Genomic DNA, 72089 nt, shown 5'->3' on the forward strand with positions numbered 1-72089 from the left:
GGACAGACAATACCGCGGAAGTGGATCTGCCCGGCCTTATCAACTTGATCGACAACTTGACAGAATAGGAAGTCCTAGACATGGAAGAAGGCAGCTTAGGCCGTAGAAGCGACAAGGAGCTTAACCTAGGAGACTTTCCTAAGGTTGTCCAAGAGTTAGTGTACAAATATGATGCTCAAACCCGGCTAGAACACTTTGGCAGACCAGTCGAGGACATCATGGCAAACCTAGAGGAGGAAAAGAAATGTGGCCCTCATAGCTCTGCAAGGACTAGTTACGTACAACCAGGATTAGCAAACTAGGAACTTACGCCAGATCTTAAAAATGCGAGATACCCAGAGAGTGCTAGCCATAGTGAGCAAGAATAAGTCAGAGAGCGAGAGAGAGCTAGAAGGAGATCTCATGTTGAGCGAGCTCCTGACAAAGCGGCTGCTAGATAACATGGCCGCAGAGTAAAGCACTACAGCATTGGCAACATTGCTATTGACGGCGTTAGGAGTCAACCAAGGCTCTAAGAGTCAATCGAACATCCTTGTGGTAGCAAAGTAGCTGGACAAATACAAAGCTACCGAAGACCCATATAGCTTCGTGGAGCAGTTTGAGTAGGTCTGCGAGGCCAATGGCCTCACTGATCCTCAACGCTCCCAAGCCTTCGGATTGTGCTTAGGCGATAAGGGTCGGATCTCTACACAAGTCCAGATGGTGTGGAGAGCACCGATTTCAATGGCCTGAAAAATCTCTTCATTAAGAGATTTTTCGAACCAAGATACTCCAATAACCTATTAGTGCGGCTTTTGAATGTCAAGCAAAAAGAGAGAAGGACATTCAAGATTATGTGACCCATGTTAGGAGCCTCTTCAAGAGAATTCCCATGGGGGAGAGACCAACCAAAAGGGTGATATCCACTGTATTCATCAACGGAATATGGGGTGAAGAGCTCTACAAAGTCTTGTTTGGCAACTCAAGCTTGCAGCAAGAAGCATTGGCAAGGGTCTTTGAAGAAGCTATTGGAGTGGACAACCAGCTCAAGGAAAGAGGCTCTAGAGGCTTGAATTAGGAAGAGTCTAGTGCCAGGAGTTTCGAGAGAGCCTCAACACCGAGTGAGAGAATAGACCCAAGCACTCAGGACAAAGAGAATGTCACTGAGTCGGGACAGGAGCTAGCAGAGATTAGGATGGACACTGAGTCGGGACCCAAAGAGAAGGGCACTGAGTTGGGACAAAGAAAAGGGCACAGGAGCTAGCAGAGATTAGGATGGACATAGCCAAACTACAGCAGATGATGAGAAGACCAACTCGCCCACACATCCAATGTGTGCATTGCAGTGGAAGCCACTTGCCAGCTGAGTGTCACGACCCTAGGTCACGACCTTGTGCTAATTGTGGTAGGTTTGGCCATGACACCATGTATTGTTGATTACCTCAGAGGCTCCCATACCCTTAGCCTTATTGTCAACTCCACCTTGCGAACAGGCCACCAAACTTCCTTGAAAGGGGAGCCCCATTGGCACTTCCGACACCAAATGATGCTAAACCTACCATCCCTAGGATGGAAATCAATCCTACGGGTATCGCTAGACCGCCTGGACCCTACGTGACCCATCCATTGAGTGATACTCCAGTCCACTATGTGGATGAGCCTAGCAATGATGAGCCATATTTAAACCCATATGTGTCATAGGATGAGGAAGGCAATGCTATCCTCATGGACTATCGACCAGTATCAGTGATGGCATTGGGAAGAGGGAGAGGCAAAGGCCTAGGAGGGCAAGCCCAAGAGCCAATCGTGTGTTGGACTTGCAGTCATCTAGGACATACTTCTTTCCACTGCCCCTAGAGGGAGCAAGCGAATGAAGATAAGGCTGGACTTGCAGTCACCTAGGACATATTTCTTCGTGCTACCTTGAGAGGGAGAAAATGAATAGAGATAAGGCTGATTTAAGATGCGTTGAGTGTGGAATCACTCATCTCTTTGTCGATTTCCCTAGACGAAGGCCATCCTCTAGTTCGACGAATGAGCCATCGGTTCCATTGGGGTTGTTTGGTATCGAGACACTCGATGGGGAGGCAACACCTATTCCACTACTGGTAATGATCCGCACGCAAATGAAGCATGCAAGTATATCATTGCTAGGGCCTAGCAACCTTGAGGCAACCTCAGTTGGAAAGAAGAGCCAGAGACAAAGGAAGAAAAGACTAGACGCTAAGGTCACCCTCAAAATGCCACAACACTACCAGTTGGAAGGAAAGTCGTTGACGTTGAGGAAGAAACATTGGCTTCACGGATAGCTGAGAAGGAAAGTGCTAAGGTCAAGGAGTATCCCAATTCGATGCACCAACTTGAAGCCATCAAGAAGGTAAAAAAGTGGGTGAAGGAGGCCCATGAATACCTAAAGGATGTTGAACCCATACTAGAGAACGAGATTGATGACCTCTCAAGCATAAGCATGCCAATCTCTCTCCCATGACCAAGTTCAAGGGAGGCAATGGCACCACAAGCTAGGTCGCCTAGACAAAGCCTAGATACTCCAAGCAAGCAAGGCAATCAAGGCCAGTGGCCAAGAACAGCAGACATAGGAGAGAGGCAAGTGACTAGCAACCTCCTCAATACATTGGTGACCATCCTGATAACTCTAAGCTTAGGCGACCTGTTTAAGTAGCACCCAACACTATGATTGGAGATAAAGCAGTGGGTTGAAGAACCAAATGAGCCAATTTCCACAGATTTGCCTGAGCACAATGTAGAAACCCAAATACTGAGTCGAACACTGCACTCCATGCTACAATCCCTGCATGTCAATGCCTTTTGGGAAGGCACGAAAATGCATGCAGTCCTAGTACTAGGAGACATCACCAGAAAGAGAATCGTGGACACAAGGGCAAGAGTGAGTGTGCTAAGCCATGCGGTTCTCTAAACTTGGGGTAATCCATCTGTCAACAATACTACTAGGTTTAATGTCACACTAGCAAATGGAATGAAGGTGAAGTAGTTCGAAGTGTTGAAAAATTGGCAAGTAAAGATCGTAGGGATCCAATTCTCTATTGACTTCATAGTCATGAAGGGAGTGGACTACGACATCATGCTAGGCCGACCCTAGATGCACAAAGCAAGAGTTGTAGAAGACTAGGGCAACAGTCTTATCTTCTTAGGCAATCGAATAGAAGCTGTGAGAATAGAGATGGACACGTGGAAAACTACGTCAATTGACCTTGGTGCCATCTCCACCATGCTGAAGAGTGACGGACAGACTAGGGGACCCTATGGGGCTCTTACCAAGTATATCCCGTATCTTGAGGATGAGTGAGATTGGATGCACGTTCTTGCTACCATTGATCTACCGTTTTCAGATGCTGAGGAGTACGAACAAGCCATCAAGGCAATTGATAAGTTCAAGGACACACCTTCGGTGCTAGTATGCATGATGACCGGGAGTCTACGTTGAAAGACCCAATCATGTTGCATTCTGAGTCCCAAACAATAGAAGCGAACTCTAGGAGATCCTAGGGTACTTGACCAACAAGTTGACTGGAAATCCAGTGAGACAAACCTTAAGCCACTCCAAGATCCCTTGGATGAGCCTGGATGACGATGGTCCAAGGTACAAATTTGAACTTGAAGTACAATTGGGCCTTACTTCTTGACCAACAAGAAGGGAATTGTCAGAATCAGGAGCAACCAGAAAGACTAATTCGACTACAAAAATGAGGATTATTGTTCCTTCAGCAATGAGAGTGAAATGGAAATCGATACCCTAGAGTACGACACTGGGGGGAGCATATAATCGAACAAATACAAGTGGACCCTAGACCACACAAGCAAAGCACACTTAGAGTGGAGAAGGCAGTCAGACACAAGGACTGCCGACTGAACTTGGTTGAAGCGCACAGGTGCAATCAACTATAAGCAGGTAGGCCTAGCTCCGCCAAATGATGCACCACTGCTACTAACAGACTCACCTTCTGAGCTATGACTGCCAAGGGAGAGCCCCTCTTCTAGAGAAGATGGAGAGTTTGATTTCGAATCAAAAGTCAGCTCAAATAGTGATCATGAAATACCTGGACCTCCCAAGACTAGACGCACCAACGAGGACCTACCCATCCACCTAAGACACCAACAGTTGAGGGAGGAACAACAGAAGCTACCTAAAGAGATGCAGGAAGAAGAACAACGAAAACCGCAAGACCTTTCGAAACGATTCACAAAGTTCAAAAAGGGAGGTAGGGTGGTGGTCTTGTTGGGAACCAAACAACAGGGGAAATCAAGCAAAGCAATCGAGGGACCCACCAAGCTCAAGGAGGTCTATTTGGCCAGGGAAGGGGAGACTCCACGACCTATGTTTATAGCCAATGACTTGGCTGAGCAAGATGAAGAAAGTCTCATTACTCTCTTGCAAGAGTATATAAACATCTTTGCTTGGTCCCTAGAAGAGCTCAAGGGGGTAGACCCGAGTGTGGTGACTCACAACGTACCCATGACACCTGACGCAACACCAATCAAATAGCAACCGTATCCCATGAATTCAAAGCATGCCCATGCCATCAAGGAAGAAATTGATAAGCTAATCAGGGCATGATTCATATATGAAATTGAACACACGGACTGGATTTCTCCTACAGTCATCATATTAAAGAAAAATGGGAAGATTCAAGTGTGTGTCAATTACAAGAAGGTAAATGCAGCTACAAAGAGAGATAATTACCCATTGTCATACACATATGCTAGAGAGAGTGGCTGGCAAAAAATTCTACAATTTTTTGATGGGTTTTCCGGATACAATCATGTGCAACTGCATCCTAATGATAGGTATAAGATAGCATTCGCCACTGAATGGGGAGTCTTTGCCTACATAGTCATGCATTTTGGATTGACTAACACACCAGCCACTTTTCAATGATTGATGTGTACAATATTCAAAGACATGCTAAGGAAGGAGTTAGAAGTCTTCATGGATGATTTGTGCATTCACTCTGCTTGGCGAGAACACTTAGGCAGGCTCCAAGTGGTCTTTGAATGATGCCGGCTATACTGCCTCTCATTGAGCCCCTTGAAATGCCAGTTCTGGGTGAAGCATGGATGTATCCTAGGACACGTGGTGTCAAATAATGGCATTGCCACATATTCCTCAAAGATCAAGGTCATTGTTGATCTTCCACCCCTAGCTGATTACAAGGGTGTTCAGTGCTTCTTAGGATACACCGGGTACTGTTGACGATTTATGTTAAACTATGCATTGATTGCTAGACCTCTATACAAGCTATTGATTGTATTCAAATGGACTGTGGAATGCCAACACGTGTATGAGAAACTAAAAAAGACTCTAACCACCACACTGATACTATGAGCCCCAGACTGGACACTCACGTTCCACATGCACATCGACGCTTCGAAATTTGCGGTAGGAGTTGTGTTGTGCCAACCTGGTGAACACAACCTAGATTATCCAGTGAGCTTTGCTAGCAGACAACTCACTGAGACCGAAATGAATTATTCAACAATTGAGAGAGAGGGCTTGGCCATGGTGTTTGTTGTAAAGAAATTCTAACATTATCTTTTGGCTACGCCTTTTACTTCCTTTGTTGACCATCAAGCCTTGTTGTATCTTGTTAACAAACCATATGCTACAAGACACACTGCTAGATGGCTTTTTCTTCTTTTAGAGTTTGACTTCTCAGTGGTGGTGCGTAAAGGGAAGCAGCATTGGCTGACCATTTCTCTCACGTCCCCATGTGAGAAGCGGTTGGACAGGGCATTATGGATGAGCTACCAAATGCACATCTATTTCACTTATCCAGGAAAGAAGATTTGTTTAAAGCTGACTTGACACCATATTGGGCAGCGACATAGTTCAAGTGCTTCAACACGGACTACCGGAACAACCTATAGAAAAATCCCAACTTAGTATGTTCATCCTGAAGATCCAACCATATCAACTGATAGCAGGCCAACTTTACAAGTTGTTGGGGCAAGACGGGTTGATGCGCAGATGCGTGTGTGAGCATGAGATGCATGACGTACTGATAGAGGCACACGGTGGAACCACATGAGGATATTTCAGTGGAGATGTGACAGCCCGCAAGGTGCTACAATCCCAGTTGTGGTGACCTACCCTTTTCCGAGATGCGACATGATTTGTGAAGCATTGTGATGAGTGTCAAGGGACTAAAGTTACGATTTGTAAGGATCGCATGGAGTTAACCCCAATTATCTCACAGCAACCCTTCGAGAAATGGGGGATTGACTTCATCAGGCCCATTAGTCCTGTGGCACAATATTCACAAGTCAAATACATAATTGTAGCCCCACTGACTATCTCACAAAATGGGAAAAAGCATGAGCCACGAGAAAGAATGACTCTAGGAATACTGCTAAGTTCCTATGGGAGCAAGTGATCTCACAATTTGACTGCCCCATCAAACTAGTTAGTAACCAAGGTACCCCCTTCATCAATGAAGCAATAGCTCACCTCATGTCCTCCTTCCTAATCATCCATCGAAAATCCTTGCCTTATTACCCATAGGAAAATGGTCAAGCCGAATCAACGAATAAAATCCTAATAAACGTCCTGACTAAGGTCATCTTTGCTTCACGTAGTGATTGGGATAACAGTTGATGGCGGTCTTATGGGCCTACCGCACGGCTTTCAAGATGGTTGTAGGACAAATCCCCTTAAGATTAACATATGGTACAGAGGAAATCCTCCCTTGGAATTCCTCGTACCAAGCCTCAGAATTGCACTTCAAGAAAGATGGGATGGGAAGGGGCATGGACGGAACGCCTAATCAAACTCGAATGCTTAACGATAAGAAACCTGTCTTCTTGCCACCCATGTGCTAATATGCAAAAAGGCAAGACACAAAAGTTGGTTTGACAAGTATATCAAGCAGTGTAACTTCGAACAGGGTGACTTAGTACTACTGTACTCAATCAAAGGACATATGCAAAAACTGAAGTTTTGAGGGCTAGGATCTTTTAAGGTCTGAACCATCAGCTGAACAAGAAATGTATAACTCGAAACCCTTCAAGGTGAGGGTATAGGCTTCTTCAATGGCAGCTACATAAAAAAGTACTTCCCTCCCACACACCCATCACATGAGCCCCTAATGCCAACACCCCCTATCTGCATGCGAGTAGCCACCATCACTGAGATGGACACTGATGATGAGGAAGTAGTAGAACCAGTCTATCTCAACATGACGGTCAATGCTAAGCACACATGCACCATCAATGCATTGATTGATGAGGAAGCTGATTTTAATATCTTAACCCATGACGATTGGAATCAAATTGGCAAACCGCCATTGCAGCCCACTAGTGCTAGTCTCACCCTGTATGGAGGCCAACCCTACAAGCTTCTGGGAAAGTGCAAGGTTGCAGTTTCTATGGAGTCTGATAGCATGCTGATAATTTTCTATGTGTTACCCAACACAGGATGCATGCACAGAATCGCTGCTAGGATGAACTTTTGAGAAGCAAGCTCATTGCAATGTCGACTATGAGTCGCAATGCATCCACCTAGCCATGGATAACATATGCATTGTTACAGCTTTTAGCAAGGGCGTTGTGACTCCTTCCACATCCACAAAGCCATCGATAGAGAAACCCACCACCAAGTCTTAGGAGGGGGATCATGATGTCACATCAGCCTACCCATCCTTGAGGCCAGCAAACCACTAGAACCAACACTGAAGTCCACGAATCCTAGTTCAAATGGGTACTTAAATAGGGAGCACCACCTAGGAATAGAAACCCACGGCCTCGCAAGGTTAACCATCTGCACCCAAGACCTAGGAAGCCAAGGCCGAACCACAAGCATCGACGCATAGTCAAGCCGTGATGGATCCCCAAGACCTTATTGCAAGCGCAAGGCTACTATGCAGGTAACACCTGGATTTGGCTACCTGAAGCTCAAATATCTAAGGACCCTATTCAAATGCCATCTTCAATCTTAACCACATGAAACATCCTGTCAAAACCACTCAAACCACAAGAGACTCAAGCCGCTAATTCCATGGAAGCTCTAAAGCCTAGCTTAGCAGGGCATAAGCCAATATATCGCCCAAAACCACAACATGTTACTAACAAACTGACCACATCTAGTCTTGGTAATGCCCCTCCTCAACTCTCGAATGCACTGAATAGCATGTCAACTACAGCCACAACCACGCCCATCGAACATAAGGCCAAGCTATAGCCTCAAAAAAGCAAACCAAGTGACAAACATTAGCTGTTGACCTCGCTAGCGTGGTCAAACCCCAACAACCCATCACTGAGCTTAGACCCTCTTATGAGCAGTGCTCAATTCTAACCTTGGCTGAAGATTTAGCTAGTGTTGTCAAAACCCAACCACCCATCACTGAGCTTAGACCCTCTTATGAGCAGTGCTCAATTCTAACCTTGACTGAAGATTTAGCTGAAAATATTGGGGACGACTTGGTTGCTTGCCTTCGATGCTTGGACGCTACTTTCATGACATTGGCTAAAAGCTACGATCAACTAAATCTAGGACTCTTGGAAGAACCTATAGCGATGGAAGTGTGAACACTCCCTTGCTCTTGGGAGGAGTTAGAATTCGTATTCGTTAAAGCTTTCGAAGCAGCTGTGGAGTTAATTGCAACTGAGATATCCAAGGAACAAGCAGTCAAACAGCCTCTCATCATGTCATATAGCAAGAACATGATCATGGCCACAAACCAGGAAATCGAGAAGTTGCAACGGCTTGCCGACAACAATGTCCCCTTCTTGCGGAAATGGTATGCTCTACGATTGCAATGGGAGCTAGAGGGATGCCAAATAATGACCAATGCTAAACAACGACACACAATCAAAGCATCTAAATATAACCCAACCTATGTCGTTCCAACTTCATATAGGGTGTTGACTACTCTCTGTAATCGACCCATGGAAGATCACATTAAAGAATACCCTTATTTAGATTGCATCCTCACTAAGGAGGAGTTGCATATTGCTAGCAGAGTGGCCTCTGGTGACTTCTTACTTGATATCCTCACCTACATTACACATGTGGGCATCCGCCTTTTTGATATGGATAGCTATGCTCGGTTAATATAATCTGAGTTTCTATGCCTGGCTCATGCGAAAGTAGAACATTAAGATTGTGCACTAAATGCCCTTCATCCTCTAACCCTCTCATCCTAGGAAGGATTCTTTTCATTGCAAAGGGGGAAGGGGTAAGATGAATCAAACCAAACACATAAAGAAAAAAATAAAGGAAAAGCACACATTACAAGGGTAAAATGCAACAACTTGTGGTGAATCAAACCAAACACATAAAGAAAACAATAAAGGAAAAGCACACATTACAAGGGTAAAATGCAACAACTTATGGTGAATCAAACCAAACACATAAAGAAAACAATAAAGGAAAAGCACACATTGCAAGGGTAAAATGCAACAACTTGTGATTAAGAAAAAGGTCAATAAAAGTTAAAATCAATAGACTACTGGGAGGAAAAAGTTTACTTCTGCACGCGAGCATTTCAATTCAACAAGAATGTAGTCGTTTCCTATTGCTTGCAATTATTCTGAACGCCACTAATTGCAAATATGGCTTCATGACAGGCACCCATCATGGCAGGCCAAGAAAAGGCTAGCAATTTTCCTTTTTCAGAGAAAAAACAAGTAAAATATGGACTTTTGGTGGAAACGCAAGCCTTCAACCAGTTCAAATTCTGGCACATCTTCAACCTGGATGACATGGCCATCGAAGAACATGCGATAAGGCAAATCATCAAGCAATGCAATCTGCAGAAGTACGTGGAAGCAGTGAGCTAGGGAGTGGACTACTTTCACTGTGGAGAATTGCTGAGGACTTTCCACAAAAACCGTGGCACCATAACTGTGCATGAGGGAGAGGAAACTCACCAAGTGCAGATTGAATTGACCTCGGAGCTAGTGGAAAAGGCATTGGTCCTGGAAAACAAAGTAGAAAGGAAGCCAAAAAGAAACGTATATGTCTTAGTAGGGATGGACAAGGTAAATGTCCACACTAATGATGGCATCAGCTTGGCAAATATTCCTGATCCCAAAATCCAACTCCAAGCCAAGATGGTGCACACGCTATTTTCTAGCCAAAGATACAACTTAGTAATGAGCCGCATCAATGTCCCCCTGCTAGAGAGTGTCCCAACAAGGTCACTGAATGAGGTCAACCTCAACGGGTTCGTGAGGAAGACCATTGAGACCTCAGCAAAAGCCTTGGCAATGAGAGGGTAGCCTGCTAGAGGAGAATCTCCCACCGCCAAGGCTAAAAGGAAAGCTTTGTCTTCAAAGGCGGCTTCGATGGTGTCCTAATCGCGATCATCAAGGAAGCCCTAGAACAGGAGCAAGCAGAAGGAGAAGAAGGGGTGGACGAAACACCAAGCAGGTTGCCACCCCACCAGGAAGAACGGGAGGCACAGTCCAACGAAAAGATGTTGAGTGAAGAAGAAAAAGGCAAGGAATAAGAAGAGCAAACTAGCCGGGGAGAGGCTAGGAAGACAAAGAAGAAAACTGCACAAGAATAGCAGGAGGAGGAGAGGAGAAAACAAGAAAATGAAGATTTGCAAAGGGCCCATAGGGAGTCCAAGCAGGCAGAGGAGGAGAGAAAGAAAAAGCAAGAAGAGGAGGAGAAGCTGAGGAAAAAAGAGGAGGAAGACATGGCCCTTGCCACGTGCAGGTTGTTTGAGCAGTAGTCCATGTACGATGAGTCAGAACCCACAAGCCCCATCAGATTAGAAGGGTCGAGCTCAAGTGCCTATGTGGCTGAGTTCATGCCACTTGCAATGCAAGAAGACAAGGGAAAGGCTCCGATCACCCCCATCCCTACCCTCCTGACGCCCACTACCACCACCGCCATCTCCACTCCCAATTCTACGACCCAGGTGGATGCCAACAACCTAATGGCTTGGGTCCAATACTTTGTAAATAAAGAAATGGGCCAGGGAACAGAAGAAGGAACCCCCCTGGTAGGGACCAAAAGACCCGACTGTGTGGCTAACACTGAGTTGAGGCAAGACCCTAAGAAGCAAAATGTGGCAGGCTCTACAACATTTGTCCTTGCAACAAAGAGGCCGGCGGAAGAATACGATGAGTACATCACGGAGCTCCTCTCTCAATTAGAGAGAGCCAAGGAGGAGAAGAGAACCACAGTAGCAGAGTTGGAAGCTAAAAAGGAGGCCATGGCTGCATTCTAGTTGGAGAGAACACGCCAAATGGCCATGGCCCAAAGGAAAGTTAATAAGCTGAAAGAGCAGCTACAAGCTAAGGAGGAGGCAGAAGATGAATGGTAGGTGTGCTTGAATGAAGAAAACGAGGCCACACGATGCCTACGATAGCACAATGAAGAGATTGTGGCACTCTACAAAAATCTACAAGCTCAAATGGAGAAAACCACTAAAGCCATGGAAGAGCTGGAGGAGCTGAGGGAGGAAAGAACTCGCAAGTATGAAAGAGAGGTGGAGAGACTAGCCCAAGAGGCTACCTCAGCATAGGAAGAGCAACAAAAGCTAAGGGCAGAAATGGAAGATCAAGAACAAAGGCTAACAGTACTAGCCCAAAGGCAGGGGGAAATCCTCAAAGACATGAACAAGGGTGCGGAAGAATGGGCCACTCAGAACAAAAAAAGGATCAAAGCCTTGGCATGTCACCTCACTCAAGCCGAAAAAGAAAAGATACTCACTAAAAGCAGAGTAGAGGCCGCACAAGTGAGCTTCCACACCCAACAACATGCCTTCCTAGAAACCCTATTGGGCATCACCCAAGGAGAGAAGGGAGAGTCCATGGAAGTAATGAAAAAGAAATTAGGAATGGCTCGTAGGGCACTGAAGGCCAGACTCCAGATGCCACCACAACCTAGTGGAGTTGGCCCAAGCATGGATGAACAATGCCATTATCTCTTATTGGCAAGCCTAACCTCACAGGAAGTGGATGCACTCAAGTTCCTCGAAGAGGAGCACAACAAGAGCCAAGTCGGCAAAGGAAGGTGGACATGAACTTTGAAATGGGACCACATGAAGATGAGCTTGTCCCATCGCCTCCTTCCCCGAGGCCTAAAGAGCAACAACATGCAGACACCTCCGCAGAAAGAAATGCGGCACTAAGAGAAAGAAGAAAGCAAATGGTGGAGGAGACAAGGAGAAAATGGAATGCCAGGGGAGTGAGAGCACCCCAACAGGCACCGATCCCACCATGTGCGGACAACACCCCAGCAAGCTTCCACGCTGACCTCATAATCTGGCGAGCCACTCTATTGCCTTCATTTTTCTTAGCTCTACTAGAGGACATGAATGATAGCCGCTTCACCCGCTCTCCACCACCACCTTCAAGTCTGCCTAAACCTCAAGGGGTATCTCCAAAGCTGCCGATTCGTTGGTGAATCTATTAAGCCCCCTTCTCCACCTCACTCCGATGATGAGGACTAACTTCTATCACAACTATGTAACTTGTGAAAAAAAATAACTCATCAATCACAGCCACTGCACCTAGGGGTCCTCAAGTTAGGAGTGTCCGGTGACTTCAATCAACCGGCTCTACCTCTAACCCCATAGCCTCATTTTGATCCCCCATGTCACACCTAGGGCACATCAAGGGTAGGACACACCCAAGGAGATAACACTCGCCTATGGTTAGACCTGTCACCTTAAGCTCCATCCCACTAGCATGTGCACAATGCACCACACGACAATGGCACATACCCATAGGTAATGCACCTTCACCACCAGCTTCAGAGACCCCATCATCCATGCAATGCCCTCCCCATCCTACACCATGTGCCATCATGCAAAGCACAATCAACCAAGGGACAGACGCAACATTCACAATCAGAAGGTGAATGAAGAAGCTCATTGGGAACAGCACAGACGAACTCAGCCACCACGAAGAGTCAAATGATGGATCCATCTAGCGTCATTTTCAATTTCAAAGATGGACTTGCCCCTCAACCTCCCTCCAACACCAAGGATCATATCCAACACCAAGGCCTCTCAATTCCATAAATCCCTCCAACACTAGGGATCATATCCAATGTTAGGGCCTTTCTGCTCCATAAATCCCTCCAATACTAGGGCCCTACCCAGCTCAAGGGCCTTTTAGTTCCATAAATTCCTCTAATAGGTCCATAAATCCCTCCAATACCAAGGATTATATCCAATCCCAAGGCCTTTCAGCCCCATAAATCCCTCCAATACCAGGGCCCCTACCCAGTTCAAGGGCCTTCTAGTCCCATAAATCCCTCCAACAGGTCCATAAATCCCTCCAAGACTAGGACTCATTCCAAATTCAAGAGCCTTCCAGTTCTAGAAATCCCTCCAACACACCCCCAGCACGGTATGTCCACAACCTAAAGAATCCCCTGGCCACCCAACATCACGGTCCCCCTCACAACCCTCAGACAAACAAGGAGGAAAATTGGGAAAATCTAAAGCGGAAGATAAGGCAAAGGTAAAAGTGAAACGGGAGACAAAGGCACACCAGGAAAAATATGGAAACACAAGAAGTGTAGAAAAGTCCTAAATCAAGGAGAAAGACGCACAAGAAAAAGCACAAGTCAATGCTTTTGTAAAAGAGTGCAAGATGCACCATGATTTATTTTAAGAGTGTCGGGCTCTCACCCGTGCAAATTGTAAAGGTAGATGGGCGATAGGAAGGAAGCTAGGAAGCTAGGAGGACAGTGGAAAAAAGGGCCTTAGCCTATGGCCGGCCGTGTAAAAAGGGGATGATCGCCCAAGTGGGATTTAGGGCTTTGTATATAAAGTTCAAAAGATGAATGAGAGCTCATTCTTTGGTGTGTGGAAAAGTGGACTCTCTCTTCTCTTCTTATTTTCTTCTCTTGCTTGCTTGTGAGTGAGTAAGGGAGTGTGTGAGGGTGAGGGATTTTGGAGGTGAAGCCCTCCTCCATCTCTTCTCTTCTCGCATCTCACACATGGCTATGGAGAATGGCGCTTGGAGATGGAGGTTTGAGTATGCTTGAGCTTGCATCAAGAATCGTGGAGCTATCGAAGTGCTTGAGAGAGGAAGCAACTCGATTGGGCATCAAGGTAAGCTCACAATACTCGTAGAGAGGGATGGCGCATCGACTATGTGAGAGGTAGCCATTAGTACTCGCTTGAAACACTTGAACAATAAGCGGTCTATGGGTCTTGGTGGTTGAGTTTGCGCCCACCTCTACATACCCCATAATAAACCAGCATTTATAAAAAATTATAGCCCTGTCTCTTTTGTTAGGGATAAAGGAGCCTATGCTTAGCCGCATGTGTATTAGTTACATTGACAATACTCACACCACGTATTAGTTTGCTACACACATATGCACTGCAGCTGGCGAGCATCCATCATTATCACTTCATTCATTATTCTTTCAGTGACATTTGAATAAAGGGAAGGCCGGTCACACATTGTGACTGTTAGAGTTCCCACATTGTGTATGTCTCTCTCTCTTGCTCTTGCTCCTTCCACCATGGCTCTTGGTTCTGCTTGTGTGCTTCCACACACTTTAAGGCTCACCTCCCTTCAATTGGTATAGAGCCATCTTCTCGCCGTGAGCTTCTAGCGAGCTCACAACTTGCATTTGAAGTTTTCTTCTTGGTTGCCATCTTCATGTGAGCTCACATTGCCTCACAACTTGCATTCAAAGTTTTCTTCATTGGTAGCCATGGCTTCTCATTCAAAGGTATGCTTTTGATACTCCATATCTTCCAGGATACTTCCAACTACATTGGACATCTTCTATGTCTTCCTTGGCAACCCTTGGAGTTTGCCTTGCCTCGCATTTTCCTCAACATGCCCTACAGTATCCCTAGGATAGGCTACATGATCTGCACCTATTCCTGGCCTAATCTTCCTAGATCAATTTGACTACTATTGTAGCCTCTAAATGGTCTTGGCACTCTTGGCAACCCTAGTGATCATTGGCAACACCTCTTGGCACTTGTATTTGGCATTGGGCATCGATCTTAAGATCACAACTTGCATTCGAAGGTTTCTTCTTGGCACTTGTATTTGGCATTGGCCATCTTCTCGTCGTGAGCTTCCAGTGAGCTCACAACTTGCATTCGAAGGTTTCTTCTTGGTTTCCATCTTCCTGTGAGCTCACATTGCCTCACAACTTGCATTCAAAGTCTTCTTCATTGGCAGCCATGGCTTCTCATTCGAAGGTACGCTTTTGATACTCCATGTCTTCCAGGATACTTCCAACTACATTGGACATCTTCTACATCTTACTTGGCAACCCTTGGAGTTTTCCTTGCCCTGCATTTTCCTCAACATACCCTACAGTATCCCTAGGATAGGCTACATGATCTGCACCTATTCCTGGACTAATCTTCCTAGATTAATTTGACTACTACTGTAGCCTCTAAATGGTTCTTGGCAACTCTAGTGATCATTGGCAACACCTCTTGGCACTTGTATTTGGCATTGGGCATCGACCTTAAGCTCTACATTCATTGGCATTACTATTCAAAGTTTTGGGATAGCCTGTCCTAAGTTCTACAATGCCTCTACATGCTTTGTGATGCTTCTATTGATGCCCATTGGTATCAGATCACTTGCACTTGTGGATGTTATGCCAATGCATTGGAGATCATTTTGGGCTGATTAGAGCACTTCATTTGCTCAGTCTGGATAGAGATTTGTTGCTATTTATAATAGGGCTAGAGCTTGTTTTATCAGTGAAAGCATGTGCCTATTTCTTTCGAGTGCTTACCGACTATTCGGGGGATGTACCGATGCTTATGGATGATATGACATGCTTTGTCATGGTTCCAGAATGCATTTGAGTAGTGATTAAAGCTCTTTTTGATTTATATTGTCTATCATTTGCTACAATAGGCATCAACTTGAGATAGTTTATGCCTATTATCCTTGGATGACACTTGACCTATCCGATTGGATGTTAAATGTCTGATATAGATGTCATATGTCTTGGCTATGTATGATGGACATTTGGGCTTTTTTTTAACTTTCTTTGAGTTACTTTGGAGCTTTGGACAATGATATTGGTGTATTAGTCATTGCCTCTCGAATGCTACAGCGGATACTTAGCTGACCCCATCATGACTTGGCTACTCCGAATGTATGTCATTGAATCTTGGATATTGGATGCTATGAACATGATGTATCTAAGCTTTGCTTTCTCATTTCGCATCTAATTTTATTCCAGTGCAAGCCACTTCATTGGCTTTGATATTACATAGAGCTTATTGGTTACGCATTTGAGCTTGATTTTTGACACAATGGGATATTCACATGTACATGCTCTCTTTACCCGCTATTTGTCTGCAGTTTATGCCTTGAAGCCTAATTTGATTCAACTCTATCTTGGACTTGCATCAACCTTTGTTAGGTCTTTTTAGATATGCATACACCTATCTTGACTTTTTATTGAGCTTCTGCTACCCTACTCAGCCAGTCATGCCTTTGGGGCAGGTCCCCTCAATTACCTCAAGAGGTGCTACATGTATGGTTGGTTATGCCAGTTGATGTACTCACATACTAACAGATTGTAGTTGACAACTTTGGATGCTTGTCTAATATATGCTAGTTGCTAGAGTTTCTTACATATCCTGCATGATGCAATCTATCACTTGGCATTTTAATTTTTCATGTATAAGTGATAGCTCAATTTTGGCTTGGTTTTCTTATTGTCATGCTTTATTTACAACAAGTTGTAATTCCATATTGTACATCATTTAATGAGGGTAATCACTTTCGTTTGACTCTATTTGGTCATATCTCTTGTGGCTTGATTTATCAATGGTTTTTACGGGTATTTGTAGTAATTACAGCAGCCTACTTTGACAGTTTTTGCACTTTTTTGCCTTGATTATAGTTGGTGGATTGAGTGATAGTGATATCTTTAATATTGACAAGTTGGATGGCAACAACCACAGCTAATGGAAGGCCCAAATCTATTAGAAAATGTAGGTTAATCCTTTGAAACATAAGGGTGTCAAGCCCAAACTTATTGATGTAGAGGATTGGGCTGAATTAGATTAGCTATGTAAGTCCACCATTGTATTATCTCTCTCTAAGTAGATGTTCTATAATGTTGTCTCTGATGTTGGGCAATCTGCATTTTGGACTTACGGGAAAAGATTTGCAATGGCTATGACTAGCAAAGATCTCAGATGTATGGACTGCAGTCAAATATGTCCTGCTTTCCCATAGTAATGATAAGTTAATGAGGACTGATGGCCATAGGACTTACTGCGAGACCGTCCATGTGACTGAGAGCAACTATTGAGAGTCTCTCCCATGGTGGGCATTATCACTCCTACTATTATTGCCTCTAATTGTCAAAGCATGAGAGGTGTGAGAAACATCAACATTCTTTCTGTTAACCTCTTCAATCAAGAGTGCTCCCTCTATATCCTAAAACCGTACCCCATCAGTAGGCATAGTGGCACACATAGCAGTACGAAATATATCCCATGATTTAGGTAGTGTAACTAAGAGGAATAAGGGAAGAAGAGTACACTTACATTCAATCCCCTGCAAAGACAAATGATTGATAGTGGAATGAAACTCATTTAACTGAGAGCCAGTCTGTAGTATGCTTAGCTGGGCAAGCTTACCACAACATTTTTGGGCTAAGGCAATTACTACTGTTGTACACTTGATTAATCGATCCCCATGCATTGCTCTTGACTATCAAGTTGCAAAGGAGGTATGGTCTTGAAAACCTCCCTCATATACTCATCTGTGCATCTTTGGTTGTGAGGCTTTCTTCCATTTTTCCAAGGACAAGTGCAATAAGTTGGATCCTAAGTCTAGGAAATGCATCTTTCTTGGTTATGGGGATGCAAGTGAGATGGGCTATCACCTATGGGATCCACAGGCTGCTCGAAAGGTGATCTACAGAGCAGCCATGATATTGTCTTCCATAAGAGAAAATGCATAAGCATCCTAAGCATGTCATTGAGGTATGCATAGTGATATTTCAAGAAGAGCCTCTTACTATTTTCTTACTATTGTACAACCACCTAGACAGCCTACAGCAATGGCTAATGCTCCAATGGCCCAGGTCGTTGATGCTCCATAGGATATACAAGCCCTACAACCTGAGATAGATGATAGCCTCCATGGTTTAAGCCCTCTATGGATTATGTTATGGTGATAGATATTGGTGATCCTCTTACCTATGAGACGAGGCTATGCGCAGAGGTGATAGTCACTCTTGGGAGAGGGCCATACAATTAGAGTATAACTCACTATAGAAAAATCATACATGGGATTTGGTTCCTTTGTCTAGTGGCAAGTGTATTTTGCCATGCAAGTGGGTATACAAGTTGAAAAGTATCCCTAGATTCCCCAAGCCAGTATACAGGGCCACATTGGTTGCTAAGGGCATGAACATGGTTCTCATGTTGTAAAAATAACTACCCTATGCTTGGTACTAGCTTTGGATGACTCTAACAATAAAATCAGCACAAATTGATGTCTTGAGTTTCTTGATTTAGCTTAGTTCTCATCCAATTGTGATTCAACACTCAATGATCAAGCAACCTTTTATTAGTACACAAAGTGTGTCCTTATGCACAAATTACTTATTTTCAATTAATGAGGTGCATGTGTGCAAGAAAATATTTTCAATCATCCAAAAATCTTGATATGGGTCTTATTAAGCACATAATCTTTTAGTGAATTCCTTTTGTTCCAACACTTGGGCTCTTATGACAAGGTCTTGATGAATTATCCTAAGGTCTGGATTTATTTGTGACCCAGATATGCTTAACCTTAAGTGCCTATGTGAATTTTCTAAAAGAGTTGTGATCTACAACTCAAGTATGTGCCTAAATGTCTAGGATTAAGTGTAAAAGAGGTGCACTTTAAACTAGGCATGATGGGTGCAACCCTAAGGTGGGTGCCATATAATCCATACATATGATGGCCAAACTATATGGTGCCCTACTACTAATGCAAGGTATAAGTGTGTGTGCCTAAGGATCCTTGGGTCAAGGTGAATGTAAACAAACTATCTATCATCACTATATAATAACTATTAATTAACCACAAATTAAGAAATCTTTTGTGTGGGTGGGGATGTGATGAGAGAATGGGTACAATCTTCTCCCATACATGAATGAGAACCTTCCTCATACATTTATTTAATGACTTTTAATTTATTTTCTTTTTTAAAAAAATAAGAAAAACATCCTTTAGGATTTTTTCTTTCCTTGCTTGAATTATTTACTTTTGGCTAATAATGTCCAAGTCCTATGTAACTTTTTTAAATCTATCTATTACAGTGCAAATCACATCATCATGAGAGGACATAGCGGGTGAACCAATAACAAAGTCCATATATATCTATTCACAAACATACAACGGCATAAGTAGACCATAAGATTTATCATGATGACATTTAAATCTTTGTAAATTAATGCACTTAGAAAATACTTAACAATAACATTCTTCATGTTTGGCCAATAAAAATATTATTTGCATGCAACCATGTTTGATGTATTGTCTTTGTGTTCCATGTATCCAAGAGCATACATTTCATTCATGGAAATGTCTCTAAATGATCTTATGACACACGCTTTTATTTAGGTAGTACAAAAATCCATCCACATTTATATAGGAGTCAAAGAAGTATTATTTGTATGTTGAAATTCATTCCATGCACGAGAAAAATCAAGATCTGATGCATAAGTGAGAAAAATGGAATCAAAGTTTTGAATTTCAACTGTTAAGATATGATTCAAATACACATGTTTAATTTTATCAAAGCAAATGATGCAATGAAGCATTGTCAATGGGTCTATGACTAAGTGCAACAATAACTACATTAGTATAACTTGGTTGATACTAAATCATGGGATGAAAATTTCAAATGTTTCCTTTATAGTGCATTCTTAGGAACTTCTTCTAGCATCCTCAAGAAAAGAAGTATTTGCCAAAATCTCTTAGTATAGATGGCCATAGTATTACCTTCTTTCTAAGAAAGATTGATCTAATTGAAACTAAGGAGGTAGGAAGGACTCATTCACTTTTAGTTGAAGCTTGTCCCAAGTGGTAAGATAGTTGGGGTTATGCTGAAGAATGTTCCACCAAAGTGAAGTTTTCTCAATTATGCAATTGGTTATATACTTAACTTTATCCTTTGTGGAGAAACAGTCATCAAACTAGCCCAACTATGATAAAACAATTTTGCCATCCAATTTAGAAAATTAAGAAAACTTATGAGTCCTTTTTTACTAGTTAAGGATCAAAAACACCTCAAAGGCTATGAGCAATGTGGTTATCTTGAGATGCTTGAGTTTGATAGAGTCACAATCTTGGAGTGCTCAAGCAAGTTTGTATATTGGAGAAAGCGAAATCTCGAATAGAGATTCCATATTAAAATCATCAATGAATGAGGAACCTGACATATAAGTTGCTCAAATTCTTTTACGATGAAATTTTTAACTCCTTTTCACCCAAAAAAACTAGATATGCTTCTAATAGAAACACGTAGAGTGGAAATGAGCATAGCTTAGAGTCACTACTACTCTCTATATAGGCGCATCCATAGGCAATGCCATGGTATACCTATAGAGCCCTTACACTTACCCCTGCACAATGGGATTTTGTCCTCAATAATCTGAAGGTGGTTTTTTATTGACTCATTCCAAGGTCTTAACAAAGATCATTTTATCAAGTTGCTTAGTGTTTGCTAGTCTAGGACTTGAATAATTTGTAGGGACTTAACACAACCTTTTCTATCAAGCAGGTAAGTGTCTACCACACTACAAATTGGGGGTCTAAGCACAGCTTTTCCTATCAAGCTTGCTAGTGTCTACCCATCTAGACTCTTTTCTTTTGTTGGTCTTTGTTCCATTCCACTATTGATGCAATTACATTTGAGGAGTGGAGGCTTCAAAGTCCTACGATAGTCTAAGTAACAGCTCAAGGTACATTGGAACCATTGTTGGGATTCTTCTTGAACAAGGTAGCAAAGGCCTCTTTTCCACGTCATGAGCCTCCACTTTCAAAATCCAAGTAGTTTCTTTGAGAGCACTTCCTTTCCACTTGGTGAGATACACAAGGCAACCCTTGTGCTCCCAACACCAAAGTATTGCCTCTAATTCGAAGGGGCCAATGGAAGGAAGCAATGGAATGTGGCCCCCCATTAGGTTTTTGGGTAGAAGCTATGCATGAGGCATATATGGAAGGCATTGTGGAATGAAGCAATGGAATGTACCCCCCGCCCCCCAATTATGTCTCTGGGTAGAAGGCATGAATGAGGCATATATGGAAGGTACTATGTATACAAATGCTCTCTGGTAGGTCCAATGTAGGTGACCTCATTCAGAACTTGGGTGATACAGTACGATCTGTAGTACCTCTATGGTTGAACTTCAATGGTTGAAATTGGGGCTTATATTCATCGATAAGGACATATGTTTGGAGCTAACAAGGACCATGTCTCCCTTAGTGAAGAGAACTGCTTTGTGCTTCTTGTTGGCTTGTTCAGTCATGGTGAATTTGCTTTGTTCTAGACTATGTTTGTGGCCATTGCATCTCTCTCTGTATTTCCTTAAGAATTCTTCTACTTCATGATCTTCTACTTTGGCAACTCCTGAAGCTAAAGCCAATGGTGTGATGACCTCTTTTCTTATGGCCTGACTCAAAGGGGGTAACCTATTACTGAATGGATTGAATTGTTATAGTAGAACTCAAGCACATCAAGGTATAAGGCCTAATCTTTTTGGCCCACCTAAGCATAGCTTCTAAGATAGTATTCAATTCCTTGGTTCACTCACTCTATTTAGCCATTTGTCTCTAGATGGAAGGATAAGGAAAATATCTCTTGTGTTTCCAAAGTCTTGAAGAGTTCCTTCCACATATCACTAATGAAGCAACCATCCCAATCTAATATAATGGCTAAGGGTATCCCAAAAAACTTGAAGACATGAGTAAAGAAGAGGTGGGATGCCTCCTTAGCATTCAATGATGACTTGGTGGGTATAAAGTATGCTTGCTTGGAAGAATAGTCCACCACTACAAAGATGATGGTATAGCGATGGGATTCTAGGACTTCCACAATGAAATCCATGTTGACAACATCCCATGAGCGGCTGGGCACTGACATTGGTTGAAGTAATCCATCTGGCTTGGTGCATGGAGCTTTCACTAGCTGGAAAGTGGGTCATGTCTAGACATAGTTCATAACATCCTCCTTCATGTTTGGCTAAAATAACTATCTCCTTAAGGTCTCTAGGGTCTTGCTTTGGTCTTTGTGTCCCCCTAGTTTCCCATCATGCATCTCACGTAAGATTATCTTCTTTAACTCCGCATTATTGGGGATATACAATCTTTTTCCTATAAAAAGGATTCCCCCTTCAAGTGTATACATGCTATCTGGTGTTTTCTCACAATGAAATCAATGTTGATGAAGTCCCATGGGTGGCTAGGTAGCTAGCATTGGTTGAAGTAAGCCATTTGGCTTGTGCATGGATTTTTCACTAGCTGGCAAGTGGGGAATGTCTTAATATGGTCTATAACCTCCTCCTTTATATTTAGCCAGAAGAAGTATCTCCTTAAGCCTCTAGGCTCTTGCTTTGGCCTTTGTGTCCCCCTAGTTTTTCATTATTTGATTCATGTAAGATGAACTCCTTTAATTCCACACTATTGGGGATGTTTAGTCTCTTTCCCACGAAAAGAATCCCTTCTTCAATGTATACCTACCATGTAGTGTTTTCTCAGCTTTCACTTCTTCTATTAAGTTGCACATCTCATGGTCATGTTGTAGGCACTTCTTCACTAACTCTAAGAATTTAATGTTGGCTATGCTCACATTGTTTAGCAACAGACGCTTGGGTTGTGTGACTAGAAGTATTTGAGAGAGATGTTGTCCGTGAAGATTATGGTGTTCTTGTCTTGTACATAGTTCTTCCACTATTCTAAGGCAATGCATTACTGCTAGCATATCCTTCTCTCATGATTACTCCACCTAGTTTTTGTATCTGTGAATTTACTAGATTCATAGGCTACATGTGACCATCACCCCTCAATGCCATAATTAGATGTGTCTATTGAGATCTCAAAGGGCTTAATGAAGTATAGCACTTTGAGTACAAGGGTCTTCCTCATACACTCCTTCATCAAGTGAAAGGTTGCTTGTTGATCACTCCCCCATCTAAAATTTCCTTCTTCTTTGGTCAATTGAGATAGTGGGGCCATGATCATATTGTAATCTTTTACAAACCTTCTATAAATATAGTAAAGCCTAGAAATTCTCTAACTTCCCATACTATTTTCAGGACTCACCACTCCTTTACTACTTTGACTTTCTTTGGGCCTAGTTTGATTCCCTCCTCTCCTATGATAAACCCTAAGAATTCTAGCTCTCTTACTACTACAAACTCATAGTTTTCTGATTTTGCATATAGTTTGCACTGCCTCAGCTTCTCAAATACTAACTTTAAGTGTTCATTATGCTCCTCTAAAGTTTTGCTATAGACTAACAAATCATCTATGTATATAATAATAAATACATCTATCTTTGGCTTGAATACTCGATCGATCAACCCACAAAAAAATTTTGATCACTGGCAATGTGTGTAAAACCTATTCTTTTAGGAATTTGTTGCCAAATGGGCTTGGTTTTTTTGGTTCCATCTAAGGAAGAGGTATCACCTTGTTTTCAATTGCCTTGTCATCTTGAGAGTTCTTACCAGCTATGTTTTTTCCCATCAACGAAGTGGTTATCAGATCCCCCTCTGAAAATGAGAATGGAGAAGATGTCTTTTTGTAAGCTTGATCATGGAGCCTCACATAACATAAGAACTGACATTTAGACTCATAGAAGGTTGGCAATTAGGGTAATGGCATGTGCTGCTACATAAAGTGGAAGTATTTAGAATGCAAGTTAATTAAGAAAAATGTAATCTGATCATCATCTAACTTTAGTGAGCAGATAGTGAGGCAAACTCACCAGGGAGCAACCATCTATATTCAACCAACTTAACATTCAGATCATCCCCTTTCTTAATAGAAAATTCATGTAGATTATAATCTAGATTGATACATCAAGTTCAATCTCTCGCCACATAGAGGTCAATGAGAGGACTCCAACAATTAAATGCGAGGAGAAAATATTATAACCATGAGTGAAAGTCGAGAAGTAACTCTTGCGTTAACTTAACATTTGCTACAGCATTGCAAGTTCTCCATTGATGAATATACGGTTAGGGTGGACCAATCAAGGGTGCGATATAGATATTAAACCAACTACTAGGTCCCAAAGGCCCTAAGACTCAATCACTTACTGCATAAGATTAGACCAAGTGATGAAATTAGACCCATTGAAACAAATCTTATCCACCATAAAGGCATTCTTGGCTATAGCAACTAATGTGGTAGTACCGAAGTAGGGTGGATAGGGTGGGTAGGGTGCATAGGATGGGGAAGTGGAATACACTTGGGGATTGACCTTGAAGTGCCCATTATGCATATGAAAAGTGTGCATAGTGGATCATAAATGGGCATGGAATGATTCCACAAGGGCATGATAATCACATGAGTAGCCCAAGGAGAGGAGATGGATACTTTATGAATAGACTATGGAAATCCCTACATTGGAGTGACCCATGGAGTGTATGGCAACGCCCATTAATGGATGGGATTCCTACTAATGATATACCAAAGTACAAAGTGGCATTCACCTATGGGTAGCTAACATATGGTGTTGAGAAAGAAAAAGTACTAAGAAAGAAAACAAATGATCCTAATTCTATTGTGCTAAATGCAAATGTGGAATATAATCTTAAGCTATTGAAAAAAAATGAAAAAGAATCTACAAAATAGAATGGAATGGAAGAGAATTACAAATCAACCATACCAATGCCATGCTTAAATAACATGGAAGATACAATATTAAGTATACATGTGGATGTATGTCTACGTCTAGAGCCACCTATATTAAAGTTAATGTAATCAAACCTTTCATGATCCGAATCTTGCACATTGGATAGAGAAACGAGAGCTTTGTTTCATATGACTCAAAAGGGTTACACGAACCAAATATTAAGCCTAGTTATAATGAAGATGGGTCGCCAATCATCTCAATGCAACATATCCTCTCTCAAACAAACACAAAAACATAAATTACAAAATGCAAACCCTAAAAATACAAACACAAAAGAAAGTTAACTTTGAAGTGAACAAATAAATGAAAGAAATATTGTATAGGATGCTCAAAGGCAAAGTTGTCCAAAAGTCCAAGGTGAAATAATAGTTGAAGAGCAACACCCACCCTAGACGAATCTCAAGGGTTGAAACTACAAATCAAGGCTTAAATTACACTAAAAATTGAAGGGCAACAAGCTAGAAACCAAAATGTAGCAGTCTAGAGGGCTGTAACGAGTAAATGCAACAATGTAACCAATAACAAATGATGGCAACTAATTACTAACAACTATCATGAGCTTGACAACAACAAAAACATGACAATCTCATACAATGCAATTTATTCCAATAGTACAATAACCCAATGGCAACTAATAACATCAATAAAAGGCTATAAAACATAGCATAAAACAAGACGCCAAGTGACATGCAACAATGAGGATCAAGTCACCAAATGCTAGTGATGATGGATCAACAAGGTGAAATGGGCTAATGATGTGAACCTCCAAAAAGGGAATGAACTAAGTGATTGCAACCTCCTATTTATAGATATTGATCCTCCAAAAGTTCAAGTGTTTGCTTATGGGATAGATAAACTTTGGCAAATTTTGATTTTTGAGGTTGCTTTAATGAGCTAATGAAGATTTGATGTGTAGCACATCTTTTTTGGCTTAACAACATGAAACACGTTTCAATAGGAGTAAAACGAGATGCATTTGACAAACGAAACACATAAATAACCAGCATTTTGTCTACTCATTTCATTCCAAAAAGATAAGCAAAATCCTTGAAAAACCAATTGAATATGTGTTTTAAATGTGCTGTTATACCGTTTCATGAACCAATTCACTAAGGGCCTACCCAAAGGTGAAATATTTCAAGGGTGAAATGTTTTGTGGTTACCTTGATGCATGTAGGTTACAATTGGTATTCTTTTTAGTCAACATATGTAATACTTGGTAGGCGAAATTCATATCTAACTTCCATTAAGGACTTTTGATCCATCTTTCTTGGTAGAAGTGTTGGATTGACAATCTTAATCAGTATGGTAGGTTTCTCTTCCTCTACTGTCTTCCATTTGCATTCAAAACTTCATCCATAACGATTGTCGCAGAAATGTGCAATATGAGATAAATTGTAATCTTTGCTTCATACAAGGAAAATCATTTCCCTTCACCGCCCATAAAAAACAAGAATCGATAGGCCCTTGTTAGCATAGATCACAGAAAGGTCATAATGCACATTGTTTCACATTTGTGACACACACTCGTCAAATGGACTTGATATCATTTTCTGTTTGAGATCTGAATTACTTAATGGAACAATTTTTACGTACTATGGAGTGCCAATATCCTGTCGAAGCACGGTGGGTAATGCTTTGGTGCGAGATTCAATCTAAATGCAGACCCAGATTGGGCATGGTACATACCTCCACCAAGTGTGAAAGTTAGGATTCGGATGGCTTTTAAGTCATTGATTGACTAGACATCATCATAGTGGAGTGTACATTTGTTCTCCATGCACCATCCCCTTGAGAAAGCATAGGAACTTTAATGTGTTTCAACCCCCTTGGAAAACTGGAGAAACTGGCACATAAACCTACTTGCTACTAATGAGGCTCCCTACAGAGCATCCCTCCGTCAGCCATCAATCTACTTTAAATGCTTCTGTCAGCTATCCAACAAATTCTAGCAAAAACAAAAGCATTGCAAGGTTGGACTCTCATCAATTCAAAATAGTTATTGCCATTCATGCTCAAAAATTAGAAGCTAAGAGCTGCAATTCTTCAATCTTTTTTGCATCATCAAGGCGCCCTGCATTTCTTAAACCATGGCAAAGTGTTCGGTACGTCCAATCATCAGGAGCACAACCGAGTCCAGGCATGTCATTGAAGCACTTTAAAGCATCATCAAACCTGTCTACTCTTACGAGCACTGCAATCATGGCATTGCAGACCACCACATTCAAGTAGGATTTACCTTTCTCTAAAGATTTGAACATTTCCCAAGCCTTATCTACATGTCCTGACTTGCCATATCCAACAATGATACCACTGAATGTGTATGGGTCTGGCCCACATCCTCTGGACTCCATATCCTTGAGAAGTGTGTCCACATATTCTATCATTCCAGCTTTTGCAAAAGAGCGGATCAGTGTATTGAAGGTGATCGTATTCGGATAGCATCCACTGTTGTCCATCTCCTTAAATAGAGAGTACCCTTCCTCAAGCCTCCCAGCCCTTGTCAGACCATCAATAACTGAACTATAAGAAACAACATTTGGCTCATGGCCAGCCTCCAGCATTTCCTCGAAATAATGGAGTGCGTCATCAATACCTCCAGCTTTGCAAAGTCCAGTAATAAGAGCTGTATAAGTAACCACATCTGCCATGCCTGGCTTTCCCTTCACCTTTTCAAATAAAGCCCGGGCTGCACCAAGCTTTTGTGCCTTCCCCAAACTGTGTATGAGAGTTGAAAAAGTATATGAATCAGGAGAGATACCTTCATCAGCCATATTCTCTACAATATAGCTTGCTGCTTCAATATGGCCAGATCTTCCAAGTGCCTTGAAAAGTGTGTTATAGGTGATAAGATTGGGCTTTAAACCCAAAGCCCGCATGTCCTTCCACAACTCATACGCTTCATTTACTAAATTTGCCTGTCCCAAGAGGTTGATAAGTGTACTGTAAGTGATTACAGTTGCTGCAATACCTCTGTCCTTCATTTCATCATAAAGCCTTAGAGCCTCTGTAAGATCGCCACTTTTGCCTAAAACATCAATGAGAGTATTGTAAGTTATTGCATTTGGTTCTACACAATTGAGCTGCATCTCATTGAAGAGGTTTCGTGCTTCCTCTAATCGACCTTCCAAAGCAAAACCTTTCATCACAGAATTGAACAGACTGGCTCTTAGTGTCCCTGCCCTTGATTTAAGCTCCTGTAAAAGTGCATAAGCTATATCTACCTCACCACTTTGAGACCAAGCAAAAATCAAGTTCTCCAAGATGTTAGCATCTGGAACTCGATCCTTTCGTTTGAGTTCCGAATAAAGTTCATAAGCATGCTTTGCATGACCTGCTTTGACAAAGGCCCCTATCAATTCTCTGAAGACATGCATGGCAGTGTGCAGACCACTTTTACTGGCCTCATCAAGGAATTTGGATGCCAGACCAATGTGTCCTGCTCTGCTGAGACTTTCTACTAGAATATTGAACATAGATTTTTTATATATTCCACCCATACCTATCATCTCTAGAAAGATTTTGAATGCATCTTCCAATTGTCCTAGTCTAGCCAAACCTCTGACAAGTTCAATATGTGCATCAACTGAAGCGAGCTCATCTCTCTGTTTCATCTCTTTAAATATTTTAAATCCTTCTTCTACTTTGCCTAGCTTGCAATAAGAACAAATGAGAATGCTACAGCGAGTCACTTCATCCAAAGCTGTGCTTACACTAGCCACAGACACTCTGCCTTTGCCTTTGGGGCTATCACCTGCACTGCCTGTACCCATGCACAAACAACACATAAATTTCTCTAGTCAGGAAGAGAGTATGAAGCAGTATCCAACCAAACCTTTAGCAAAATTCCTAGCTACAGAGTTAAAGAAATCTGTCTATACATTATGATGATGCATATTTAATATTAATCCAGCCTTTTGCTGTCAAAAAAATTAAAATACCAGTATGTATACCAGGAAAATCAACTTCATACGTCATCTCTTGTTCTACCCTCTCTTTCCACTAAATTATTTACTCTTAAGAGCTGCAGGTTGTTGATTTCTTCTTATGTTTGAGAAAAATGCTTCAAAACAAGTGAATTCCCAGTGAAATACCAAAGGGAACACCAATGTTCACAAGATATATACACACAACATTGAAAACTAGCAAACATGATGCTGTTTCAGTAACTATTTATTTGGATAGAAAAGACTCATTAATTATATTACGCAACCAATCAAAAGATACAACAGTTCAACAGCATGGCTAGAGCTCAAGGAGTAGGCCCAACAACAGAGCTGGATCTAATTAAATCATACATGAAGCCTCTATAGAGCTTGTCATGAAACAATAGGGTTTGCAAGGAGAAACACAGTGTACAACAAACACTAAGAAAAAGACAACTATACTATCCTACCTGAACAGGCGGCAACAGCTAGAAGGAATCTGCACTGTGAAGGCAATGAAATGCAGTCTTTCGAGCGAAGGTGTAAATGACAAGGAAAAGAGCGACTCTACGGAGGGAGTGAAATGCAGTCCTCAAGGTAGCAAAATGCTAGAGTAGACATTGGAAGGACAATAGTGGGGGGAGCAAAATGCAATCCTCGAAGCTATCAGAGATGAAGGTTATGCTGAAATGTCTCCAAGATGAAGACTACTATCAAGGTGACAATTGGACAACCCTTCAAGAGTGAAGAAAACACAAAAACGCAAGTATTTGAAGTAGGGCTCATAAAGAGGTCTAACCTACTCAAAACGCAGCAATCTAGAGTGTCTAGAGCTGATTGCAATATGAAGAAGACCTCTAGAATGAAATCACCGCTGGTGTAGCATCACGATCAGCTACACAATACCATGCATTAAGATATCCGCTAGGGTAGGGCTGTGGACAACATCTTAGAGATTTAGTCATCCCTTAGACTAGCATTGTCAGGCTATAGTTGTACAGCTAGTTCTCTCGGGCACAATTACGCATTTCCTGTCAGTTTTTGGGCATTCCCAGCAGTCATCAAAAGCCAACACCTTTTCCACGCAGGTCAAACAGTTTGTGGACAGCTGGCAGTGCCACCTGGCACAGCAGATCAGATCACTGATTTTTTGGCATTATTTTGTGTGCAATCAGTCAGTCGGCTGGCCAACCTGGTCATTATGATGGCTATTTTGCTACTATTTATATTCAGCAATCTGCTAGCCCACACTTAATTGTGTTTTCAAGTGGCGAGAGAGATCGGCTGGAGGAGATACTTTGACATCCTATCTGTATATCTGCAATCTTCATTTAAGCGTTCCTTGAATGCAGATTTCTACATTCTATTGTCTCTTTTCTATCTCCCTCTTCTCTCATGTTCATTGTCTTTCATTCTTGTCCATATGCTTCCACATGCACTACACTCTGACATGATATCAAAGCAATGTAGAAGGGCTGATTGATCGTGGGCTACAAATTGCAGTCCGACATAGAAATTGCAATGGATCTCAAGAAAGTGCTTGAAGAGCAAATTCTTAACAGCACGGTAGAATTCACACTTGGGGAGGTTCTTGGCATTGCTAAGCATAAATTTCATGATAAAATCATCGACCTAATTAAGAGGAATAGAAAGTTTCTTGGTGATCCGGTTAATGCTTTGACGCACATAGAAGAGGAGCCCAGTTTGCAAGTGCTGTTTTGGAAAGAGCTAATGCTCTAAATCAGCATGCTGAGGATAAAAATGAGGACGTAGTAACTAAATATTCAATTATTTGCAACAACACTCATATGGGAGTTAGATAAATGCATCATATTGATTATGAGGCTTAGCAATTTATCCCTAGAAGTCATTATACATGAAACCATTGGGCACAGGCTACAACAGAAACTGTGGTTAAGGTTGGGGAGCATGAGACTCCATGTGTTGCTTTGCTTGACCATGCTTTAGAAATTAATGTAAGGCTTCGCCATTTGTACAAAAATAGTGCATCGCCAATTGACATAGATCATGGTTGGACAATGCGGGCTGCAAATACAAGAAGAGCAACATCTTTTTGTGCAAGACAATTCTTCGTATCTAGTGATTTTGAGACAGCCATACATTATATTTGTTCATATGGAAACAAAAGTATTGGATGATGGCTCAGCTTATGCAAGAGCTACAAGCAAAGATGGTAAAAGGGCTGTCCAATTTCTCACTATATATGTGAATTATCCAAGAAACCAAGAAACTTTAAGAGATTATCCAAGCAAAGGAATTCAAAAAATCGGTTTCTCAGTGGGCATTATTGTAATGTGGGGCTAGAGTACTACTGTCTAAAGGATGCTCTTGCCTTCTAAAGTGGAAAAAGATGTATTTGCTACTGGTTGTACTCAACGCAAGTGATTCAGGTTTGTTTAAAGTGTATGGAGACCATGTGCAGGGCCGAGATTGTACATAGCGAAAGCTGAAAAAGAGCTAAGAAAATATGGGTGAAAAAGAGCCTCTATGATGAGCTGAGTTTTGTTGATACTATGGCTGAAATTTCGGCAGGAATAAATGCAAAAAATGAGGCTGAAAACAAGGTTCTTCACATATGCTCTTTGGAGATGTTTAAAGTGATAGCAAAGTCTACTCAACAAGAAGGGTTAATGCTGAAAGAATGGGCTGATGTTGTTGTTGAAATGAAATATAAGACAGTTGACTAGAAAGTCAAGCCAGTTGCTTTGCCACTACCACCTAACAATGATGGCTTGTATAAGAAAGTGTCAAGGCAACAAAGCTAGTAGAATCCAAAGGATCTAGGGCATAAATTTTTCATTCCATCTTCAATCATTCCCTTTGAAACCAGCCTTCCTTCTGTGGAGGGGTGGTAATCACCTAATTATAACTTAATTATAGCAAGCAATAATTAATGAAATACTGAAACACAAAGATTTACCAATCAATCTTGGACATTGGATACCCAGTTGGCCCTAAAACCGGTGCCTCTTTTAACATTTCTTTATCTTTAATTGCAATTGAATTTGAATACAATGGGATTCCTTCAATCCCCTTCACAATCCCAAAGCCCCTTGCTATCCGGAAAATCTAAAGCAGAAGACAAAGGCCAAGGCAAAAATAAACGGAAGACAAAGGCGCGCCAAGAAAAATATGGAAACACAAGAAGTGCAGAAAAGTCCTAAATAAAGGAAAAATGAGCACAAGAAAAAACACAAGTCAATACTTTTGTAAAAGAGCGCAAGCACATCATGATTTAATTTAAAGAGCGTCGGGCTCTCACCCATGCAATTTGTAAAGGTAGATGGGCGGTAGAAAGGAAGCTAGGAAGATAGGAGGACAATGAAAAAAGGGCCTAGGCCACGGCCAGCCATGTAAAAAAGGGGATAAGGGGATGACTGCCCAAAAGGGATTTAGGATTTTGTATATAAAGTTGAAAGGTGAATGAGAAGCTCATTCTTGTATGTGGCCAAAAGTGGCTCTCCTCTTCTTCTTCTTCTTCTCCTTCTTCTTGCTTGCTTGAGCTTGTGCTTGAGAGAGGGAGTGTGAGAGTGTGAGAGTGTGAGAGAGTGAGTGTGTGAGGGTAAGGGACCGGGGAGGAGAAGCTCTCCATGTTTTCCTCTCTTCTTCTCTTCTCTTCTCTTGCTCGCGGCAATGGAGCTTGGAGCGTGGAGCGTGGGGATGGAGCTCGCTTGAAGCTTGCACTTGGATCGTGGAGCTACCGGAGTGCGCGGGAGAGAAGGTAACTCGATTGGCATGGAGGTAAGCTCACTACACTCATGGATAGGTAACGTGTCAGCTATGTGAGAGGTAGCCATTAGTGCTCGGCTTGGAACGCTAAGTAAAGCAAGCAAATTTTCACATCCTTGTGACAGCTGTCTCCCTTGAAATCCTTGCAATCATCCCCACTTGCACTATCAAATGCATCAAGCTCATTAGCAACGTTGGGCTCTTCCAATGGAGGCTTAGACATTTCCTTCTGTTCTTCTAGCTGTCCTGAAGCTCTACAAGGTGTCTTCTTCTCTTTGCCTTTGCTGTCCTTCTTTGGGGCATTCAAGAATCGAGTAAACTAAGGATCCTTTATCAATTCAGCAAAAAGATTTACTATTGTCCTCATCCGATCTTTGAACCTATTATCATCAAATTCTTCACCCTCTTGCTGGTCATCAGCATCTTGAGGAATGGAAGTCCCTATATTTGGGTCATTTCCCACATTTTCAGTTTGTTGTTCATACTAAGAACCTTTGTCCAAGATCATGCATTGTATTTCCCCCTTCACCACGTGAATGACCATGCTGAGATGCATCATCGCCACTTGCTCCCATATCACTATGAGAAGAGATACTTGCTATAATCAACAGCTAAGCACATTCAGCAGTAATGCAAAGCTTCTAACTTGCCATCAAGTACCTCGAACCCACCAATTCAAAGGATTTGATGGTAACCCGGTCATACAACCACGAAACTAGCCTTTCTTCCATGGAGGGGTGGTAATAACCTGATTATAACTTAATTACAGCAAGCAATAAATCAATCTTGGACAATGGATCCCCTGTTGGCCCCAAAACCAACACCATTTTCGATATTTCTTTATCTTTAATTGCAATTGAATTTAAATACAATGGGATTCCTTCAATCCCCTTCGCAATCCAAAAGCCCCTTGTTATCAACAATGACCAACAAGTCTTCAAATTGATTTGCCCCTTGATTTGCTAAGGCAATTGGCCTTCACCAACTCCTTGGAAAATGAAATTTGCCCCAAATTCGAGTGTTGGCTGGTCCCTCACTTCAATCTTGCTAAGAATTAATTCTCAACCCTGAAAATTCAAGTCTTGAGGCTTCAATCTCTTGGCATGCTTCTCGAGGTTGCTATCAAACCCTAATTTCTATTGTAAGTTAGGGTTTACAGCCGAGAAAAATCTCAACCTCCAATGATTACAATGTTGAGATCTTCAAAGCAAGACTGCAAATGGCTAAAGATCGAGAGAGAATGCTGAATAGAGAGAAAATTCAGACTTCCATCACGAGAAAATGGAAGAAATCAGCTAGATAGCCATGAAAGCTCTCTCCATCAATGAAACACACCGAATATGATGTTTGTTTGGCTAAAACAGCCCTCAAACTGCTGTCACTTGCTGCTATAGTCTCTTCACGGGATATCATTGGCTCCCAAAAGGTTTCTTGCTGGCTGGAAATGGCATGTCAATTGTTGTAGTAGCTATGGCAACCTACTCTCTATCTCTCTCAACTTACAGAAGGCTAGAATAACTTTCTCTCGCCCCCAACCTCAAAAACGTCTTTTCCACTTGCATGGGCAACTTTTGCCGAGTGGCAGCCTTCTAATCCCATTTTCCAACATTGTCCGCATTATTAAATTAATTTCAGCTTTAAAATTTTGAAAATTAATTTAATAATTATTTAACTGCCCAAAAAATCAGTCTAACCAACCAACAATTAAATTAGTTTAATTCGCTAGCCAATTCATCTCCCAAGTGATCCTAAGTCTTCTTTAGAACTCGAACTAGCATTAAGGACTATTAAATGCCAAATCTCTAGTGTCACCAACAATTGACACTTATGGCTAATAAGATGTTTTAGGCCAATTTTTGGCATCGGATACTACCTAATCTCTGTGCAACATTGCTTAAGATAACTTTTGACATTGACATCTACTGGTTTTCTTAGATCCTTGACTCGTAAATATGAAATAATCTCAATTGCACTTCACATGTGCAACACATGCATAAACATTTGATTAAAGATTAATCCAAATGTTAAGAGTTGGATGCTTTGAAAACTTGAGTTAAAAAAAGCTTTGAGATGAAGGATATGGGATAGATCTCACATATTCTTGGGATGTGCATCACATATGATTACTCTTAGGGGCTTCTTTACTTGTCACAGAAGGAGTATATATAGAAAATCCTTGAGTGCTTTCGTATGTAGAATGTTAAGCCTATTGGTTGTCCTTTACCTTCCCATATGAAGGTCAATTTCAAGTAGATTATCCCAGATGAGGCTCGGTTGCCCCATCTCACCACCTGCTCGTGACTAAAAGGTGCCCTTAGACTCGAACTTCATCTACTGAAGCTAGCCATAAAGGGTCACTATCATAGAGACATGAAATTCTAGGATGCTTTTAATATTACCAATAACATTTGATTAAGTTATTAATCAAATATGCAAGGTTATTTAGCAAATGTAATGCACATGGCAACTATATCATGGTAGCACGCCAAGAAACCTGAGGATGCAATGGGTGTGCTGGGAATAAAGGGCCATCGTGCCTTTTATATGTGCACGGGTATGAACACACCCTTAGCACATTGTACTTTCATATATATATCTATCTAAAACCTAAAGTGGGACACTCGTCATTGTACCGAAAAAATGTGTTCACTCTCTACTCTGCTCACTCGCACTCTCTCTGTCTCCCTCACTGAGTGTAAGGTCTGTCTACCTCGATCTCTGTGCCTAATCGATTCCTTCAAAAACTGGTATCAGAGCGTAAGGTGTTGAGCGTGCTAAGCATGATTGTTAGTCAGGCTGAGGCAGTCGTGAGCTGCAGAAAGCGGACAGGCCGTGGAGAGTGTGCACTTAGCCCCCAGCGTGGAGTGGCAGGAACTATAGCCGTGTGGCCCCCAACGTGGAGTGATGGGCAACAACCAGTCGAGCAGGTCTGCAGTATCGCAGTGTGGCAGAACGGTAGACGCGCTGCCTTGAGGTGGTAGTGAGGCCACTCGTCATCGGGCGAGCGTGACGAGACCAGCTAGACAAGCAAGGACAGGCCTGATAGGGCGCGCGACGCCAGCGGGCAAGGACAGGTCTGACGAGCGCACGACGAGGAGAACGTGAGATAGGTCTGATGGGTCAACAGACCCGTCATTCAAATCATCTTTTTTCAACAAAAAAAAAAAGGAAAATCCTTTTCTCAAACTCATTCCTCTAACCGAGGTTCGCGCGTGCAAGCACAAAACATCAAATTTGAGCAATTTTGGCCCAGAAAGTTAGGGCTTTTCCAGACTGAGCACTGTTGTTGGAAAATTGAGGTATCTACGTCGAAATTGCAGACATTGTATGCATTTGAATTGGGGATTTCGCCAAAATTGTTAAAATTTTATCATCTGAGTGAAATTTCTCAACATTTAGCCCGGAAATTTAGGGCTTTTCCCAGATTTGGGAAATTTGATGCAAGACAAGCAAATTTATCTCAAAAATTGCAGGAATTTGTGACATTTTGTCCCCGACATTTGGGGCTTTTCATGTACATGCACAAATTGGGCTGAAATTAACCCAATTTTCAGACACTGAGGCACATTGGACCCCGTGCAATTTGGGGCTTTTGCAATTTGGGCAAAATTTGTGCAGCATTTGGTCATTTTATGTATATGCAATTGAATTCCGCGCAATTTGGACATCAACACTTGGTGAAATTTGGGGGTTTTGCTGAAATTGCTTTATTTTGGCAAAATTGGACAGCCCTATGCATGACAGAGGAAATGCAGATGTGTGGTTGACGCTTTTGAGCACAAAATTTTGGGGCTTTTGACCGTTCGTGTCAAATTTATGCCCGTGGATACACGTACAATAGAAATTGCAGCTGAAATTTTGGGATTTCTCATGTAATGTGATGCACATGCCCTTTGGAACAGCTGTAATCAGTTGGATAATGCTGTAGCACTTGGTTTGGTGCTTCTGAAAACTGAATTAGAGATCTGAAATCTATACTTCTGCGTGGTCATTTATTGCTGATTGGTACTTGTTTGTACCTTGGTCACTTGGGTGACAATTTGGGCCTGCATTTACTGGTTTTTTGGTCACCTTTGAGCTGAAAACCATGGCTGGCAGCAATGACAGCAGTAATTTGATGCATATAAAGAAGCTTGAAGGCGCACACAATTTTGCAGTGTGGCAAAAACAGTGCTACAATATCCTGTTACAAAAGAAGCAGGCAAAGCCGATCAAAACTAAAGGGGCAAAGCCTGTGGACACGGATCAAGACGATTGGGATGAGTTGAATGAGCTTGCACGCTCAACCATAGAGCTATCGATTTCTAATGCCTTGCTCTTCAACATTGAAGGTTTGGATTCTGCATATGCTATATGGACTAGACTGGAAGAACTTTATGCACAGAAGAGCACTGCAAGTAAAGTGTATTGGCTGAAAAAGCTTATGGATTTGCGTATGAAAGAAGGTACAGCAATGTCTACTCACTTGAGTGAGTTTAACTCCATTTTCAGCCAGCCGGTTGCCTTGAAGTTCATGATTGATGAGGAATTTAAGGCTACTTTCTTGCTTTGCACTCTACCAGAGAGTTGGGATACATTTAAGACTGCTATGAGCAATTCTAATGTGATCCTTTTGTATGCTGATGTAGAGAGAGCTCTACTTATGGAAGAGATGAATCGACAAAACAATGCATCCAGTAAGTCTTCCAGTACTTTGCATACTAGGGGCAGATCACAGCAAAAGGGCAAATATGATGGCAAGGGACGCAGTAAATCACGTGGCAAAGATGTTGAATGCCATCATTGTGGCAAGAAGGGTCACTTTAAACGTGACTGCTACAAATGGAAGAAAGAGAAAGGAAAAGGCAAGAAGACAGATGATTGCAAGGAAGAGAAGAAGGACAGTCAACCTAAGAAGAGCAGTGTAAAAATCGAAGAGGTGAATATAGTCACTCATGACCGTGACAGTGGGAGTGATGTACTCTTTGTCTCTTAACATTTTGGTGCACATGCTCTACTTGCAAATACAGATGATGACATGCATACCTGGATTCTTGATTCAGGTGCTTTCTTTCATGTCACCCCTCATCGTGAGTAGTTTTCCGCATATACAGGGGGTCGACATGGTGTTGTCCATCTTGGGGACAACTATGCATGTGAGATTGCAGGTTGCAGGCTCCAACTGCTGCCCTGACGGTTTTCTCTCTCCTGCTGCAGTCACTGCAGTCTTTCTCTCACTTGTCAGCTGTCGTCTGTAGTTTTCTCTCTCCTCACAGCTACGTTTTTAGTCTTTCTCTCTCCTACAGGCTATCATGCCTGCGTTTTTAGTCTTTCTCTCACCTGCTACCTACGTTTTTAGTTTTTCTCTCTCCTCACTGTTGTCTGCATCAGATCCAGCTTCTCACTGCTGCGTTTGCTGGTGTTCAACATCCGGAGGCTGCCTGTTCAGTATTCATTCACTGCATAGTGTGTTTGCTCCATGAGCATCGTATTATTAGTAGTCATATCATTTCATTTATTCACTGTGTTCATTGTCTCTGAGTTACCCTAACCTTAACCCTAACTGTGTTCTTTTATCAGTCTGTGCTTTGTCATACGATTTCTGTTTATGCTTCTGTGTTAGGGTATTTTCTTTACAGGCTTGGTGCCTGTGCAGGTCCTTCAAGATTCACTTTTACCTTGAAGTAGTAGATACCAAGACAATTAGATGGAAAGAACCATTCCTTATCTTAACCATCTGTATTTAGAGCAACGTTACCACCAAGATTTAGTGATCTGGTGTAGTAAAGATTATCAAGTTATTGAGTGGCAAGACGGATCTTTCACATAAGATATTAAGGTCTGCTGCTGCAGGCTTTCATCACAGCACTCCATGTAAGATACTCGGGTCCATGTAACTTATCATCTATAGAAGTGCACAGAGGAGCAACATGGAGAGGATAAGAAGAGAAGATAGAAGAGAGAAGATATATGCAGAGAGAATACAGCCAAACCAAAAGCAAAGACTTCAAAAAAGGAGAGTTCATGTGACATTAATGTGACATTAAATGTGATATTTAATGTCACATTAAGGTCATAAATATGGAATGTGACATTAAAAGTGACATTTAATGTCACATTAAGGTAAATCTAGGGGAACATGCACGAGAATGACCGTTCGGGCTCTTGGGCGCCCGAACGGGGTTAAGGGGAGCCTAGAGAGTCCAGGAATAGTAGGACTCCAGGAAGTTGACGGCTGGCAAAGGAATCCGAGTGAGAGGGCCAGCACGGATCTAGGCGTGGTTGGGAGGAGAAGAATCACTCGTGCTCAGAAGTAGTTTGATGGTTTTCTCTCTGTCTTGACGAATCTATCTTACATTGGTATCAGAGCCTATGGTTCAACGTCTCAGATCATCAATCGTTCGTCAAATTGTCAGTAATCCGTTAGGTCGTCAGTCGCAAGTCAGGCCGTCAGTTTTTCATAAAGTCGCGTGAGTACCAGGCGCCGTGAAAACACGACGGGCTGTGAAGAAAAACAAAAGGGAGAAGCGCCACATCACATCGCGTGAGTACCAGGCGATCGTGAAAACGCGACGGGCCGTGAAGAAAAACAAAAGGGAGAAGCGCCACGTCACATTAATGTGACACGTTACGTTACGGGCAAGGAAAAACAATTAGACGAGGGATCGTGAGGACCAGACCAGAAGTGGCGTCGCGAGAACCAGATGTGGGGTCACGAGGAAACGTGACTTTGTCACGACTGCTGTGAGACGGACATGACTGCGACTGCTGAGAGAGGGACAGAAGAATGTCATATACGACTGAAGTCAGGAAATTGAATTTCCAGCATGATTACTTCACTGTTCTAATCCGGGAAGATACAATCTGTTTCTTACTCTTCGAGTTTCTTTCCAAATCAACAGCCACTGTCTGCCATTAAAAATCAGGGAAGTACTTTACTTTGTATGCAAATTTCTTATTTTTGCTTTCCAATTCCAGTGTATTAATGGCAGAAAAAGGGAAAGAAAGGGTAATGGAAAGTTCTAGTTCCGGGGATCAACCTATGGTAGATCCCCATGACCCAGACATACAAGAAGAACAATGGGAAGAATTTTTTGCTACGCGAGAGCAATTCGATGATCTTACTGCTCGTGTGCAAACTCAGGGGGTTCAAATGGAATTTTTAACCCAAACACTTACTGAAATAAAATCTCAATTAACTTTATTATTGGAAAGAGATAAAAATAAGATAGAAACCTCGGATGTCCCATTTTCATCGAAAGATTTAGATGTAACTATGCGAGATCCTAAGGAACCCCAACCTTACCATAAATTGAGGGATAATCCAGTTCTAAAGGATATGAAACCACCTCAATTTTACGGGGAGGAAAAAGATAGGAATAAAGACACAATCTTTAATTTCCTCCAAAAATGGGAAGATTTACATAAATTAAAAAATACCCCACCACATCTCCAAGCACTGGAGGCTAGTTTAACTTTGGGACCCAAAGCATATAAGTGGTGGCGAACTTTAAAGGAGGCGAATAAAATACCTGAAACTTGGGCTCAATTTGAATCCGTCTTTTTGGAAGAATTTCTTCCTGAAAATGAAATGGAAAGAAATTGGGAAGATTGGGATTATATCAGATAAAAGGGAAGACCCCTGCTGACATATCTGGAGGAATATCGTGAGATAATCCTCAAACTGGAAGGAATAGATGAATTCCAAAAAACAAGAGGATTCATTAGGGGACTGGATAAAGCCTGTAAAAAGGAAGTAAAACGGAGTTTACCTAAGATGCTGGAAGAGGCAATTAAATTTGCATTAATTTATGAAGATAGTACGCATCCAGGTACACTCACTAGTCTCATTGATACAGAGCCCAAGTCTAAGGAATTGGAAACCTCAAAATTTGTGGGCAAATTTAAAAGAAAAATGCCATTTTTCAAGGGTAAAAAACAACCTTTTGAAAAGAAACCATATATGAGGCCAAAGTTAAGTCCTGATGACTTTGATAAGGCCAAAAAAGAAAAGTTGTATTTTAATTGCCTATCCCCTAACCATGCTGCTTGGAATTGCCCTCAAAAGAAAAAGGGGGAAGACAAAGGAAAGGATAAGGACAAGGGCAAGGGAAAAGAAAAACAAATCCATGTAGTGCAGACCTTAGAATTAAAGGGCCATGAAAAGTATAAATCTTTAGAGGTCTTGCACATGGATGTACAACATAAGTGTTGTATGTCAACTTCTATGTGGCAGCCTACTTTTGGGCCACATGATTTACTTAGAGTACATGGATTGATAGCTGGAAAACGGGTTAGAGTCATGATTGATGACTCTGCCACACATAATTTTATAAATTATGCACTTGTCAAAAAATTGAAACTTCCCCAACAAAACAGTGAGCATCAATATGTTGTTCATATGATGCAAGGCCAAGACAATAAAATATGGGATACAATGGTATCCAATTTGGAAATTGAGATTCAAGGATATAAAGATAAGCTTGATTTCCAAATAATGAACATGGAAAGAGCTGATATTGCTCTAGGGAGGGAGTGGCTATGGGGATTGGAACCATCCTTAAAACGTAGCTATCACCATAATACACTCGAATTTGGAAGGGATGGTAAGACTTTTGTCATTCAAGGTGAACATGAAGTATCTGATAATCCTTTGCTGTGTTCTACTGAAGTTCAGAAGCTGCTAAAGAAGGAAGTTTGTGAGCTATATATGCTATGGTCTCTTTCTGTACAGAATTGTTTCCTTCTGATTTACCAAGTGGCCTTCCACTAGATAGAGGTGATATAAATCACCCAATTGATATAAATAAGGATACACACCCAATTTCAAAACCACCGTATAGGTTAAGTGAAACACAGCATCAAGAAGTTGAAAGACAAATTAAGGATTACCTGGATAAAGGGTTTATTCAACCTAGTAATTCACCTTGGGCTTCACCAATTTTATTGGTAAAGAAAAAAGATGGTTCTATGCGACTTTGTGTTGACTATAGAGCACTTAATAAAATAACGGTGAAAAATAAATTTCCTATGCCCAAAATGGAAGATCTTTTTGATCAATTGCAAGGGGCAAAATTCTTCACAAAGATAGACTTAAGATCAAGCTATCACCAAATAAGAATTAAGGCACAAGATGTTTCCAAGACGGCATTTCGTACTAGATACGGGCATTATGATTTTTTGGTGATGCCTTTTGGCCTGACTAATGCACCAGCTACCTTTATGAAGCTGATGAATAGTGTTTTACGGCCCTATCTAGGACATTTTGTAGTAGTCTTCTTGGATGATATCTTGATCTTTAGTAAATCAAGAGAAGAACATTTGAAACACTTACAATTAGTATTCCAACTGTTAAGAACACATTCCCTTTATGCGAAGAAAACTAAATGTGAATTCTTTGCACAAGAGGTCAAATATCTAGGGCATATTATCTCAAAAGAGGGAATCAACATGGATCCAGAAAAAGTAAGGGCAATTATTGAATGGCCACCTCCAAGGAACCTGGAAGAGCTGCAGATCTTCCTAGGTTTATCTGGATTTTATCGTAGATTCATTCGAGATTATGCCAAAATAGTTGTTCCAATGACAGACCAACTTAAAGGGAAAGGAAAAAGTTTTAATTGGGGAGCAGATCAAAATGAAAGTTTTCAAAAACTTAAGGTAGCCATTGCTACAGCTCCAGTATTATTAATAGTGGATCCCAACAAACCATTTGTGGTTGAAGCTGATGCCAGTGATAAGGCAATAGGCGCGGTCTTATTACAAGAAGGTCGACCAGTTGCTTTTGAAAGCAAGAAATTAGATCGTGCAAAACAGAATTATTCTGTTTATGAGAGGGAGCTGTATGCAATAGTACATGCAATGAAGAAATGGAGGCACTATTTGTATGGTGCCAAACTTTTGATTTTATTGGATCATGAAAGCATTAAGTGGCTTAATGATCAACCAAATTTACACCGGCGTAAAGCCAGATGGGCCGAACTCCTCCAAGAGTTCGACTATGAGATCAGATATAGAAAAGGAAAGTATAATATAGTAGCTGATGCACTCAGCAGAATGCCCATCATTAATGAATTGAGTTTTACTCAGTTCACTTCCAACTTGCTTGAAACTTTAAAAGGGAAATGCCAGGTTGATCCGGCATATTCCAACATATGGGAAGCAATAAAAAATGGGGATCCAACTGAAAGTGCTTCTACTGAGGAAGGAATATCTGAGGATGTTCAACAAGGAAATGGAGAATTAGGGGTTGCTCAAACTGGATTCAAGTGGAAGAATTTTACCATTGATAATGGTTATTTACTCTACAAGGGTAGGATATGTGTCCCGAAAGATACAGAAATAAGGCGCCAGATACTCTTTGAGTGTCATGATACCCCTAGTGCGGGACATCCAGGAGTTAATAAGACTTATAGTCTTATTAAAAGGCAGTTCTATTGGCCTGGAATGAATAAGGACGTCCTTGACTATGTGGTCAAATGTAATAAATGCCAGGTTAATAAAACTGAAAAATTAAAAATGGGAGGACTTCTCCATCCATCAGAAATTCCTTCAGGAAAATGGGAGAGTATCTCCATGGACTTTATTGTTGCTCTACCTAGAACACAGAGGGGGCACGACTCTGTGTGGGTGATTGTGGATAGGTTAACCAAAATGGCTAGGTTCATTCCAACTTCAACTGATGTTAAAACACCAGAATTGGCTAGATTGTTCGTAGAGAACATATACCGATTGTATGGCCTTCCGGCAAATATAGTTTCTGATCACGATAGAAAATTTGATAGCCATTTTTGGCGTGCGGTATTTAGGAAATTGGATACTAAACTTAGCATGAGTACGGCGGATCACCCGCAAACAGATGGGCAAACTGAAAGGGTTAACCAAATTCTTGAAGATATGCTTAGGGCATATGTAAGTAAAAGGCAAACTAATTGGGAAGAGTACTTGCCGATAGCAGAGTTTGCATATAACAGTGCCAAGCACTCTTCCACTGGATATAGTCCATTTATGTTAATGTATGGGTTTCAGCCCAGAGCTCCTTTTGCAGTAGGACTGCATAAGGAAAGGGTTCAGGCAGCTAAAGATTTTTTGGAGGATATGAATAGTATGTTAAAATTTGCTCAAGAAAATATTAAAAAAGCTCAAAATCGAGCTAGAGCATATGCAGATCCTCACCGAAGAGACATCTCCTTTGAAGAAGGAGAATTGGTCTATCTTAAGGTGCCTGAACAAACTAAAACTATGAAAAAGGGACACTGTCCAAAGCTTTCACCAAGGTATTGTGGTCCTTTTATAATACTTAAAAGGGTGGGAGAATTGGCTTACAAGCTCCAACTACCTACTGGTAGTAAAATACATCCAGTTTTTCATGTAAGTAAATTAAGGAAAAAGCTGGGTGGTTTGGATAATCTAATCTTAAATGATGATATTGAGGAGTTATTCTATGACCAATCTAATCCACATGAACCAGAAAAAATATTAAATGTTCGTAATAGACGAACGAGGAATACTATTTATCAAGAATGTTTGGTTAAGTGGAAAGATTGTTCAGAAGAAAGCTCAACATGGGAGCGAGTAAGTACTTTAAAGAAAAGGTTTCCCGATTTATAGTTAGACCTTCCAAGTATCGTTTTCGAGGACGAAACCGATTCTTAAGGGGAAGGAAATGTGACATTAATATGACATTAAATGTGATATTTAATGTCACATTAAGGTCATAAATATGGAATGTGACATTAAAAGTGACATTTAATGTCACATTAAGGTAAATCTAGGGGAACATGCACGAGAATGACCGTCCGGGCTCTTGGGCGCCCGAACGGGGTTAAGGGGAGCCTAGAGAGTCCAGGAATAGTAGGACTCCAGGAAGTTGACGGCTGGCAAAGGAATCCGAGTGAGAGGGCCAGCACGGATCTAGGCGTGGTTGGGAGGAGAAGAATCACTCGTGCTCAGAAGTAGTTTGATGGTTTTCTCTCTGCCTTGACGAATCTATCTTACAGTTCATACACAATGTAACCAAAAATCTAATCAAAAACAAAGGTCGACTATTGCAAAATGAGGAAAAACCAAGCAAAAACTGCCAAAAACAGTAAAAACCGCCTGGAAAAACCATTGCCCAACCATAGTTAGGGGCAGAAAATGCAAAACACAAGCTGATTAGGGAGTGGATACAGCAAACTAACAATTACAAGCTGTAATACTAGTGCAGGCTGAAAATGCAAGGTACTGGACTGAAAACGCAGGCAGCAATTGCCCTCTTACATGTGAAACATGATTAGCAACACGTTGTCAAAGCAGCAAAGAAGTGGAAGACCTGAAATCAGCAGAGAAATCGCAGCAAGAACCTAGGTCCTACAATCTGATACCATGTCACAAGTGGTGCAGCAATGGAAGCATAGACAATTGTTGAAATAAATTTTTGAACACAAGACAGAAGAGAGAGAAAATAGAAGAACATAGAATAACACAAAAAAACACTACAAAACAAAAGGACTCAGAGATGTGCTTGAGAAATGGAATCCATATTAGCTCGCTTGGCTTGACCATTTCAGGCCACAAGTTTGTGTTTGGAATCGAGGACGTCTTGATTGTAGGCCACATGTGTGGACCCTATAGCAGGCAGCCTTCGCCAACAAGATAGATGGTATTGACAAGATACAAGATATTTGTGCTAGTGTTTCAGAGGCCATGAGGTTTTTGGGAGCATGTTCTTTTACCTTATTAGGATCCCTCATTTTGTGCATGTGGCTAATGATCTTTATCAACTATTGAGAAAAGGATAGAGATTTCAGTGGGGTCAAAAGCACACAAAAGCTATGAAGAAATTAAAAAGATTATCGAAGTAAGCATCGACATTGAGGAAGGCTGATTACTCAAAAGGGAAGCTATAATCATCACAATAGATACGAGCCCGATTGGTATTGGGTGGGCTATTGGATAGAATGATGATGAGGGAAAGAGATATGATATCAAGTTTTGTGCAAAAGTCTTGAAAAAAAGGCAACGAAAGTATCCACATGTGAAGAGAGAGCTTTTGGGTGCTGTAACAACCCTCAAATGTAACAAGCAATACTTTATAGATGCTCATGTAGTCATTGGAACAAATTGCTTGTCATTATTAGGCATGATTGCAAGTTATGAAACATCGAATATTGCTATGTGAAGGTGGATAGCTTTTATTAAGTCACTAGACCTCAAATTACAACACATTGCAAGAAGGCATAATCCAGTTGCAGACATGTTGTCAAGAGTACACTTTGAGGATGAAGATGGGATGATGGATGCTAAAGAAGAGAATATAGTTTCTTGCAAAAAATGGTTGTACTACTAACCCAAGTACAGCTCTCATTATGTAATAAAACTTTTGTATATCAATTGTTACCAAGACATATTGACTCAATGGTTCCAAATTAATTTGATACTCCTACTTTGAAAGGCGATTTGTACTATTTAAGTGTTTCAAAATATAATTAAATGTTCATCTTTCTATTTAAGGTTAGCCAATGGCCAGAACGCCCTATAATTATACTTGGGTCATCATTAACGAGATGTCCAAGAGAAATTAAAAGTTTAGTCAAGTAGTCAAATTGACCAAAAAGCTCAGATGACGAAGACTTTTACACTCAGATAGTCGCATTGACTAGAAGCCCATATAATGCCTGGTTTCAAAAAGTGAAACAGATGCTCATGATCGAAGAAACAAACCGTGAACCAATGAACCTATATAATGAAGCTCTCCAAAAGGTAAATTTGGTGACTCCTAAAATTTAAGAGGTTACTATTTTTTAAAGTTGCTCAAATGGAAATTATATTCGCATCAAAGGGTCCAAAATTTCGCGAGAAACAATTTTGTCTTCAACAACTATCTTAAATTCTTAATCAAATGAGAGATTTTTAGAGTAGAAGGTTTGAAAGCTTCTTTCTCTAAAAAAGTGACATGTGACATCTAATAGAGGACATGTATCATTTTGAAGAGACGTGTCCTTGCACTTGTCATTTTCAATAAACACTTGTTATTTGTAGCCTCTACTTTTCACTTTTGAGCACCCAAGCCCACACCTATATATTGGAGATCTCTCTCTTCATTTGAAATAAGCTCTCGTACTAAAATTTCAACCACATGCTTTGTATTCTCCTATCTATCTCTCATCCAAGAAGCATTTTCTACTTAGTTTGATCTAACCAAGCACTAAAGAAGAAAATTAGCTTGCTACCCGAGTTTGCAGAAATTAGCGTTTCAAAACCCTAATTTTCAAAATTGCAACAAATCTGCCTTTTATAGAAGTTCAGGCACTTGATGCCCATGGTTTTGTTTCAATAAATTCTTGTAAAGGGAGAGGGGCCGATTTTCCTCTCAACATGGTCTCAACTCTTTTCTCTCTCTATCTTTTAATTTTCATGGTGATAATTGATCGAGTTGGTTAAGTTCAAAGTATTATCATTCTCACGTTCTTCCCCGCACTTACATAGATATCAACCCTCTCAAGATGGTATGGACTCTTTCTCTCCAATTTTCAAGGTGAGAATTGATTGAGCTGGTTAAGTTCAAAGTATTGTCATTCTCACGTTCTTCCCTGTGCATACAGATTAATGTAGGAATAGCATTAAATACAACAAGTACAGCAATTGAACTAACATGAAAAGATGTTGTTACAATGAATACAGTAGTGATAGCTTAAGCTTGGACAACAAAGAAAAAGCACTTTGGATGTTATGTGATAGCTTTAAAGGTGTCTTTGAAAGACTCATATACAGGAGACTAACTAAAAAGTACCTCAACACATTGTCAAAGAGAGAAGAGTGGTTTGAAGAAGAGTACAAGAGGATTAAAATGAAGGCATATGGGTTCTTTCTAAAAGATAGGTATATTTGAAAGCATACAAAGAAGAAAAAATAGGTTCCACTACGAGTCCTCAGTGATAGAGCTACACACGTACAAGATATGTAGGAGTTTCATAAGAGTCTATGGGCTGGTCATAGAGGATTTTAGGGCACCTTTAAGAAAATAAGGCAAGATATTGGTGGCAAGGGATGTATCGAGATATTGCTCACTTCGTTGATTCATGGCCTACCTATCAAATATATTTAGCAATGAAATATAGGGATGGATTACAACCAACTTGTCCCTTATCTATTCATTTTAAACAGGTGATGGATTTTGTGACTATGCCTGCGTATATATGGAAAAAGAGATATCTGGTACTTGTGCACAAAGATTTGACAAATCGGGTGGAAGGAAGAGCTCTCAATACGAAGACAACACGGGCTATATGCACCTTTCTTTCCAAAGAGATCTTTTGTTGTTATGATTGTGTGAGAAAATTTACAGCTGACAGAAGATTGGATGCAAATGAGACTCATGAATTCTTGGCATACACCAAGAGTTTACCAACACAAATACCCCTTAGGAGAATGGCGTATTGAACGGGAAGAATCACAATGTGATCAAGATGGTGCAAACTATGATGGAGTATCAGCAAATGCTTCCATGTCTATGGGCCAAAGCAGTGACCACCGTATCTGCATCTTTAATCAATCCCCTACATCAACCATCGTTGGTATGATATCTTTTGGGGCTTACTTTAGTCACAAGCCAAATGTCTCTTATTTCAGGGTATTTGGGTGTGATGCTTATGTTCACATCCCAAAGAAAAAGATGGGTAAGTTTAAGCCACCTTCCAAAAGACACGAGTTCAAGGATTGTAGCTTGCAGCCCCAAGAATACATGCTTTATGATCCCATTTCACGAGAGGTATACAGAAGTCGAGACGCTCGGTTCATAGAGTAGTTTCCAACTATAGAGAGGACTGTTGAGCATCCCATCCTTGGAGATCCAAGTGACGGGACACCTGCTCTAGTGCCTTTGGAGTCTTTGCCTACTGAGCCTCCACCCTCAGTGGAGGAGGAGATTGCTTCACCACTAGATTCACCTGTTGAGCTGGCCCCAATGGACATTCCCGAGACTTCAGCAAAGGTAGAGTGGCAAGGAAAGTACCAACCTCCTCCTTGTTGGACACGTGATATACTCCGTGATTTAGAGATTGAGGGAGTCCCTAATATGTAAAACTAGAGCAGTGGGCTCGCTCTTGTGCAAATTGTGTAAACTTGCAAGTAAAAGCAATAGTCCCACGAGTAAACTAAAAGTCTGGAGTGTAGTCCATACAATTGGCATGAATGTGTAATAAATTTGCAAATCTTGAGACAACCATGCACTCTACATCTACATCACACCAACAAACAATGAAGGCTTTTTGACATTGTCATGGGTAAGACAAGAGAGACGAGTTAAGGCACCTGCCATGTAGCCATTGGCCCAAGTGTGAAGCAATTGCATGATTAATTGTGAGAGAACGAAAGACAATGAAGAATTTAATCAATGCACAATGATGCACAATCACAAAATGAGAGACAATCAAAGAGACTACTTTTGACTCAATTCTTTAGTAGCATGATACCCCCTCTCAACCCCAAAAAAGAAGGTCCAAAAAGAAATGGCAAGCAACGCTCCATGCCCTTTCTTTTTCTAAGTCAACGGGAACCAAGGAGATAACCACTCTCAGGTTGTGGATAACTAATTATTTACATTGGTTCAACAAAATCAAGATTCGACAAATTCAATTTCAAAAATTTGGTCAATCTCATTAGTTGCCCACATTGTAGTATTTGGCTAAAAATGCCACTCACTTAAGAATCTTTGCTCATGTTAAATTCATTGTTCCACATTTAGATACAGTCCTCTTCATTCCGGATCTACATAATCAAAACATTGGTTTCACTAAAAATAAGGTGTGCATGTAGGGAATGTAAAGTTCTTTTCTTCCTCCCTACTCCTACCATATAGCAGCACAAAAACCTTAATTTGAGTCTCCCAAAATATCGTGCACCATCTGAGCTGAATATTTCAAAGCCGTGCTAGGCACTTGGGCACATCTCCATGTCTTGCTGTACTACCATACTACAGTACTTTGTACACCTTACACCCAAAAAGTGACATTTTGGAGCATACTAGAAGCTTAAGTCCAGAACTATTTGAAAACTTATGGTCATACCAGGGCACTTGTTGCATCAACAAACCAAGTGACCGCTAGACTTTTCTAAAGCAGAGCCACATAAAAGAATCACAAGGGGCATGCATAAGCATGCTGCAATCCTAAGAGTTCAATCAAACTGCTCACAAGAATAAAGACAATGAGAGCATCCCGAAATCAATGTGTGTTTGTACCTGTATATCCATGTCTAAAAGGAAAGACAAGCTATGTCCTTAAAATGAATTCCACCATTCTGCCTAACGGACACTAGGAAAGAATCTACTTATGCACGTACATATCAACCTCCAAAAATAAGGATAAGCAGTTTCTTGAGATTCCACCATTGTTCCTAACAGACATTAGGGAAGAACGTGTTTTGGCACCTAAAGGAGGGATAAGCTGTTTCTGTAGACACCATCATGCTTCCTAACAGACAGTATGGAAGAATGTGTTTTTGCACCAGCATGTCCATGTCCAAAAGAAAGGTCCTCAAATTAACTTCTACCATTCTGCTCAGCAGACATTAGGGAAGAATAAGCTTTTGCACTTTGGACACCCAAAGGATGAGAAGAAGTTTCCTAGACCAAAAAAACACACAATGTTCAAAGTCTGAGGCTACAAAGAACATGAGTAATTACAATAATTTCGGTAGAACTGGGTTGGAAAGCAGCTCCCATGGCGACACCGCGCGAGAACTCGCAACATCACGACGATTCTGCTCCAAGATCACACGAAAAATCCACTCTCATTCGTCAGAAATGAAGTGAAGGCTCGCTCTCGTTCGCTGTATCCGAGGATGATGACGCCTCCATAGGTCTGTCGTCCCTCAGGAGCCGACCTGAGCATCTCATGCATGTGCGCAAGCTCTCACTCAGTCGTTCTCACGCTGTGTGCGCGTGCTCTGTTGTAGGTTGATCTCTCTCCCCCCCTCTCTCTAAAAATCACTCTAGCAAACTCTGCCTTCAATCAGCTTGCCCAGGCAGATCCTAGGCCTGTACCACTTCACTTACCTTCGCTAAACTCGCCAAAATCTTGTCAAGGTAGATAGTATAGCTATATGACTTCACACCCCTTCAAATTTGTCCTAACCCATATGGTCTTTTCGTATCAAAAAGTTAAAACAATTTACCTCATCCTACAATGTTGTTGGAATTGTTGAGCAATTTGAATTATTGGCAGGACTATGTTGGCTTGGCTTGGCATCTAAGCAATCACACACGTCTCCACAATCATGTCTCAACCTTTGGAAACAAAGAGAGAGAGAGAGAGAGAGAGAGAGAGGACCAATGAATATATACTACATCGTCAATAAGATTTTGCCATGTATATGTGTATCCTTAATGAGTTGACTAAGTACCCTCCTTAACGGAGCTACAATCATCGTTAACACATACAGAAATTACGAAACTTGACATAGGGGTAGCCAAGCCTTGGAGCAAGAGAGCAAAAGAGAGAGACACAAGATGTGGGAACTCCAATAGTCACAATGTGTGGCTGGCCTTCCCTTATTCAATAGTCACTGAAAGAATAAAGAATAAAGTGACAATGATGGGTGCCCACCACTTATATTGTACAGGTGTGTGATCATGGTGTGTGTAATAAATATAAGGTGGTATAGATAGAGGTATCTTTACCCCCAACAACCTCCCACTTAAAGGCGAATATGCCCTCAGTAAGAAAAGAATAAGAAAAATGTGACAAACTACAAACGCACATAAAAGTACAATAGGATTAGAAATAGATGTCATCTCATCCTATGTACATCATCTTCCTAAGAAAGGTAGAATATTCCGTTGAGAGACATTTAGTGAGCTAATTTACAGGATTCTCATTAGTCAAGCTCAATAAACTTATCCTCTACTACCTCCCTAATGAAGTGATAGCACACCTCAATACCTTTGTCTTCGCATGGAAGACCGGATTCTTGGCCAATGGAATAGCGCTTGTAGAATCTGAATGCAATGTAGGTATAACAATAATACCAAGGTTCATTGCTAGATAGCCTAACCATAAAGCCTCCTTGTAAGTCTCAATGGCTACTACATACTCCACCTCAATAGTAGATAAGGATGTGCATCTTGCACCCTAGACATCTAACAAACAACACCTCCAGCAAAAGTAAAGACATACCCAAAGATGGATTTTCTACTATTTGCATATCTTGCATAGTCGAAGTCGATGTAACCCATGAATTTTATACCTTGGCCACCATAGCAAATGTACATACCTGCAATGCCTTTTAAATAACTCACGATACCCTTCACGACATCCTAATGTTGCTAGCTAGGTGTAGCCATATAGTATGTTACAACACCCACTGCAAATACTACGTTAGGGCAAGTAGCTATCATGGCTTATATTGAACTATCCACTGTGGATGCATAAGGGATCTTGGCCATCTTGGCCTTCTACTCATCTGATTGGGAACAATCAACCTAACTAACCTTCATATAGGAAGATAAAGGACATCCAATAGGCTTAACATCATGCATATGGAATTGTTCAAGCACCTTATGTTTATATGCCTACTGTGGTAGATAAATGAGCTCCCCTAAGAGTGATCATGTGTGATGCACATACCAAGAAAATGTGATGCCTACCCCATGTCCTTTATCTTAAAGCTCTTCTTGAGTCGAGTCTTTAAAGCATCCATCTCATCATGAGCTCTCCTAACAATCAACATATCATCGACATAAAGTACCAAAATAATAAGCCTACCATCACAAGCCTTCTTCACATATAAACATAGATCTATATCATTGCCAGTATATCCTTGTGAATGCATGAAAGTATCAAACTTATGGCACCATTCCCTAAGTGCTTACTTAAGGCCATAAAGGCTCTTTCTCAACTTGCACAGTAAGTATTTGTCCTTTTTCATAAAGCCCTTAGGCTGTTGCATATAAACGTTATGAAGTAAGTCCCCGTGTAGAAAAGCCATTTTCACATCCATCTTATAAAGATCCAGATAATCTAACAGTGTAAGCAAAGCCAAAACCAAGCATAGAGTAGTTATCTTAACTATAGAAAAAAAAGACTTCATCAAAGTCAACACCATACTCTTGCTTAAAATTCTTAGCAACCAATCTAGCCTTATATGCTAGCTTGGGAATTCATGGGTACTCTTCAACTTATATACCCACTTGCATGGCAATGCATGTTTTTCACTAGGCAAAGAAATCAAATCCCATGTATGGTTTTTCTACAATGAATCAAACTCAGACTACATGGCCCTCTCCCAAGAGCAACTATCAGCTTTGCACATGGACTCCTCATATCTAAGGGGCTCACCAAAATCTATCACCATAACATAGTCCATGGAGGGTGCAAACCAATCAAGTTTATGTCCATCTCTAGTAGATCATCTTAAGAAAGCTCTGGGCCTATATATCCTATCCAACATCCTGATCATGGATCATTGGAATATCAACTATAAGCTATCCAGTTGCTTGTACAGTAATAGGAGGGTCCTTCTAAAAGGTCACTCTATATACCTCAACTAACTGCTCACACTGCTTGTATATCTTCTCCTCATGGAAAACAACATCATGGCTATAGATGACCTTCTGAGCCTATGGGTCCCATAGGAGAAATGTAATATTCCCATAGCAAAATATTAAAGACCCTAGATTCCGCGCAAATGCAATTCGAAGTAATCCCCCCCACAACAAAAAACCTTGGCCTAAGTGCTCCATCCTCATGTACTAACAAAGGATAATGATTTATTTGCAAAAAAAAAAAAAAAAAAAACTCCCTCCCCTTCACCCGTTGCATGGCAGGGAGAGGGGTTATGTGTTGGAGCTTGTGGAGGGGCATAGGGAGGAGGGCATACAATCTGCCACTTGTGTGGTCACCCCCCCCCCACCTTCACCTCATATAAACCCCCCCTCCCAAGCTTGGAGGGGGTATTGTATGTGTTGCCCGCCGTCAAGGAGCTGCCCGCCGTCGACCTGCTGCCGCTGCCAGGGTATCCACGCCGCCAGGTTGTTGCCGCCGCCAATGCCATCATCATCTTCATCGTCATCCTCACCATCATCACTCCAATCATCCTCACCATCACACACGTCATCTCTCTTCTCTGTCCATCCACAAGGTTGAGAAGCTTCTCTAGGTCAAGTTCACCCACATCTCCCGGGGTTTTTAAACCGTGTTCCCCAAGGCCTAGCTCCCGTGCCGCGAGGGAGATCTCGGGCAGTAGGCAATTTCGAAAATCAAAAAAAGGGACCAAGGGAGAGTTTGCTGAGTCGAAGTTTACTTCGTCAATGGCTCCTAAGCAAAAGTCGAGAGGAGCGCACGCAGGAGCTTCCACCCAAAGTACGAGAGTGGACAACACCACGATATTGAATGTCTAGGTTCCAAAAAATATTCCTGCACGGAAAGGATGCATAAAGCATGTTTTAATTCATGTAAGGAAACTAAATGCATTGGAAATTTTATATACTTGTTCGATTTACAAAGTTCAGTTGCATGACGAGTACTTGCATTTGCTTGTACTTCCATGGTCAAGGGTAGTCGCATTTTTGAATGTATGATGCATAAGTTAAAAGATGAAATTGTGCAAAGGCGTCCTTGTTGCATCACGCAAAGAATAGGGCATATAACACATAATGCACTTACGTAATAAATTCCTGGTTGTGACTCGTGTAAAAGATAATCGTAGAGGGTCATTAAATGATGTCTGAATAGTTGCAATGAAAGGAAAATATTTATGAACTTAGACAAAAAACATATAGTATGCAAATCGCATGCGATGATAGTTACATTCTAGGTTGGGTTAAGTGATAAAGGAAGGGTTAAATCAATGACGTATTCATTGGCATCTGATCATGAAAGAACGATACATCCATGCATAGAGTTCTTTTATCAAAGTTCAAAATTGGGAAAGGATGAATCTTCATTAAAATACTAAAGCTTTGAATTCGATGCATCAACGTAGGGTTTATAAGAATTAGCTCTGAATGTCAATCATTATAGTATAGGGCAAGGAAAAGAAAGTTCACTGTAGATCCTATAGTTGCATAAAGGTAAAAAGGTATATGGTCTTGAAATTGCTTGGAATGGTACATCTCATACATCTTGTAGTTACTTATATCTTTTAGGAAAAGTACTTGCAAGTTTAGAAGAAAGTATTTGCATCTTTAAAGGGAAGATCATCTTTAATCGTGGGTTGGTTAGATCATCTAAGTAATTCACGTGTAATTGAGTAACTTACATGAAATTCATAAATATATGATTAGTTAGCATATTACGGTCACCTCAATGTGCTAGGTAGGGTTAAGCTATGATAAAATTCTGCTTAGTATCGCACTTGGGATGCCAATTTAATATTTTCGATCTTAAAAGTTCTACCCACATTCACGAAATGTTAGGGTTATCAAATCGCCCGTGTAAGAATGATCTAGGGTTCTCACCCTAAGGGTCAGTTGACCAAATGCTAGACTTCCGCAATGAATTTAGGGACCCTAGAGCCAAAACATTTATCAGCCTAGTAGGATTAGGGTTTTGGATTGGGGTCAATAGGACTCCCAAAACCCTATATCGTGATCAAGAAATACCATATGATGGGAGATATAATCCCACAAGCTAGGTCTTGACACCTATCTCGTGCAACAAGCTGCAATGTCATATGCCCTTGCGTCTAAATCACAAAATAGTACTACTACACCTTAGACCGAGTTTGGCGAGTTCTAATTATAAGTCAAATTTCCTAGGAATTGAGTAGTCGTCCTGCTACAACACTCTTCCTTGGAGACTGATTTATCAAGCTAGGGTAGTTATGAATTGCCAAGAAAGCAATTGAACAACCAAGTTAGGGCGACGTGGTTGTCCAGGATTTATTGACTATAATATAAGGAAACCTAAGGTAGTGACAATTTGGGTCAACAGGGTATAAACCCTAACCCAAGGAAAAAGGGGAAACAAGCAACTCAGCTTACGAAACCCTTGGGATCTTGCCAAGTCGCGAATGATCCAGGATTGAATGCTGGAAGTATTCGGGGAGAAGAAATCACACCTTAGCAGTTGGCCATACGAACGACCACTGGAATGCTCGTGATTGTACACTTAGGTGCATTGTTTGTACTTCTGTTGCTCAAGAAACTAATTCGGAAAAAATAACTAATGCTTCAGGTTAAAAGCCTGGAGGGAGAGGCAATATCAATTACCTCCGACTGACTGCCTGACCCTATCCAAGGGGGTTGTTAACCGCGCTGGGTACGTGGATTGAACCCGCTGTGAGAGGTCTCTCCGTGGGTGCTACTTGGAGCAGGAGGACGCTTGGGTGCCAGGGGAGGCTCTGGCTGTAAATTCCTTGTCTCAAGATCCTGCACAAGAGGCCAACGTGACTCGAGATGGGATCTCGAGGCCCGTATACTAGTCAACGGGCGAAACTGGGAATAATGATCCCTGAGGATTGCTGGGATAGCCTTCGGGCAAGTAATTTGATGAATTCCAAAGACTATGATAAATAAAGATCAAATGTTGAAAAAGGAACTTGCTTGACATTGTTTTTCTGTGTCAATGCCCTAAGTTACCTGAAGGAACCAGTGATTAATTGGTTAATTAAGAAAGCTATTTTTGCTTGTCAAACTAAAATGTGCTAGGTAATTAGATAACTAAGCAACCCGAGGAAAGTGCGGTGGACGTGACTCTGGGTCCGTCCTACGGAAGGGTGGTCCCGGTTGGCCGGGAACTTTTCTCAAAGGAATCGACAGCGAGGTAACAAAGACCTAGAATCAATAGAGCTAGAGTCCCGATTTATGCTATTTTAGGGAAACGGAATGGGACTATGCCTTGCGGGCAAAGAGATCGAGCTTCGCATCCCTCTCGTTTCCCATTCTCCTTGAACCAAGTGCAGTATAAATCCGCTTTGACCCTGAGGTTCTACGCAAAGTGGTTCGACGCTAGCTACCCCTTAGGAACTTGACTATTAGGAAAACCCTGATTCAGGTCGGTCCTAAGTGGGAACGGCCAGATGCTTCCACTTTGTGGCAGACTCGGGAAGACCTTGATCGCAAACCCTGTGACATTCGTTGTGAGTGATGGGCGACGCTTTCTAGACTCTCTTCCCGATGGGCTGTTAAGACATGTCCTACAAGTGGACAGGGGGACACGTTACAGTTGGTATCAAAGCGAACCAACGGGATCTAATATTTACAAGGAAACTTAATGAGGGGAAGTAGAGCAATATTGCCGTTAAGAATATTTCCTTACTTACTTATGGATGCTGGGCTGCAGAGTCACGAAGCATGGAACAAATTTTTGGTGTTCCATGTTATGTTTATGACTGTAATGCATGCTTCAGATTATCGACGAAGGCTAGGTATGATGAATATTCTAGACCGCATCTACAATCCTTCACCCCTATACGTGGAATGGAGATGAACGGGTGAATCAGGGATATATTACATAGCAGCCCACTGACTTGCGTACCTTCAGACCAACTTAAAGCGAATCAAGTGGATGGAGGATTTAAAGATCATGAAGCTGTTCATCTTTGTCGAGGCACACGCAAACACAACTTTGCATGTTGGCGGTCGGAAAGCCAAGCAGAACAAGTATGTGTACAAGGAAGTGACTCGAATAATCCCTGCCGACAAAATCAAGGTGCTGGGACGTTATGAGAAGAACGAGTATCAAAGGAAGGGATACCCCAAGCTTCCTATGACCTATCAATTCCTGAAAATCCATGACCCCTCTCCATATTATTACTCAATCCCCGTAGCCGAGAATGTAACACAATCCTATTTTCCCCAAACTGATGTATCAGCTTGTTCTATCTTCCCAAAATAAATGTACTCAAAAGGGCTATGCCCACATGAATGAATAAGATTTTTATCACTAATTGTCTTGGCTGTAAGTGTTGGTAAAGGAGTTAAGTGATTAGGTCACTTGGCTAAAAGCTGAACTGGGCATACTAGTGTAATGTGAGAAACGTTTAGCAAGTTTTTAATGTAAAGAAACTTATTGCCCAGGCGCAACCCCAAGTGCAGATTCCTGGTCCAACCCCTGCACTAAGTATAGTTGTAATTCAAGAGAAGAAGTTCCTCCTCAAACAAATCAAGCCACCTGAATTTGATGGTAAGGGAAGGACTGTTCAAACTGATGCCGGGGTCTGGATCAAGTCCATGGAGGACTACTTCGAGGTGGCGGGAACTGCACTCGCTAACCAAGCGATGCTCGCCAAACTGAAGCTTACCGGCGAAGCAAGACTTTGCTGGAAACAATGGTGTAGAGACCAAGGGATTTCGGAAGGGTTAGTTACCTGGGAGAAGCTTAAAAAAGTTGTGCGAGAGAGGTATCTGCCACTTGCCTACCGCACACAGAAGATGAATGAATTCTATGAACTGAAGTAGCTTGGACTATCCTTAGATGCATATTATTCAAAGTTTGTCTCTCTCTTAAAGTATGCGACACAAATGGATATGACACAACATGTGTCAAAGTTTTGTGCTGGGTTAAATCCACCCATAAACACTCGCTTGGAATCAATGCGCCCAACATATCTACAAGATGCACTCAGGAGGTTCAGACCAAGCCAAGGAATAACAGGACTTGGTGTTACAAGGATCAAAACAAGGGAATGCATAGGTCATAGGCTAAGAGAGCGCATGGCCAAAATCTGGGACAAAGGAAGAAAGCTAGGGCCAACACTGTCAACAACTTCATTCCTATACAAGGTAATGGCTGCAATCTTTGTTGCTTCCATTGCAACGAGCTTGGTCACTTTAAAAGGCAGTGTCCCAAGCTTAGTAGAGGACAACGCCAAGGGCCATTCCAAGGAGCCGTCCATGGCCAAGGAGCCACTGTCATGGCCAGAGGGAGAACCTCCAGTGTTGCCAACAAGGAGCTGTGTGATGAAGAGGATCCATCCATGGAAGTTGACATTGAGAGGGCAACGGTTCATGCCGCTCTTCACAAGAAAGACCCGAATCTCCAATTCTCGATGATTCAAACTCCATTGGATTATCAAGATAAAAGCTTCAAAACCTTGATTGATTGTGGCAGTGCACATTCCTTCATTTCACCAGTCTGTGCAAAAAGATTAGGAATAGCCACAAAAGATGCACCTACCTTACTTATGGAATTAGCAAATGGTCGTGAGGTCTCTTGTACCAGGCAAATTGCTAAGGTGAAATTCCTACTGGGTGGAAAGTCGACTTGGTCAGATTCAGGGTAATGAACCTAGGTGTCCACAAATGTTTGCTCGGAATAGATTGGCTAACACCCAATGACGCCCACATTCACTGTGGAAAGGGCCAAGTCTCCTTTCGAAATTCTGGAGGGGAACTAGTTACAACTCAAGGAGAGGCTGATAAGCTAAAAATTCAGCTGGCAAAAGCAACACGGATAATAAAAGAGTTAGGAAGGGCCTACCTGTCTATTTGATTAAACTAAATAAGCTAGATCAGAATCAGGGATCTAGGGAAGAACCTTCCTGGTTAAAGGAACATACAGACATATTTCTTGAAGAGCTGACAGAACTTCCTCCTCAAAGGGAAGTCAATCACGAAATCAAGTTGGCACCAGGAGCCGCACCAGTTCGCAAAGAGACCATATAGGATGTCCATTCCAAAAGCGATTGAGCTGAAGGAGCAACTCAAGCAACTGTTAGACCAAGGCTACATCCATCCTAGCAGTTTGCCATGGGGAGCTCCAGTGCTGTTCCAGAAGAAGAAAGATGGAATGCTTCGGCTATGCATTGACTACAGAGGGTTGAATCAATCAACCATTAAAAACAAATACCCCATTCCAAGAATAGATGAACTTCTTGACTGTCTTCAGGGTGCGAAGATCTTCTCTAAGATAGATCTCAGGTCTGGATATTATCAGATAAGGATCAAGGAAGAAGATATCCCAAAGATGGCATTCAACACAAGGTATGGACACTTTGAATTCCTAGTCATGTCATTCGGGCTGACAAGTGCTCCTGCTACCTTCAACAGGTTAATGCAGGATATATTTAGGCCCTATCTTGATAACTTCATACTCGTCTTCTTTGACGATACCCTAGTCTACTCCAGGCAAGAAAAAAATCATGAACCCCAGCTTCGCATTGTCCTTGAAACAATGAGGGCACACAAGCTTTATGCCAAGAAGAATAAGTGTGCATTTTTCAAGTGACAGATTGAATATCTGGGATTCATTGTATTAGCGGAAGGAATTTCAGTGGATCCGGCCAAGGTCAGAGACGTTCTGGAGTGGCCAACACCAACTTCTATCAAAGAAATACGTAGTTTTCTTGGATTGACAGGATGGTGCACGGTCTTTATCAAAAACTATACTTTGATTGCAGTGCCTTTGACTAATCTACTAAAGAAGCAAGTATCAATTGTATGGTCACCTGTTGAATAGACCAGCTTTGACAAACTAAAGCAAAGCTTGGTATCAGCACCCATCCTGAAACTTCCTAATTTTAGTAAGGAGTTTGAAGTGATAACTGATGCTAGCGCACTTGCCTTAGGATGTGTGCTTATACAAGAAGGTCATCCCATAGCACACTCTTCAAGGAAACTGAAGAGCCATGAAAGGAACTATGCTACCCACGATCGAGAGCTGTTGGCTGTCATCCATGCTCTCAAACTTTGGAGACACTACTTGTTGGGTAACAAATTTGCCTTAGTGACAGACCACAAGAGTCTTAAATGGATTTTCACCTAGAATGAGCTCAATATGAGGCAACGTCAATGGATTGAAGTACTGGAAGAATATGACTTTGAAATTAAATACCGACCTGGAAAGGAGAATGTAGTTGCCGATGCACTCAGTCGCAAGGCATTTCTGAATTCTCTAATTTTGCAAGATCCATCAACAACAAGATCTCTAGCCACAAAGGTATCCATGCCAAATAACCCAATTCTTGAGCTAGCTAGAGAAGAGGCATGTCATGACCCAACCTATCAGAAATTTCTAAGGGAGATCCCCATCAAAGATCAAGACCCGAAGTTACAAACAAAGTATCAAGAATTCTCTATCAATAGTGGACTTCTCTACTATAGGACAAGATTATGTATCCTGGCAAGCCAATCACTCAAGCAGAAGATACTTTGGGAAGCCTATGACTCCCCTTTCTCAGGACATCCTGGCTATACCAAGACCCTTAATGCGGTCAGGAAGAGCTACTATTGGGATAGGCTCAAAGGTGACATTCTCAAATATGTCATGGAATGTTTGTCTTGTCAACGCATTAAGGCCGAACATGTCAAAATGCTAGGGAAATTGCAACCACTTGACATTCCCCAAATGAAATGGGACTTCATTAATATGGACTTTGTTGTTGGCCTGCTCCAAGTTCAGGGAGGATACAACTCCATTATGGTCGTGGTAGATATGCTCATCAAGGTTGCACATCTTATCCTTGTTAAGACAAACTATAAAGCCTTAGATATCACAAGGTTATTCATCAAGGAAATATTCAAATTGCATGGGTTACCCAGAAGAATCATTAGTGATCGTGACTCTCTCTTCACCTCACACTTCTGGAGGGCTATCTTCGAGGCCATTGGGACCCAACTCTATTTTAGTACAGCTTACCATCCCCAAAGCGATTGTCAAACAGAACGAGTCAACCAAGTCATTGAGGATATGCTTAGGGCACACTGTTGTCATGAACCCAAAAAGTGGATTCATTATTTGCCACTGGTTGAGTTTACCTACAATGCTTCTCACCAACAAAGCATTCAGATGACCCCTTTTCAAGCATTGTATGGGCATGACTGTCATACTCCTTTGAGCTTTTTAGATCCAACCTTGAGGGTTGAAGCTTCAAAGCAAATGTTGGAAGACATGGATGACCAAATCAAATCAATAAGACAGGACATCCAAGCCGCCAAGGATAGACAGAAGGCTTACGCGGACTTGAAACGACAAGACAGATCCTTCATTGAAGGTAATATGGTCTTCATTCGTGTATGTCCAAAGAAGAGTTCCCTATCCTTGGGTGAATGCAAAAACCTAAGTCCAAGGTATTGTGGACCCTACAAGATTCTCAAGTGCCTAGGACCTAATGCTTACAAACTGCAACTCCCTGAAAACCTAAAAGTTCATAATGTATTCCATATCAGCCTATTGAAAAAGTATGTGCCTAACCCTAGTCACGTGCTTGATGATCAACAAGTTGTAATGCCTAGCCAAGGAGTCCTTGAGCTACGACCAGACAGAATCCTAGATGTTAGGGAGAGGCATTTGAGATCCAACACCTTGAGGGAATACCTCATCCAGTGGAAAGATTATCCCAAAGAGGATGCCACTTGGATGGATGAATGTACTCTCAACCAACAATAACCCCAGATCTTCTCGAGATGAGGATATCTCGATTCCTCTGAGGGGGAGAGAATGTAATATTCCCACAGCAAAATATTAAAGACCCTAGATCCCACGCAAATGCAATTCGAAGTAATCCCCCCCGCAACAAAAAACCTTGGCCTAAGTGCTCCATCCTCGTGTACTAACAAACACTAGCCCCACGTTATGCATAGAAAATCATGGCTCAAAACCGTAACCCACCATGGGAATGCCCCTTCAAGGGAAAAAGGATAATGAATTATTTGCAAAAAAAAAATTTACTCCCTCCCCTTCACCCGTTGCATGGTGGGGAGAGGGAGTATGTGTTGGAGCTTGTGGAGGGGCATGGGGAGGAGGGCATGCAATCTGCCACTTGTGTGGCCACCCCCCCCACCTTCACCTCATATAACCCCCCCCTCCCAAGCTTGGAGGGGGTATTGTCTGTGCTGCCCGCCATCGACCTGCTACCGCCGCCAGGCTGTCTGCGCCACCACGCTGCTACCGCCGCCAATGCCATCATCATCATCATCATCATCATCTTCATCGTCATCCTCACCATCATCACTCCAATCATTCTCACCATCACACACATCATCTCTCTTCTCTGTCCATCCAGAAGCTTGAGAAGCTTCTATTGAAGCTTCTCTAGGCCAAGTTCACCCACATCTCCTGGGGTTTTTAAACCGCGTTTCCCAAGGCCTAGTTCCCGTGCCGCGAGGGAGATCTCGGACAATAGGCAATTTCGGAAATCGAAAAAGGGACCAAGGGAGAGTTTGCTGAGTCGAAGTTTACTTCGTCAATGGCTCCTAAGAAAAAGTCGAGAGGAGCGCACGCGGGAGCTTCCACCCAAAGTATGAGAGTGGACAACGCCCCAATATTGAATGCCTAGGTTTCGAAAAATATTCCTGCATGGAAAGGATGCATAAAGCATGTTTAATTTCACGTAGGGAAACTAAATGCATTGGAAATTTTATATACTTGTTCGATTTACAAAGTTCAGTTGCATGACGAGTACTTGCATTTGCTTGCACTTCCATGGTCAAGGGTAGTCGTATTTTTGAACGTATGATGCATAAGTTAAAATATGAAATTGTGCGAAGGCGTCCGTGTTGCATCACACAAAGGATAGGGCATATTACACATAATGCACTTACGTAATAAATTCTTGGTTGTGACTCATGTATAAGATAATCGTAGAGGGTCATTAAATGATGTCTGAATAGTTGCAATGAAAGGAAAAGATTTATGAACTTTGACAAAAAACATATAGTATGCAAATCGCATGCGATGATAGTTACATTCTAGGTTGGGTTAAGTGATAAATGAAGGGTTAAATCAATGATGTATTCATTGGCATCTGATCATGAAAGAATGATACATCCATGCATAGAGTTCTTTTATTAAAGTTCCAAATTGGAAAAGGATACATCTTCATTAAAATACTAAAGCTTTGAATTCGATGCATCAACGTAGGGTTTATAAGAATTAGCTCTGAATGTCAATCATTATAGTATAGGGCAAGGAAAAGAAAGTTCCCTGTAGATCCTATAGTTGCATAAAGGCAAAAAGGTCTATGGTCTTGAAATTGCTTGGAATGGTACATCTCACACATCTTGCAATTACTTACATCTTTTAGGGAAAGTACTTGCAAGTTTAGAAGAAAGTATTTGCATCTTTAAAGGGAAGATCATCTTTAATCGTAGGCTGGTTAGATCATCCAAGTAATTCACGTGTAATTGAGTTGATTTGTCAAGCTAGGGTAGTTATGAATTGCCAAGAAAGCAATTGACCAACCAAGTTAGGGCGATGGGGTTTTCCAGGATTTATTGACTATAATATAAGGAAACTTAAGGTAGTGACAATTTGGGTCAATAGGGTATAAACCCTAACCCAAGGAAAAAGGGTAAACAAGCAACTCAGCTTACGAAACCCTTGGGATCTTGCCAAGTCGCGAATGATCCAGGATTGAATGCTGGAAGTATTTGGGGAGAAGGAATCACACCTTAGCAGTTGGCCATATGAACGACCACTGGAATGCTTGTGATAGTACACTTAGGTGCACTATTTGTACTTCTTTGCTCAAGGAACTAATTCAGGAAAAACAACTAATGTTTCATGTTAAAAGCTTGGAGGGAGAGGCAGTATCAATTACCTCCGACTGTCTGCTTGACCCTATCCAAGGGGGTTGTTAACCGCGCTGGGTACGTGGATTGAACCCGCTGTGAGAGGTCTCTCCGTGGGTGCTACTTGGAGCAGGAGGACGCTTGGGTGCCAGGGGAGGCTCTGGCTGTAAATTCCTTGTCTCAAGATCCTGCACAAGAGGCCAATGTGACTCGAGATGGGATCTCGAGGCCCGTATACTAGTCAACGGGCGAAACTGGGAATAATGATCCTTGAGGATTGCTGGGATAGCCTTCGGGCAAGTAATTTGATGAATTCCAAAGACTATGATAAATAAAGATCAAATGTTGAAAAAGGAACTTGCTTGACATTGTTTTTCTGTGTCAATGCCCTAAGTTACATGAAGGAACCAGTGATTAATTGGTTAATTAAGAAAGCTATTTTTGCTTGTCAAACTAAAATGTGCTAGGTGATTAGATAACTAAGCAACCCGAGGAAAGTGCGGTGGACGTGACTCTGGGTCCGTCCTTTGGAAGGGTGGTCTCGGTTGGCTGGAAACTTTTCTAAAAGGAATCAACATCGAGGTAACAATGACCTAGAATCAATAGAGCTAGAGTCGCGATTTATGTTGTTTTAGGAACGGAATGGGACTAGGACTTACGGGCAAAGAGGTCGAGCTTCACATCCCTCTCGTTTCCCATTCTCCTTGAATCAAGTGTAGTATAAATCTGCTTCGACCCTGAGGTTCTACGCAAAGTGGTTCGACGCTAGCTACCCCCTAGGAACTTGACTATTAGGAAAACCCTGATTCAGGTCGGTCCTAAGTGGGAACAGCCAGATGCTTCCGCTGCAGACTTGGGAAGACCTTGATCGCAAACCCCATGGCATTCCTTGTGAGTGACGGCGGGCGGCGCTTTCTAGACTCTCTTCCTGATGGGCTGCTAAGACGTGTCCTACAAGTGGACAAGGGGACACGTTACAAGGAGATAGCCCATCTCACTTGCATTCCCATAACCAAGAAAGATGCATTTCACAGACTTAGGATCCATCTTATTGCATTTGTCCTTCAGTAATTGGCAAAAAGCCTCACATCCAAAGACTCTAAGATGCGCAATATGAGAGATTTTTTTTAGGCCATACCTCCTCTACGACTTGACAACCAATAGCAATGCATGGGGATCTATTTATCAAATGTATGACAATAGTAATTACATCAACCCAAAAATGTTGTGGTAAGCCTACTTTACTAAGCATATTGTAGACTCTTTCTTGAATGGTCATGTTCATGTGCTTGGAAATATCATTCTAGGGTAGGGTGTACTGGGTGGTCAATTGACGCGTAATACCCCTCTCATCACAAAACTACTCAAATGCTCTAAAAAGATACTCACCCCCATTGTCAAACCTTAGGCATTTCAGTTGATATTTTGATTGGTTCTCAATAAGAGAAATCCAATGCTGAAAGGTAGATAAGACATATGATTTTCCCTTAATAGAATATGCCTAGACCTTATGTGAATAATCATAAATGAATGTAACAAAGTATTTCACGGCAGGTAATGACTAACATGGCATGAGACCACATACGTTAGAATGCATAAGAGCCAAAGGTTCACCCATGCATATCCCTTTAAGGACATGTGCCCAAGGTGATAATGCCATAAAGATACATATGGTGTATCAACCACAACCGAAACATGGTCAAGAGATCTAGATATAAATAAAGGATAGAGGAGGCTGCTAACCTTGGCACCTCTAGCAAAACCAAGATTCCATGGGTAATCTTCCATGTGAAATCGCTGGATGTTACATAATAGGCTACATCATTCAACTGTCTAGCTGATAGAAGGCTTTTGGTCAAAGCCAATACATGACATACATTATGAAGTGTAAAAGAGCTACTTGATGGAAAGTATAGTTGTACATCCCCAATGCAAACAATATCTAGCGCCGAGTCATTTTCTAGTCTCGCAAAACTTGTCATGTTGTGATAGGATTGAAACTAATCCTTGTGTAGGGTAACATGAAAAGAAGCCCCCAAATCAAGCAATCAAAATTGAGAACATATAGACGAAGCATCAATCAATTTATAAAGAGAAGAAGCTACCAAGATGTACTCATGATCTACCTCAGGTTGTACTACGTTTATCTCTTCAATCATTACATTGGACTTAATAGGGACAATATTGATATCATGAAACTTTTTCTACAGTTTTCCCTTGCCTTTCTCTTTGCACTTTTCATTACGCATCTTATGGCACCAAGGCTAAATATTACCCTACTTCCCATGGTAATGTTATGCCAGAGAGGACTTATGACCATGGGACTGACTCTACAAGACTGCCTACAAGACTAAGTATATGTACATCACTGGTTTCTATTGACATAGATAAGTGCTAGTGTCCAAAGCATGTAAATCAAATTAGTCCACTAGTAGGTGTAAATGCAATCAAGAGTATCCAATAGAGCGTGTATATAAGGCAAGAGTCCCATTGTCTCAGTAAACCAAGCTCAAGTGCATTGAAGATCCAAAGCTCTAATGCAATGTATCCAAATAAATGCCATTATCTCAAAAGCACATCCCCCATTAAAGCATATTTGGAGTGTAAAAGAGCAATGCAAGGCATCAAGTATACATAATCCAGGTGGCCATAGACATTAATCCATACATCCAAAGAGCATAAAACCCTATAAGTATTCAAACCTGTAAATGACAATCATCACTGAAGCAATTGAAGCATGTAGCCAAAGCTCCAAGTTATCGATTGTGGCTCAAAACCAAGTCCCGAAGCATTCGATAATCATATTTGGGTCCAAGTATCAAGCTAAGCATCAATACATTCAAAAAGCATATCCATAGAGCATGTAGACTTCAAATGCATAAAGTTTATTGTTATTAGCTTGCTACCCAAGTGGTTATTGTAGCAATGAACCTATGCAAAATTGAGCTAATCAAGCTCTAAACAATCCAAGTAGCATCCCAAAGAATAATCATAACATCTAGGCATTGCCCACTATTGGTATTGGCTAAGCTCAAGGCTTACTTCACAATGCTTGATGGGACTTGGAAAAGCTTCGTGACAAGTGGGAGCAAGTGAAAGCAAGCCATAAGATGATAGAATTCAATGCATGCCTCAAAGGGTTGAATCCATGGCTGCCATAAAACTTGAGCTGTAGATATTTGAATCCGAGTTGAAGTGAATGAGGAAGAAGATTCTTGAATGGTAGGATCTAATATCAATCCGGAATGGAAGCATGAGAAAGCAGAAGCAAGAGAGATATGAGCTATGGAAGATGGAGCAAGAGAGAGAGAAACACAAGATGTGGGAACTCCAATAGTCACAATGTGTGATCGGGCTTTCCTTATTCAATAATCACTTAAAGAATAAAGAATAAAGTGACATTGGTGGGCACCTGCTACTTGTTGTGTACAAATGTGCGATCACAATGTGTGTAGGCATAGGCACCTTTGTAGTGAATAGGTGTGTGGTCATGTTGCATGTAGTAAATATAGGGTGATGTAGGCATAGGTGCCTTTACCCCCAACAAATCTCTCACACACACAGAAGTCACCATGGTTCCTCAATAATATAATGTGCAAGCATATATGTCTCTAAGTTTATGCAACTTGATGCACATTAATTTAAAGATCTCATACAAAGAAGGAAGGTGGTGATATGTGGATGTTGTTGTGATAAATGGTTTCAAGCTAGAGAGAGGAGAGAGAGAGGTCAACAAAGCCATATTGTATCATCCATAGAATTTTGCCATGTATGTGTTTAATCTGAAAAAGCTAACCAAGTCCCCTCCTTTTGAGGGGACTATAATGATCGTTAACAAGTTGAGTTGGTACTCAACCTCACTAGCACAAGTTCTCTTTTCATATGTATGTGTTTAATCTGAACAAGTTAACCAAGTCCCTCCTTTTGAGGGGACTATAATGACCATCGAAAAGTTGAGTTGGTACTCAACCTCACTAGCACAATTTCACTTTTCATATGTGTGCCTTGGCTCCAAGCTGACTAACTAAAATATGTGTTAGCTATACTTATCTGTGCTCTTTTATACTCTTTTCCACATTCTAGTTGTTTCCTCTGTGTGTGTGTGTGTGTGTGTGTGTGTGTGTGTGTGTGTGTGTGTGTGTGTGTGTGTGTGTGTGTGTGTGTGTGTGTGTGTGTGTGTGTGTGTGTGTGTGTGTGTGTGTGTGTGTGTGTGTGTGTGTGTGTGTGTGTGTGTGTGTGTGTGTGTGTGTGTGTGTGTGTGTGTGTGTGTGTGTGTGTGTGTGTGTGTGTGTGTGTGTGTGTGTGTGTGTGTGTGTGTGTGTGTGTGTGTGTGTGTTCATTCTAGGCAATATTGAATGCACTTTGTTGTGCCCTTATACAATGACCCAAGGAAATCAAAAATCACAAAAGTTGATGTGATTCTCATGCTTAGAAGCATGCAAAAGTGGTGATGTCCTCCATGTGGAGAGAGCCTATCATGAGAAAAGCCATGAACTTACAAAAAAAAAATTGCTCTACCTCTATTTAAGACACAGGTTGCATATCCCATGCAGTTGTGTAGAATGCTTATATTATTTGTATAGAGAATGTGACCTATAGTCTATGGAATCACCTTTGAGGGTGAGAAGAGATAGAATGGTTGTTGAGCACTTTCACTACTCTACCACTCCACATTGTACTCCACCTATGCACCTAGTGTAAATCCACCCCTCAAGCAACTCCCTTGAATCCTCAATCCTCCACATATGATACTATAACCTCCTTCTACACTTGCTTTAGTCCTCTGTGTTAAATTTTTACTCCTTAATTTTAAGCCGCGAGTTGCATATCCCATGCAACCATGCATGATGCTTATGCCATTCGAATAGAGATTGTGACTTGTATTGTATGGAATCACCTTTGGTGAGAGGGAGATAGAATGGTTGTTGAACACTCCACATTTTACTCTAGCTATGCATCTAGTATTTGGATAGGAGAAGAGAAAAAGAGAGAGGATAGAGGTGGAGATATCTCCCTCATGTATTCTGTCACTCCATGTAAAATATCAGACTTGTAAGAGAAGACCCATTTATTCTCTATCTAATGGTTGTTATATATTCTTGCCTCATGTTGTAGCTTGATAGACTCAACTAAGAGTATTGAGCTATTCCATGACAATATCGAGGGCTCTAAATTCTCATCATACTATCTTGATTAAGGCTACATTACCATTAATGGAGAAAACTCTATTCCAAGAATCCTAAGACAAGTTTAAAACTTTGATTATACAAATCCAAGGATAAAATTATGCTCACAATAATAAACTTTGATTATCTCCTCTACTTATATGGAGATGTGAGCGTGGGAAATATAGCAAGATACATTAATGGTTCAATCACCTCATGGCATCCCAAATTCTAGATACTATTGTTAACTAGAAGGAAAGAAAATGTTATCTCTTTCATCCCTTACTTTGGCTATATTTAAGCTTGTTTAAAGGGTGAAATTCTGTCCAATTTCTCTATATTTTGATGGGATAATAATTAGAGATTATCACATTTCCAGTTGCCTTGCTATTTTGTATGTGGTGCAATGGGTTATATAGTATGCAACTATGCTCAAAATTGTATGCTTATCTTTATGAACTGACTATACAAAGACATTAAACACTCGTATGCGGATATGTAACATGCAATTTTCTCAGAGTTGTATGCTTATCCTTATGAAGTAATTATACCGAGACATTGTGCACTCAAATGTGGATATGTAGTCTGCTTTATAAACCCATTGTGTATTGAGTCCATATTGTATGTGCTATATGTGTTCTATGGTTTGTGCCCCATGGTGGAGTAGTTTGAGTAGTTCATGCTAAAGCTACGTGCATGTGGTTTTCTAGTATGTAAGCTAGAAAATAATGAGAGAGGAAAGTGGAAGTCCATACTTGGAGGTGCACGGGAAATATGAAGTGGTGGCAATGTTGGAAGGGTGGTGACTAGGCATTGTACTTTGAGCTTATAGTAATGGCATAAAAATCTCCTAGAATCCTCCCTCCCTCTTGCCCTCCCCCTGCCCCTTGTGTGTGTGTGCCCCTTCCCCCTCTATGTGTGTGTGTGTGTGCACGCGCGCGCGCGTGTGTGTGCATGTGCGTGTGCGTGTGCATGTGCGTGCACGCGTGTGTGTGTGCATGTGAAACTATTTTAGAGACACATAAGTATAAAAATGAGATGAAAGAAAGAACAAATCCTTGTACACTAGAGTCATCATGAGAAGGAGAGGGGGATGGTGCAGTCCAAGAAAAGCTTTTCTACTCAAGACTTGTTGGGTGTAGCATCAATCATGCAATAACTATTTAAAATGCACTCATGCAGTTTGATTGGTAGTTACACTCATAGATTGCCATTATAAGCTTCTTGTTCTTTAAATTGTACACAACTCGAGTCATTGACAGAGCAGATGAATTGCACAAACCAATTGTAATCATGCAGTAAATTGCATACAAGGAAATGAAATAAAAGAGTACGAAAGAAATCATAGTTTAATGAAGGTTTTGATAAAGGGATTGGTTGAAGCTAGGGTGTTTCCACAAGTTTTGGCAATTGAATGGGGAAAATAGTCCCAAGCACTTGATGATTCGAAGCTCAGGGGTCTAAGGGTGACTGCATGGCTTGCAAAGGAAGAGGAAGATCTTAAATTCTACTAAGACTTCCTAGGTAGTTTTCTCAACTCAAATTCTTTTGCATCTAGGTATTGGTTGAATCTTGGGTTAATGTTGTAGTGTAGTGGGATTAGCCCTTTTCTACCATTAATCACAAGGATAATATGATCCATGTTCTTAGACCTTACGAAAAGTTTGAGAAATCTTACCCAATGACATGACTTAATAGCCCTTAGCCCTCTCCTCAACTCATTTCTTATAAATGTTATGTAACATGGAATGAGGGGGATACTAGTTGGTGCAAGTAAAGAGGGGTTTGAGTCTCTTATGTTCGAAATGCAAGTGGGGGTGACCTTGAGGTCTTGAGCATGGAACATTCATAGGTTTTGCTATGGTATTTAGTTTATTGCTATGAAAACAAATTGTTGTTTATTTATTTTGTGGATGTTCATTATTATTTTCTATGTGATGAATAATTGTGACTTGTTACACATGTATGTGTGTAGCATTGGCCACATTGTGTGAGGCAAATAAGTAAGGAATTAATGTGTTTTGTGTTTTTAGCAAGCCAATTATTAGTAGTTGGGATAAGGTGGTAATGATTTTTTAATCTATTGATTGAGCACCTTTGATGCATGAGATCTTTTGTTTTGGTGTGATTGGTGCATGGATTTATTTTTGTGCTTAAGCATGGGATTATTTATTAGTCAAATTATTTATTATTATTGTAACCTTTGTATTATGAACTTGGGGAAATATTCATTTTAGCCAGGTTAGAATTATGGTTTAGGCCTTAGCAAATATTAAATAGGCCTAAAATTTTATTGGTCTAGAGTAAGTAGTTTAAAAAAGGAAATCAAAAATCCCAAAAGGATGCTTTTCATGATTCTTTAGCAAAAAAAGAAAAGAAATACAAACCAGTTAATACATGCATGAGGGAGATGCTCACTCATGCATGGGGGAGATTGTTCCATCCTCTTGTTGTGCACTATTGTCTCTCTTATTTCATTGCTCTTTTGTGATTCTCAATGTGTAGTTAATTAATTGTTATTATATAGTGAAGGTGGAGATCATTGATATCATGGAAGGTGATTGGGTAGATCATCCACATCAAGCAAGGCTACATCCCCATACATAGAAGTCTTCAACACCATCATCCTTAGACATCATCGTTTTATATTCTTGATAAAGGTATTCCAATGGTTCATGACTCTAAAACTTCCTTTATCTAATGATACCACTTGGAAACCTCTACTCTCAAGGCATGATCCCTTATATCTCAAAAACCATCATTGTGAGACAAAAGCCACTCCTACAACAATGAGGGGTTTTGCCTTGAGGATTGGTTTTTCTAAACCTACTGTCCTAACAAAATCAACCAATACCAATGTAACCAAACCATTATTGCTTGCCCAAAACCACCATTAGAAAGCTACCCTACCACGCTTCATTTCATTTGTGACTATCTTCTATTCTATGAGTTAAAATGTGAGTTTCATGAGTATATTGCCATCATGT

General features: G+C 41.2%; 1 protein-coding gene across 1 annotated transcript; it reads right to left on the reverse strand.

The window, feature by feature from the left end:
• Positions 1–26551: 26551 nt before the first annotated feature.
• LOC148015972 (uncharacterized) lies at positions 26552–50564 on the reverse strand. Its single transcript, XM_087664441.1, has 2 exons — positions 50171–50564; positions 26552–28613 (listed from the first exon to the last, which is right to left on the reverse strand). Exons 1-2 carry the CDS (start codon positions 50235–50237, stop codon positions 26866–26868), a joined length of 1815 nt encoding a protein of 604 aa, XP_087520567.1. The 5' UTR covers positions 50238–50564; the 3' UTR covers positions 26552–26865.
• Between the last annotated feature and the right edge of the window lie 21525 nt (positions 50565–72089).

Source organism: Lygodium microphyllum, chromosome 23 (assembly GCF_053477565.2).
Source record: "Lygodium microphyllum isolate KBCC chromosome 23, Lygodium_microphyllum_v1.1.10, whole genome shotgun sequence".
In the NCBI taxonomy this organism is placed as follows: Eukaryota; Viridiplantae; Streptophyta; class Polypodiopsida; order Schizaeales; family Lygodiaceae; genus Lygodium; species Lygodium microphyllum.

Excerpts from the sequence above, each read along its gene's own strand:
- LOC148015972 (XM_087664441.1), bottom strand. The coding sequence starts at position 50,237 with ATGTTGCGAGTTCTCGCGCGGTGTCGCCATGGGAGCTGCTTTCCAACC. Across the intron at positions 28,614-50,170 it reads CCAGTTCTACCGAAATTATT|GCAGTGCAGGTGATAGCCCC; the intron begins GTAATTACTCAT and ends GCATGGGTACAG.